The sequence below is a fragment of the Hyperoodon ampullatus genome (assembly GCF_949752795.1).
Source record: "Hyperoodon ampullatus genome assembly, chromosome: 3".
Lineage (NCBI taxonomy): Eukaryota > Metazoa > Chordata > Mammalia > Artiodactyla > Ziphiidae > Hyperoodon > Hyperoodon ampullatus.
In genome coordinates, this window is record NC_136916.1 from 178,512,704 (window position 1) to 178,580,653 (window position 67,950).

A 67,950-nucleotide genomic window follows, 5' to 3' on the forward strand; every position below is an offset into this window, starting at 1 on the left:
TAGATTCCACATTTAAGTGATATCATATGCTATTTCCATCTGATTTACCTCACTTAGTATGATAATCTCTAGGTCCATCCATGTTACTGCAGACAACATTGTTTCATTCATTTTTATGGCTGAGTAGTATTCTGATTATATATATATATATATACACAGATATATCTCACATCTTAACCCAGTCATCTGTTGATAGACACTTAGGTTGCTCCCATGTCTTGCCTATTGTGAATAGTGCTGCTATGAACATTGGGGTGCATGTATTTTTTCAAATTAGAGTTTTCATCTTTTCTGGGTATATGCCCAGGAGTGGGATTTGCTCTATCATATGGTAATTCTATTTTTAGTTTTTAAAAGAACCTCCATACTGTTCTCCATAGTGGCTGCACCAATTTACATTCCCACCAGCAGTGTAGGAGGGTTCTCTGGGCCTGTTTCTATCGACTGATTTTTCTCCTCATTTTGTGGTTTTCTGTTTCTTTGTGTGCCTGGTAATTTTTGATTGGCTGCCAAGCATTGTGGCTTTAAACACTGTTGGGTGCTGGGTAATTTTGTATCTTACAAACATTGTGAGCCTTGTCCTGGGATGTGGTTGAACTACCTGCAGAGAGTTTGATCCTTTTGAGGATTGCTTTTAGCTTTGTTAAGCAGGAGATGTTCAACATTTATTCTGTTTTATTCTGTTGCCCCAACAATGAGGCAGCCCTCAAGTCCTCCACCCCACACCTTGCAAACGATGAGGCTTATTCCTTCTGGTCAGTGGGAACACACACCATTCCCAGCATGTTTAAAAAATTTTTTTAATTATGGGAAAATATACAATACATAAAATTTATTCTTTTAACCATTTTTTTTTTCGGTATGTGGGCCTCTCACCGCTGTGGCCTCTCCCGTTGTGGAGCACAGGCTCCGGATGCGCAGGCTCAGTGGCCATGGCTCACGGTCCCAGTCGCTCCGTGGCATGTGGGATCCTCCCGGACCGGGGCACGAACCCGTGTCCCCTGCACCAGCAGGCGGACTCTCAACCACTGTGCCACCAGGGAAGCCCTCTTTTAACCATTTGTAAATGCACAGTTCTGTGGCATTAAGTACACTCACATTGCTGTGCAACCATTACCACCATCTACCTCCAGAACTTTTTCTCATCTTGTGAAACTGAAACTCTGTCTCCATTAAATAATAGTTCCCAATTCCCCTCCTCCCAGCCCTTGGAACCACCGTTCTACTTTCTGTCTTTTAAAAAAAATTATTAATTTATTTGGCTACGCTGGGTCTTAGTTGTAGCATGTGGGATCTTTGTTGTGGCACAAGGGATCTTTAGTTGCGGCATGCATGCAGGATCTAGTTCCCTGATCAGGGATCAAACCTGGGCCCCCTGCATTGGGAGCGTGGAGGCTTAACCACTGGACCACCAGGGAAATCCCTCTACTTTCTGTCTTTAAGAGTTAAGACAGTTACCTCAAATGAGCAGAGTCGTACTGTATTTCCATGTTCCGTGACTGGCTTATTTCACTGAGCAAATGTCCTCAAGGCTCATCCATCTTGTGGCAGGTGTCAGGATTTCCTGCCTTTTCAAGGCGGAGAGCAGTGTTCCACGGTGTGGAGGGACCACAGCTTGCTGACCTATTCCTCTGTCAACGGACACTTGAGCTGCCTCCACCTTTGGGCTGCTGTGAGTGATGCTGCTGTGGACATGGTGTGTGCGCATCTGTTTTGGTTCCCACGTGGTTGAAACGGAGGCAGCTTTCCTTCCGTTCCCTCCCGGTGGCTCCTTCTCTGGCCTTCGGGAATGTCCTTTCCTTCACGTGCTGACGGGCACTGGGCTAGAGACTCAAGGGGCCCCTTTGCCGGTCTCCAGACCCGTGGTGGTTCTGGCAGCTCTTCTCTCTGAGACTCTGCCCTGCAGACTCGCGCAGCCTTGGCTGCCCCAGAGTCCCGATGGTGTGCCGTCTGCCCGGGGATGCCTGAGAGCTCCCCCTGGTGCCTCCTCCATGTGCTGAGGCCTGTCAGCTCTCCCTGGCCAGTGGGCTGGGCCAGCACACGCCCTGCCTCAACTGCTGCCCTCTCTCAAGGGTCCCTGTCCCGTCCTGCCTGAGAGCCAATGTCTGTGAACGGTTGTTTCATCTATTTTGTCCCTTTTTGAATATTTCTGGTGGGAGTGTGAATCTGGTCCCTGCTGCTCTATCTTGGCTCAGAAAGCACCCCCGCCTCGTTACCCCAAGAATACTAGCTCAAACCTCTCCCTGCGGTCTGCTGATTCTCTGCCATGGTCCTTTCCCAGAAACGTTTCTGGTTGTCCTCAAGGGATGACAGTATTGTGAAAGACACACAGGGGGGTCTCCCTCCTGCTCTCCTCCGGAGCTAGACCTCTCCTGGACTCTTCGTGCTCACCACCCCCGATGCTGGATTCTCCTGGGGACGCAGTTGTTCCACTGGCTCAGTGCTGGGCATGGAGGCTCCGTCAGAGCCCACCTACATCCACGTGTAGCTCATCGCATGTACGCACAACTTCCTTGAGGGCCTGGCCTCAGCAGAAGTGGGGGGAGATGGCCACCTCCAGGAGTGCTTCCTGGGGGGTGTCTAAGTGGCAGAGCCAGCTCAGTCCCAGCAGGGGGGACCCTCCAGGTACCTGTCCTCCTCCCTCCAAGACGCAGCCTCCCTTTATCTCCAGGCCACGTCCCCAACGTGCCTGAAGAGTGTCTTGGGAAGATGCCCCAGCACACAGGTCAAGGTGACACGCCATGGGCAAGGCGACACTTGGCCATACATTTTGTGAAGTCTGGCTTCTTTAGTCTTTGCTCCTCATTTTAAAAAAACATTCAGATAAGGGTTTAATTTTCCTTTGGAGTCACTTTGGTCTCAGACCGTGGGTGGTGGTATAAAGCACTCAATTGCTTTCTTTGTAATTTCCACTGGGATTTTTCTCTAGAGTTATTCAGAAGTATGTTTTCACTTTCATCTACATTTCTAAATTAAACAAATACTTTCTTTTAAATGTGAACTTTAAGCATTTATATAATTTAAAAAGTCAAATAATAATTATAAAACTTGTTAAGAAAAACAGGAGCTTCCTGTCCTATATATTCCTGCACCAAGTTAGCATACTATGTCACAATCCCTTTCTGGTACAGCTTTTTAATTAAAAAAATAATTGCTTCATTTTTTAATTTGCATAGTTATGATGGAAGTTTATATCCCGTCTAAATGTGTTCAACACATTATGTAATCTATATCCTTCCTTCCCTCCCTCCCGCCCTCCCTGCTTTCCTCCCTCCCTTCCTCCCTCCCTCTCTTCCTTTCTTCCTTCCTTCCTTCCTTCTTTCTAAGGCCTCCTTGTACAGTGCTCTGAATGCCTGCTCCAATCTGGACCCTTAGGACTCAGCTGACACCTGTAAACCTCTGTTCACCACCCTGGAAATGCCCCTTATCTCTTTCCTGGGTTGGAGTCCCATTTCCTTGATCCCATGTCCTCTTTTTCCTTGGTTTAGTTCTTTATTTGGGAGGAGTCCATCTGCCAGGAACTTGGAGAAAGGGAAAGATCAAAGGCCAAGTTTTTGTCTTTATTCTACTTTTCTACTCAGTTGATAGTTTGGCTGGGTATAGAATTCTAGATAGGGAATAATTTTTCCTCCGGGTTTTGGAAACTGCTCTATTCTCTTCTAGTTTCCATTGCTACTGTTGAGAAGTTGGAGGCCAATCTGCTTCTTGCTTGACATGTGGATTCCTCCCCCCATCACAAGCTTTTAGTATCTTCTGTTTGTTCCTGGTGTTGTTTTGAGATTTCACAAAGATGTTGGTCTTTCTTTCTTTCTTTTTTTTTCTTTCTTTCTTTTTTTTCCATTGTGGAAACCATCAAATCCTCAGTCCTTAGTTCTGGGATTTTTTTTTTCATTATTTCCTTACCCATATTTTTTCTGCTCTTTTCTGCTGCAACTACTATTATTCAGATATTGAACTTCTTACTCTAATCCTGTAATTTTTTTTCTTTCTCCTCCTCCCCTTATTTTTCTCTTTCTTTTTCTTCTACTTTCTGGGGTATTTCCTTGACTTTATCTTTCATCCTTTTGAATTTTATTTCTGTTATCATAGTTTTATTTGCCAAGTGCTTCTCTTATTGTTCTCTGAATTGCATCTGTACTTAAGTTCACGGAACTCAACATCTTCTCTTCTTTCTTTGAGGAACCCCCATGGTCATGCCCAGGATGAGTGAGGGATGGTGGCTCATGAGGCATGCAGCTGTCCTTGACATGGTCAGTGGTGTGCCTGGACCCTGGGGTCTGGAGGGCATGGCTCCCTCAGCACCCCCACCTTTATTCATCCAGCATACCAGCTCATGCTGTTTGCAGTCTCAGTGTGTGTGGTCCATCATGCTGTACACTCTTGTGTAAGCTGTATTACACACACACACACACACACACACACACAGACATACACACACACCCAACCTGTGTTCAAAAGGGCAGCTTCATGTCCAGCCCTGGTTCCTGCAGATCCAGAGCTGAGCTGGACTCTGCCCCTGCCCTGGAGAGGTGTAGGGAGCTGTTTGTATGGGACAGTCACCCAGACGGGCTCCTCAGGAAGCAGGAAGGCCATTTCTGGCACGTTGTCAGGGCAGTGATGCAGCTGCAGTAGGGGTTTCCCAGGGCTTTCCAGCTTGCACCTCCTGCCCCCATGTGTCCCTCTACTCTGGTCATTGCTTGTCCTCGAGGTAGAGGTTGAGCCCAGGTCTTTGACGGGTAGGGGGAGACGGAGCAAGAACGGGGGTGAGGGAGGAGGAGGGAGTCAGGGGTGGGCTGAGGCCCGTGGGGGTGGGGGGGACACAGGGAGGCACGTGGAGGGGAGGCTGAAGAGGTCTCAGGGCTGGCATCTCTCACTCTCAGGGGTCTAAGCAAGCCCCTGCCCCTCTCAGGGCCTCAGTTTTCCTATCTGCATAAGGGAAACCAGACGGTTTCCCTCTTAAATATTGATGCATTCTTTTTCACCAGAGACTGTGGCCAAGGGGCGCCATCTGCCGGCCACAAGTGGCAGTGTCCCCATTGCAGCTGTGACTGCGTGAACACAGGGGATTGGCTTCCCAGAGTCCTGGTTCCTGCCCTCTGACCCCATCAACCAGGGAGTCGGGGAGGAGGGGTCTGCTCCTGCTACTTGGTGACCTTCCTGACTAGTTTCCTGTCTTCCTTAAACATTCACTGACACCTGGGAATCAGTGACACCTGTGCCCTGGAGGGGCACAGGAACATGCCAGGTGCGGCAGGAGTACAAGGACTGGGGGACTAGTTCTGCCTAGGGCTGGAAGCCTTCCTGGAAGAGGTGGCATCTGAGTGCACCCTGAAGTTGGAGTCGGTCAGCTATGAGGGGGAAGTCCAGGCAAAGAGGACAAAAGAAGTTGAAGGAGCGGAGCCCAAAGAGGAGGAGGTCCAGGCTGGTGCCTTGCGGGCGGGCTGAGGGACCACCACTTTCTGTGGGGCACCTCCGAAGGGCTCAGAATTTCTACTGGGGCTGGGAGCCTTGCAGGCTGGGCTGGAGGGCCAGAGTGCTCCTGTCATGGTGCGGCCACTGACTACAGGGTTTGGGGACCACTCAGTGCCACGTACATTTTCTCTCAGAAGCTGGGGAGGTGCAGACAGATCAGGAATGCTTCCATCTGAGCTAGGAAGTGTCCTCAGGCTGGTCAAACCCGCTGACCTAGGGCTGGGCTGGGCGGGTCTGGTCAAGTCATCCCAGGGTCAGGGTCTGACCTTGCAGCCTTGCTCTGGATCGGGTGGGAAGGAGGGCCAGTGTGAGGAGGCCAGAGCAGACATCCAGGTGGGGGGCCAGAAGGGCTGCACCCAGGGAGGGGATGGAGGGCAGGGGCCCCTCTGCAATGGGACTTCACACAGGAATTAGCAACAAAGAGCATGCTGGGAATCACTCATGCCTTTATTTCTTCAACAACTATCAGTGGGTGTCTACTCTGTGTCAGGTACGAGAGAAACAGCTGATATTCTAATGGGGATGATGGGCAGTAAACAAGACAAGTAAGAAACATTCATAGTAACGCGTGGAAGGTGCTGAGGAGGAAAACTAAAGCACTGGGGTGCTGGGGAATATTGGGAGGGTTTGGGGTTTTAGGTAAGGTGGGTAAAGAGGGCTTTGCCGGGAAGGTGACCTTCCAGAAAAGAGAGAGAGAGCAGAGTGCATGTCCGGGGAACAGCGTCCCCTGCAGAGGGAACAGGAATGAGCCCCCGAGGGGGCCGTGCTCAGCAACAGCAAGGAGTCTGTGAGGCTGTGGGACGCTGGGGCTCCCAGGGCATGAGAAGGGAAGCAAGAGCTCTGAGCAGAGAGGTGGTGTGATGTCACCCACCTGCTCGAAGAAGGCACCCCTGGCTGCCGTGTTGAGAGCAGACCCAGGGAGGTGGCGGTGGTCACAGAGCCTCCAGTTAGGGGCCACTGCAGTAAACATGATGGTGGCCGAGACAGGGCATGGACATTCTGTCAAGGGAGCGGGAACAGGAAATCCTGACGGATAGGACCCAAGGGCGCCGAGAGCAAGCAGGAGTCAAGGATGACTCCAGGGTGATTGAACTGAGTGGACGAATGAGCAAGTGAATGATGGAAAACCCAACACCCAGGAGCCCCTCCTCCACTGCCCTTATCGGAGCCCATCCCCACGTGACTCAAAGAAAGGGCCAAGGGGCGGGCCCTTGCGCCACATTAGTACCTCTGCCGGCGCTGGCCGAGGTGCTGAAACCACGGTGCTGGAGGTGGTCCCATCTCTCTGGGCCTGGGGCTCCTCCTGGCGTGGGGTGCTGGGCAGGGGTGCGGGGCAGAGGGCAGGAGGGGCTGGCCCAGTGACCAGTGAGGCTCCCTGTTCTACAGGGAGCCGGCCTGACTCTGCTGGTCTCTCTCTCTCTCTCTACTTGACGCACCCTTATGCTGCAGCCCACTGCAGCAGGGGTGGGGGTGGGGATGGGGGTGGAATGTGATCATCCTCGCTTCCTGCTTCTGAGCTCTGGCTGAGAGCCCCCAGGTCAAGGCCCTGTCCTGCCCTCCACAGCTGCACTACTGAGGCCAGGCCCTGGGGGTGAAGGGGCTACCTGCACAGACGCTGGATCCAGACGGTCTGGGATGCATTCTGGCAACTTAGTTCACCACTCTGCCTGTTTCCTCATCTGTGTGCTGGGGATCGCAATAACACCCCCTGCTAGAGTTGTTATGAAAATTAAATGAGTGGCCCCCAGCCCTCAGCCACCCCTGAAGGAGAACTGGCAACGTGGCTGATCTTCTCCTGACCTGAAGCCTGCCCCCCCCCAACCCCGCCGGAGACCCTGCCCTGAGCCGAGGTGGGCTTCCCTTGTGGACACGGTGGGGCTGTCATCACGGGCTGCCCTCCTGAGGCACCCCTCCCCCCCAGACATGAGCCCAGCCTCTTGGAGGGGTGCTGAGGGGGCGCCTGGCGAGCTGACGAGACTTGGGGAAGTTGGGAGGGTCCCAAGCCCCCCTTGAGATGAAGGGGGAAGGTTTCTTTCCCTCCCCCACCCTGCCCATGGAGGGGAGGGAGGGGCTGCTCCATGCTGAGTGGGGTCCTAGTTCGAGGACCTCAGGTCATCTTATCTCTGGCAGCTTAGGCACTGCAATCCTTCTTGAACTCTTTATTAAACGCCCACACTCGTGGTTTACATGCCCTGCAAGAGATAAAACCACACGGGGCGAGAGAAAGTGGAGAGAAGCCTCTCCCCGGCCCACCCTCTCCTCTCCGCAGAAGCAACAACTCCTACCTGTCCCTTGCATCTCTCCCAGGAAAGGTCCAGGCCTTTAGGGGCATAAATGTGCTCTAGAAACGCAAACCTGACCCTGCTGCACACTGTGTCTGGGCATCTTTCCAGGATCCCCTGGTTTCTGACCTGTGTCTACTGTCAGTGAAGAGCGAGTATTAGGATCTGTTGGCCGTTTCCCTACTGGATCCCTTTCCCACCATCACAGAGACTGCTGCCAGGCAGTCATCTTCCAAAGTGCAACGTGGATGCACGTCAGGACGCCAGCTCAGCTCTCAAACTGCTGGCTGGAAGGGCTTGGCCCCTCTTAGAAAGGCTGGCTGGGGGTGGGCTGGAGACCACCCATGGGAACTTGGGTTGCATGTGGAGCTGGGGTGTTTCCCAATGTCCCCAGCAGGTCGTGGTGAGGTGGTGGTATGGCTCAGGCTCCCCATGCCCGGTGCAGAACTCTGACCACTGCAGCCTGGTGTCCTCCCACTTTCCGGAAATACTGCCATGTGGGGTCTGATTGGAAGCCGAGTCCAGCAATTAATCCTGTCAGAGCTCCACTCAACTGCAGGGGTTTTTCTCCTTTGCTCCCTTGGCCTAGATTTCCCCGGGGACAGCTCTGACTGGCCGCGGCGTGCTTGGTAGATTAAATGTTAAAAAAAAATCCCCACGATGGCTTTAATCAATCCACTGAGATGGTGGCAGCCCCCTGCCAGAAGAGCGGGGTCCACTGGAGGAAGCCCCCCAGGATCAGGGTCTTGGAGAGGTGGGGAGGGAGGAGGGTGGGAGGTCCCCAGGGTGGCCTCCAGTGGCCGACAGGAGGGGCTGAGGAGGGGGAGTGGGGGACTCCGGACCTCCTTATGGCTTGCCCTGATCTCTGCCCCAGGCCAGGAGTGGCCATGGGGCTGGGGAGGCGGGCAGCTCCTCCTGGGGTGTCTCTCCTGACGCGAGGCCCGGGTCGGGCAGAGCAGTGGTAATGGTCCTGTGCCGGGCAGATAAGGTGTTGATGATGCGCCCCCTCGGGTGCAGTCAGGTGGAGACAATGTCCTCCAGTTGCCACTGGAGTGTCGAGGGAGGAACCCCGTGAAGCAGGAGGGTCTCCCGGCGGCGGAAGAGGGGTGAGTAGGGAGAGTCCATGGTCCTTTCCAGGGGGCAGAGGGGGCTGCGGGGCTGGCCCAGCCCAGCTGTCATGTCAGGCCATCTGCGCACCTGAGCCTCTGGAAGGGCCCAGCGCTGTGACCGCCAGGCCCTCGCTTCTCTGGTCTTCTTTCCATGCCTGCTTACCTCCCGGATCCTGTTCAGGTCCATCTCCCGCGGCAGTGCTGCCTCATACCCGCCCCGCTAACTCCCAAAGACCTCCCCGTGGGCCTCGGTTATTTAGGAGACCCTGTCCTGGGGCTCCACCCTCCCCAGGCAGGCGTCCCGCCGCCTGGCCTGCGCCCACAGAGGGCGCCCGTCAGCTTGCGAGGCTGGGGGGCTGCGCACTGAAGGAGCGCGGGATTCGGGCCTGAGTTTGCGTCCCGGTAGGACCCATTCCCTGCTCCCCGAGCGTCCCGCCACGGACTCCGAAATTTGGTGGCGCCTGGCGAATAGCAGGGATCCTCCAGCCCGCGGGAGTTCCAGGAACGGCCGGAGGGGTTCAGGTCAAGGGCAGAGAAGGCTGCAGGTGGCTGCGGAATCGGGGTCCTGGAGTGGAGGCGCGCTGGGGTCCTGGCGGGACGGGCCTTAGGAGTCCGTTGACCGAGGCTGGGGTGTGGGATGGGGGGCTTCCGAGGAGGGGGCCCAGACAGGAGCGCTGTGGAGCATGGGCAGAGGGGGGAGCGCAAGGTCACTGGGCTCCCTACACGTGTCTAGGGACTGGGACCCCCAAGGCGCGGAGTCCCCGGGGCGGATTGGAGTGGGAGGGGCCACGACACGCCCCCTGTCCGCCGAGGTTTCGCGGAATCCCGCTAGGCGCTGCCGCCCGGACCCTGTGCTTCCCGGCCAGAGCACCCGGTAGGAGGCGCGCGAAGCAAGGGGGTGCGGACCCGGGCCGGGTCCGGGCCCCCATCCTCCGCCCCAGGGCCCGCAGGGTACTCGCCCCCCGCCCCTCCTCCTCGGGTGTGCGTGTCCGGGAGTCTGGCTCGCCGCTCCGGCTGAGGGGGCGCTGTCGGCGCGGGCGGGCGGGGCCGGAGCGCGGGGGCGCGCGGCGCGGAGCCAGCGCAGGGGCCGCCGACGCGGGCCGCGGAGGACTGGGGACCTGGCGGGCTGCCCTGCGCGGTGCGGGGCTCGGCGGAGGCGGGCGCGCGGCTAGTGAGCGCGCGGGCGGGGAGGTGGCGGCGGCGGCGCGGCGGCGGCGGCGGCGCTCCCCGCGCTCCGCTCTTCCATGGCGCTGCCGGGGCCGCCCGAGCCGCCCCGCGGCGCGCCCCGCAAGACGCCCAGCCTGCTGGAGATGGGGGCGCTCTGCCTGGACTCGGAGATCATCCTGGGGTTCACCAGCCACCTCCTGCGGCGCCGAGCCAAGGTGAGGGCCGGGCGGCGGGACCCGGCTGGCGGCAGAGGCGCCGTCCCGCGACTTTGCGGCGCGGCTCCCGCGGCTCAGGGTGCGGCGCCGGGAAAGAGGCGGCAGGTCCCGAGCAGCGTCGCGCAGGCCGGGCCGCACTTTTCCCCCTTAGTGCTGCCCCATCTCTCTCTCTCCCCTCAGCGCGGCGTCCTGAGCGGGGGACTGTCGGCGAGGGAGGAGATCGCAGCGCGGGGACTCCGAGTCCCACCGCGCGCCTTGCTGGGGAGGGCGAGGCAGGGGGCCGCGGGTCTCGCGGCTGATCCCGAGTCCCGAGGTGGTCCAGGTTCCGCGGGGCTGTGTCTGGCCGTCCCCGGGAACCCGGGTGTAGGGTGTGAGCGTGTGCTTCTGGAAGCGCCGCAGCCGCGCGGACAAACGAAGTTGCGGGTGTGGCCGGCCCTGGGCATAGGACAAGGGCTCCTGGGGCCGATGTGTTTCCGGAGGTGCAAGTGAGGAGTGTGTGCGTCGGCGTGCTACAGAGTCGCGCTTCCCGGGCCTGCGTATGTGTGTGTCTGTGTCCAAGAGCAGTTGAGGGGCGGGGGCTGCGATGTCCCGCGGTACCCAGATCCGGACGGGGTGACGCCCCTTTCCTTCAGGAGGCTTCGAGGAGCTAGGAAAGGGGAAGAGCTTCGGCCTCCAGGCCGAGTGGAAAGGGGCTGCACGACGTGGAGTGAGAGTGGGGACCCTCTGCCCACTTTATGCTCCCCTCGCCGCTTTGCAGGCCAAGAACAACTGGGAGAGCCGGGGGGGGCAAATCACCCCGCTGCACTCTTTTCTGGGGAGTGAGTGCGTAGGTGGAGAGGACCTTTCAAGTGAAAGGGAGGGTGGGCAAAACATAAAGAAGGAGTCGCTTTGAGGGGCTCAGGAGAGGCGGGGAGCGGCTCGAATCTGTGTGAGGGTCTCACTGCGTGCCGGGGAGCTGCGGTTGGGGTCTACGCCTGGGCCGCGGTTTTCCAGCCGCCCTCTGCTCTGGCTCCGCTCCTTCTAGCCCCCCTCCCCCGGCGCGCCTCTTTGCCCCGGACGTGTGGCGCGGGGCCTCTTCCGAGCCACGCGGCGGCGGGTGCGCGGCGGCCAGCAGGGGGCGCTCGCGTCGCGAGAAACCGGGTGGCCGCGCCCGCGGAGCCCGACCCTGGATTTCCGGCTGACCCAGAGCCGGACCCGGAGCCGCCTGCCGCCTCGGATAGCGAAGACACTTAGGGCTGAGCTGGAGCGGGAGCAACTGGTCGCCGGAGAAGGGGGGCGACCTCCCAGCCGGAGACTAACAGGCAATTAATTCCGGAGCTAAGTTCCCATCTGCCCGGCCGGCTGACAACAGGTCCCGCGCACACCCCCAGGGCCACCTCCTCCCTCTTCCCGGGCGCACGGCGCGCACACCGGCCTTCTTGCACACGCGCGGCTGCAAAGACTCGCGTGCCGTTTGCAGACACGCCTAGGCACAGATACACTGGCATGGGCGCTGCATGTTCCGAGACGCAGAGCCCGGCGATACTCACCCACGCGTGACAGTTAGACCCAAAGTGTGGCCACCGACACGCGGAGTGCGCTGGATTTTCAGGGAAAAGCGATCGGGAGCCTGGGGGCCGGGGTTCTCTTCCACTTTGTTGTGTGACCTTGGGCAAGACCTTCCCCTCCGTGGCCTCAGTTTTCTCGCCTGTAAAGTGACGAGTGGGTTGGGGCCTCCCAGGAGACCCCAGTGTTCCAGGAGAGGAGCGGGAAGGCACATACGCGCGCGTGTACGGGGCATCTCACCGCGGCCCCCAGCGCCCCTCCCTCGGGCTGGGACTCGCCTAACAGGTTGGGGGCCTCGGAGTGGGTGCGGCCGCGCGGCGCTGCGGGACCCCCTCCCCCACACACTGCAGAGCAAGGGCTTGGGCTGGGCGGAACAGCTCTCCCGGAGCCCCGCCCCTCCCCGCCCCCGGAGCCCCCGGCCCCGCCCTCGTTTCCGAGCGCGCTCGCCGCCGCAGCCACCGCGCTCTCCGCCACTTGCCTGCGCCGCGAACTTCGGAGCGGCCGGCCGGGCCATGGGGGCGTCCGCAGGCCGGATCACGTAGCCGCGGCGACCCTGGAGAGCCCTCGTGGCCCCGAAGCGACGGCCCAGCCCTTCCTGCGTCCCGGCCATGGGCAGCCGCGGCGCCCCCCTGTGTGCGGCGCAGCCCGCGGTACGCGCAGCGGGGCCCGAGAGGGAGGCGGGCGACGGGGGGCGGCGGACGGCCCGGGACCGAGCCCGGGACGCAGAGCACACTGGCAGGGTGCGCGGCGCCCCCTGGGGGCCGGGCCTGGAGCGGAGCGCGGGTGGCGACGGGCCTCCTGCTGGGGGGGGGCGGGCGATGAAAACCTCCCGGGATGGAAGAACACGGCGCGCTGCAGGTTCGCGCCCAGCGCTCGTAACTTTGTCGAGTGTGTCACTCGGGCTGGGTCGCTCAGAGGTCTGGAGTCTCCGGTGCTGGGTACCGGGGTGGCGCCGCCCAGCGGCCCAAGCTCACTGTCCCCTTCTGCCCCCACCCCCCCCCCCCCCCAGGTGGCAGAGGGCGGCCCGGCCCGCGAGCCGCTGCAGCTGCTGGAGGTGCCCCCCCGCAAGAGGCTGACCGCCGGGCCCGAACAGGATCCATGCGGCAGCCGCCCTGCGCCCGAGGGCGCCGGCGCGGGCGCGGAGCAGGGCCACTCGGCCGGTGGAGGCGGCTGGTGCCGGCACTGCCACACGAAGCTCGCCGAGCTCAAGCGACAGGCGTGGAAGCTGGTCGGCGGGCCCGGGACACCCCTCCGGGTAAGTGACCCTTCCTCAGGCCGGCCCCTGGGATGGGTCCCAGGCTGGAACTTGGGAGTCTTCGGGGCCCGGAGGGAGGCGAGGTTCCACCGTGGTTTTGGTGCCAATCCCTTCCCTTCTCTGGGCCTCGGTTTCCCGTCTGTTAACACCTTGTGTGTGAGTTGGGGCGTTTCATCCTAAGAGGGTCCCACTGTCTGATCGGAGGGGCTGGGCGGGCGTTTCTGCTGCAGATGTCCCACAGCTGGAAGCCTAGTGTGTGTTTGGGAGAGGGAGAAGAGGGGGAGATGGCAGGGCCTCCACCCCGGGCGGGACAGCTCCTGCCTTGCCAGCGGCAAGAGGTTATTTGGTGCGTTGTCGCCCTTGGGGCACCCGGGCCCCCAGCCAAGTGTCTGGAAACTGCACACCTGGGGCAGGAGGGCTTGGAGGGCCAGAGGGTGGGCCAGCTGCTGTGAGGGGGGGGCCCTCCCGGGGGGGCCCTCCCTGTCCCCTCCCAGGGCCATGGATAAGAGGTGCGTATGGCCCACAGCCTGGGGCTCTGCCACTTTAGGCAGTGGCCACCCATCTGGTTCCCGAGGCTCCAGCCCCAGCTGCCAAGGTGTTGGCCAGGGGAGGGGGCTCTGCCGAATTCTGCAGCCAATGGGCTTGCCCTGGTCTTGGAAGGAGCGGGGACCATTGTTCCAGGAACAATGCGCTCTGGAAGTTTGCACAGCCTGGGAAGCTGGGGGCTGGTGGGGGGGTCTCCAGAGGAAGCCCTTCCCGCCTGACCTGCAGCCTTTCTGAAAGCTGTCCTGGGAAGTAAGCCTGCATAATCCCCATTGAATCTAAATATAGTTCTCTGAGGAGGCCCTGCGGTCTGGGCGAGACCCTGGCCTCCTGGGGTCCAGCGGTGTTCCCCGTGGCATTGGGAGTGGGGATGTGAGTCTGGTTTGTGTCCTGGGCACCCTCGCTCTGCGGTCAGGGGAGGGGACCTGTGGCCCGTCCTGGGGTGGGGCTGCACGCTCCCGCATCTGCTGCCCTGAGCAGGGTGCAGCCTTGCCACGCTCTGTGCCCCAGATGGCCTGAATCTGGTTGAAAAGACATGAGAAGACCTTCACGGCCCCGGGAGAGGGTGTTCTGGGCTAGACTCCTGGGGGCCTGACAGGGCCACAGGGCCATCTTACTACCCCGTTAGGGGCAATTGAGGCCAGAGAGAGGAGAGGCTTTAGTGACTGAGCTGGGCTTTGCCTGGTGGTGCTGGACATGTGACCGGTGGGTCGCAGGTGGGCAGGGGATCCTGGTGGAGAGAGCTGCAGGTCACCCCAGTGGCTGGTGGATTCGGGGTCCCTCACCTGGGAGGTCTCGGTGGTCTTTCCTGCACACAGCACATCAGGGAAGGCCCTGGACCCCCCAGAGTGCTCACCTCTCACCTCCCACCTCCCCTGGCCTCCTCGAGTTTGGCGTTTGACACTGGGTACCCCTCGGTGCCAGGTGAGGGCTCACCCCCTTCCCCAGCTGTCCCTGGCCCCCAGCGGCCTGTTCACGCAGCAGACCAGGGTCTCTGGCTTTGCTGATCTCTTTGGCCCCTTCCCCCGCTGCATTTCCTCCTTTGTCAGATGGGGGTAGCCTCTGGGGTGCTGTCCAACCTGTAGGGTGCTGTGCCTGAGGAAGGGAGGGCCCCGTCATCCACTGTTTCTCCAGAGAGGGTGGGAATGGGCCCAAGGGGGCTTCAGGCCCTTGGGCTGAGCCACCCGGGCCGTGGGACATGGGACAAGGTGGCTGGGGCCTTGGCGGGTGTCGTTGTCCTGTGTGACCCAGGCTGATTCGCACACAGCCTGCAGCCTCACCCGGCCTGCCCCAGAGCTTCCTGCAGGGCAGGCTGGGGAGATGGTGCCTGGGATGGGCTTGTGCAGCTGCTTCTGCTTTTAGTTTGGGAGGGAGGCTGGGGCAGCCAGGGGGACCTGTGTGTGCCCGGCTCTGGGTGAGCCCCAGGGGGTCCTCCCAGGAGTCTGGCCCGATGGTCCAGGGGCACTGGGCTCTGCTCTGAGGCTGACAAGGCACTGGAATGTAGAGTTTGTGGTCTAGAATTTTCCCTAGGGGGCCTTTCTTCTTTCTCATTGTGAGGAGATGAGCTTTGTGAGAACGGCACTTCACAGTTTACAGAGAACTTTGCTGGCTGTCATCTCACTTAGTCCCATGCTTGGGGCATCTGGGGAGGCCCCACACCGGAGGTGGCTTGCTGGGCTCCCATGGCCTGGGGTGAGGGTGGAGCTGGGACCCTAGCCTGGCCGAGAGGCTCTTGCCCCTGGGGTCCCTGCCTGGTCTCAGGTGGGAGGGAGGCTTGCAAGGGTCGAGGGACGTGATCTTTCAAGGCCACCCCATCCTCTGCCTGAGGCATCCCTGCCAGGGCTCGACTCCCCGCTGGCTTCTAGCCCACCCTCCTGCCAGCTGACAGCTCCGGGCTGTGGGGCCTTGGGCAGTTTCGCTGAGAGCTCGTGGCCTCGGTTTCCCTCTCTGTACCTGGGACCACCTTCGCACCCCTTTCACAGGTGTGTTGGGCCGCGTCTGGCACAGGCTGGCCCGTATGCCTCAGCCCTTGTTGCTTTTGCTGGGATGTGGGCTCGGGGGTCATGCTGTGCCCAGGTCTTCGGCGCCCATGGGAGGTGGGCGGGCGGCCTGGGTGGAGGGCCCGCCTCTCCCTTGCTGCCTCTGCTCCCTTCTCCCTGCGCCTGCCTCAGTTTCCCCACCTGGGCAGTGAGGATGACCGTGGTTCCCGCCCAGGGACCTCATCCATGCGGAGCAGATAGGACTGTGCCCCCTGCTTTTGAGCCCCAATGTCCCTGGGGGCCGGAGGGAACATGCTCTGCCTGCCCAGCTTGGAGCCCAGAGACCATCCTGCCTGAATTGAGAGGGGCGGTGGGCCGGGCTGTGGAGGGGATGCCAGGCTGGGGCCTCTGGGCCTCCCCGGAGCCACCTCTGCTCTCACCAGGGTCCAGGGCCTTGTCTCTGAGTGACCCCGTCGGACGCCTGCGTGGCCTGGAGCATGCCCTTCGGACTGTCCTGTGGCCTCCGTGGGCCGCTCCTCCCGTGGGCCCCGCTGCAGATGCCCTGCTGCTCCCCAGACCCCCTCCCCCTGCCCCAGCCTCCCCGGGCGGTCCTGCCAGTTCCCTGCTCTTCTCTCCCTGCCCGTGCCTCCGAGAGGCCTCTGCTGGGAGCTCCCAGAACCCCCCACCCAGGGACCAAAGCCAGGCCTTCCTCTCCTCCACGACTGAGCGCCCTCCAGCTTAGCACTGGCCACTCCATCCCCCGAGTCAGAACCTGAGGCCCCAGCCTTCCCCGGCAAACTGGTCACCAAGTTCCTGCAGGCCCCTTTCATTGTCCCCCGGCCCAGCCCACCCACAGCTGCCCAGCCTCAGGGCAGCCAGAGGGGACTCTCTGAACCGTGGGGCCCTCAGGAGGGTCCCTGGCCAGTCCTGGGTCCTGCTGTCCAGCTGGGCCCTGCCAGACTGAGGCCAGACCGAGGCCCCCCGACAGGCACAGCCCCTGGGCACGGGGCCGCTTCTGCATTGCATGGTGGTCTGCCACAGCGCCCCTTTGGCAGACTCCCCCCACCGCGTGCCCCTGTGGCAGATTCCCCCCACCGCGTGCCCCTTTGGCAGACTCCCCCCACCGCGTGCCCCTTTGGCAGACTCCCCCCACCGCGTGCCCCTTTGGCAGACTCCCCCCACCGCGTGCCCCTTTGGCAGACTCCCCCCACCGCGTGCCCCTTTGGCAGACTCCCCCCACCGCGTGCCCCTTTGGCAGACTCCCCCCACCGCGTGCCCCTGTGGCAGACTCCCCCCACCGCGTGCCCCTGTGGCAGACTTCTCCCCCACCCCCCGCCCCATACTCATTTGGTGGAACCGCACAGCCTGAGTTGCCCTGAGCCCCGCTTGGGCAGCTGACGGTGGTGGGGGACTCAGACCTCACTGAGTGGCCTCACTTTGAGCTCCTGGCACAGAGCCTGGTGGCCCTCCCATGTGCAGTGAACCTCTCCTCCCCTCCCGTCCCCTCCCCTGAGCTTTCCCTCCCCCATATCTCCACCGTCCTCCCCGAGGCTACCCCTGCTGCCACCTGGCCCCGCCTTTTCTCAGCCCTTCCCACACTTCATGACCACTGTGTGGTCTCTGTGGCCAGTGTGCTACCCCCAGGCCAGGAGCTCTGTCAGGGCTGGCACGGGGTCTGGATCACCCAGAAACGTTTGTCGAATGACTGAGTGACCAGATCTTGCCTCCCACGCCCTGCTGTGTTCACCCCGAGGGCTGCTGGACTGGATCTTGGCTCTCCCCACCGCCCCATATGAGGCCCTTGTGGAGGATGGCGTTCCCCAGCCCCTTGCAGCCGTGGGGGGCAGGGATCCTGCTCGGGGATCTGCTCCAGCTGCCGCCCAGATGCGTCGCGTGGAGGTGGTGACTCTTCTGGAACCCGTGACTTCCACGTGTCAATACGGCACTGAATTGATTAGTGCTCAGGTGGGGAAAGTGATCACCTCTCCTTTCGATCTTGCGAATCTCTCGCTCACCCGGGCAGGGGGGTCTCGTCCTCCCCCACCCTGCGAATTCCAGAACCACTGCCCACCCATGCAGCCCCAGCACTGGTTCGTGTTTTTCGCCAAGCTGGACAGCGAGTCTGAAGGCTGCCGGGAGGCTGTGGGCTCACCCCGGGCACAGCTCGGGGTGATGTGACCAGGCTCCTAAGGCTAGAGGCTTGGAGACACTCCCATCTCTCTCTGGGGCCTGGCTCAGGAGTGGTGGGCCTCTGTCACCACCCCCAGGAAGCCTGCGTGGTCTGTCCCCACTGCCCCCAGCTCTGACCATACTGGTGTGCCATGGTGGGGTCCCGGGGGGGCAGGGGCTTGGCCCAGCTGGTGCTGGACATTTGCCACCTGGGGTCACGGTCCCTGGGCCCCTGTCCCCCATGCTGTTTGGAGCCTGGCCTGAGCTCCACCAGCTTCTGGGGGGCTTCCCCGGGGCGGGGCACCTGGTGTCAGCAGCATTCTCCAGCTGAGCCAGGTGTTGGCAGGCTCCAGAGGCAGCTGGGAGGTGTGAGAGGGGCTGGTGCTCCCTGGGGCTGGCTGCTGGGCAGTCTCCCAGCTGGTAGGGGACTGATGACTCAGCCAGGGGGCGGATCAGGCTGCGGGGACCAAGCCTGGGCAGGAGGAGGGAGGAGGCCGCTCCGGCCTTGCCTTGCCACCTGGCCTCTGCGAGACCTCGGCCGGCCCCTCCACACCCTGCCCTGGCCCCCTCCTCCCTAGGTGGCCAGTGGTCTAGGTGGTGTCCCCTGCTGTCCCTGAGAACTTCCTTTGGTCCCATCCGTGTGCCCGTCTTGGGTCCTTGCTGGTCGGGGGTTTCGGGGGGAGAGGGTGGGCAGTGGGGGCGGGACTGAGCTTCGGGTCCTGAACACCTGCCCTCTGAATGTCAGCCAGAAGCGGAGATGGGGCTTTGGGGGCCGGCCGGGGTCTGGGGTAGGGAGCTCTGTGTCTCTCAGGAGGGAGCTTCTTGAGGGGAGTCCAGCTGCAGTCAGCACTGGGGCTGAGCAGGGGAGTGAGTTGTGGTGACTTTCCTCACTGCCTCTCCACTGAAAAGGGGAGGGTCAGGGTGTCACCCCTGTACCTCGGGCTGCTCAGTGCCTTGCCGGGGGCTTGTCTTGGTCTGGCATGGCTTAAAGGAGGGGGTCTGGGGCCTTCTCAAGGCTCCCTCGAGTGTTCTGAAGGGATCGTTTACTTGGCAGTTGGAAGAGCTGGTTGTTGTCTTGAATGACAAGGAAAGTCTAGTTTCCTTTTTCCTTTGCCTGCCAGGAAGCTCACAGCAAATGCAGTCTTCAGCTTCCGCCAACCGCATGGGCCCTTTCTCACACGTCTGTGGGAACTGATCGTTCCTAGCTGCTCTAACATGACTGTCTCTAGCCACGTGGTTTTACTTCCAATTTATGTCGAGTAGTTCCTGGAAGCCACCGCAGTTTTTGTGCAAGAAGGTGCGGGGTATGAATAAATAAACAGGATAGAAGTGGATCGAGTGTCCCTCAGTGCGTCTGGCCTCCGTCCACTTGTCTGCTTCCTGGGGACGGGGAACCCCTGCGGTGGGGGGTGGCATTCAGGGCCAGGCTGTCCCCTGTCAGGTTTCTGGAAGCAGCCAGTCTGGGCTGGCTGGGAGCTTCTGGGAGCCGCTCTCTGGTCATCCACCCCTGAGCCCTGACCTCTGAGCCCCATGATCTCCCTTCCCGCTGGGTGGACGTGTGGCGGACAAGCCTCTCTCCCCACCTCTTGTGGCCCCAGCTCCTGTGGCCCCAGCTCCTGTGGCCCCAGCTCCTGTGGCATGGTCGCTTCTTGGCAGGGCCTCAGCTGCCCTGTCTGGGAACAGTGTCCTTGGGCTGAGTAGACACTCTGGACCCCTCCGGGTGAAGGGGCGCTTTCGCTTCTGGTGCTACGTTTTGTGGCCGAGGGACCCACGTGGACTGCAGGGCTCCTCGGAGGACTCCCCGGACTCATCTGGTCTGGTCCCTGCCCACCCTGGGCAGCATCCCAGGCTTCGGCTGTGGGCGCTGGGCTGGGGCAGGGGTGGGTGGGCTCAGCTGGGTGCCTGGGGCTGGCGGATTTATGGTCCTACACGGCCCAGTGACAGGCTGCTGTGTCCACCTCGGGTGGATGTCCTTACACCGCCGTGTATATTCACCTCTGATCCCGTGTGATGGATGCTAGCCTGCGCAACTCCCTCTGTTTCCGGGTGGAGCGTGCCGGGCGCCTGCCCTGCCCCGTGCCCTGTGCGGGGGTGTGGGCTGCAGGGTCGACTCCTTCCTAACTGTCCCGTCCTAGGCTCCCCGTCCCCATCCTCCCCCACACAGCCTCGGTGCAAGGCCACAGCCCAGTTTTGCTTCCTGGAATCCCCGCCAGCCCCACATACTTGGCCTGTTCAAAACCAGTCACCAGGGAGCAGGCCTCTGGGAATTATGTGCTTAGCTCCACCACCCCGTGCGCCAGGGGAGGCAATAGCGGACACCCGGGTGTGAGTGACTTGCCCGAGGCCACGCACCCTGGCTTCTCCGCCTCTGAAGTCTGTGCTCTTGACCAAAGTGCTCTGGGAGGGAGGGCTCTGGAGAGGGGCACCCAGGAGGACCTCCTGGAGGAGATGGTATTTGATCTGGGCTGGAATTAGCTCAGAGGTGGGGTGAGGGTCTCCAGGGGCGGGGCGTCAAGAGCTCAAGGATGGGGATGCCCGGAGCACACGTGGAGCCTGCGTCTTGGGTGCCCTGTAGGCTGACAAGGGGAAAGCAGGATGAGGTCGAAGGTCGGGAGGGGGGGTGGAGTGCAGTTGCGCTCCAGCCCTGGAGTAGAAGTGGGGCCTAGGGTGTCCTGGGAAGCCCTCTGATAAAGAGCCGTAGTTCCGGGCTCTGCTGGCAGCCTTGTCGGAGGGCCTGACGGGCGGGGGTGGCCCTGTGTGCAGGAGAACACGGTATCTGGGGCCACCTGGGGGCAGGGGCCCCATTCGGCTTCTGCACCTGCCCCTTTTGCCGGGGCTCCGAGCCCCCCGAGTGGCATTGGGGGCCCTGGCCATGGCTGGGCTTGCGGGGTGCGATCCGCCACGGCCCGTTGTCCAGATGAGGAAACTGAGGTCCACAGGCTGTGCTCGCATCCAGAGGTGGACAGTCAGACTGAAGGTCATGTCTGGCTGGGCTCCAGGCACCCCCTCCCACCCTGCGGCGGGTGTCCTGATGGAGCGGCTTCTCCACCATCCTCACCCGCTGAGGCCGTCCTGCCTGTCTGGCCTTTAGCCCCCCGGGGCCCCCGCCAGCCTTGTGTGGCCTCGTGTGGAGGATAGGGAGGCCATTGAGGGGAGGAGGTCTCAATGAGCTAGTGTGTGCCCCGAGCTGGCCAGCTGGCTGGCGCCTGGCACAGAGCCTTGGGGATGGGTGCCGGGCAGCGCTGGGTGGGCCAGGCTGCGGCCCCCCTGCCCCTCCCCCTGTGTCAGCTTGGGGCCTCAGAGCTGCAGGCCTGCAGGCCGGGGTGGTCTCTGGCAGCCTGGCTGGCAGAGGGAGGGTCGGGTTTGGGTCTCCAGGCATCCCACTGGACCCAGCAGGTGGTGGGGCCTGGGGCTGGGGGCTGGGCCCCTGGTGAGGCTCTGGCTGGGTGGGAGGGAGGGAGGGAGGGCCTGGGATGGCTGCGGTGTGGCTGGAAACCGAGCCGGCCGCACGCGACCTGGGAATGTCCTCGACAGCAGAGCCTGGGAGGGCAGCGCCCGGCCCGGCAGCCAGGGGTCCCTTCCTGGACCTGTTGTCAACTCCGGAAAAGGGGGCCACGCGGGGTCACGGCCCAGCTGCTTTGTTTGTGGAGAGAAGGGAGGACGGGGTGGAGGGAGCTGTGGCGGGTGGGACCTTGCTCAGCGCCTGCTTTTCGAGCCTGACCGTGTGTCTGGCCTCTGGGCCCGTGTGCTCTCCTAGCCGCCCTGCCAGTGGGTGCCAGGGCCCCCTTTTAAACGACGGGGTGATGGGGGCTCAGAGAGGGTCGCCTCATAGCCCTGCGGCCTGGGGTCTTTTCTGAATTGGGGAGTAGAGCCCCTTCCCACCCCCTCCCAGGGGGGCATCTGTGGCGGTGGGGTGGGGGGCTCCTGGTCATCTCCCCTCCTGCCCTGCGGGGCGGCCTGGCTGGCCGGGCTGGGGAAGCCTCTCCTGGTGGTGATGGTGGGGCAGCGCGGCCCCCTCCAGGACTCCCTCACAGGAGCAAATGGAAAGATTACTTAAAGCAACGTGGAGACCCAGAAACAAAGCGAAGAAGGAGAAGTCATCATTTTTAAGTGCGGGGAAGCTCCCTGAAAGCCAGGCAGCATGCAGGGTAGCTGGTACGCAATGCTCAATTGAATCAAATTAAGAAAAACATTTTCCAATGCAAGTGAAATATCTGTTTAATTAGGCCACGAAGAGGAAACTAAAAGTAATATTTTGCAGCAGGAAAACTACTGTCTTTCTGAAGTTGCTGGGCTCCGGAGGGGAGGGGTGGGTGCCAGGCTGCACGGTGGCCGGGGCTTTCAGGGGTTAAGATTCTGGAACTTGGGCCTGTGGACCCTGGAGCTGCCAGGAGCTGCCCCAGGGCTGGGAGAGGAGACCAGGCCCAGGGGAGGGAGGGCTGCTCTGCCCAGGCCTCCCCCAGCTCCCCACCCCGTGCTGGGGTCTGAGGATTATTGGCTGCACTGGGGGAAGGGGTGGCTGAGGAGTGGGGAGGGGCCTTTGTCTCCCTGAGGGCTGCCCAGGGGTCGGCAGGTGGTGTGGAAGGTGCCGTCACCCCTCACCTTCTGGGGTCCAGGGTGCCCGTCCTGGGGGTGGCCCATGCCAGCTCCCAGGAGAAACCCCCTCCCTGGAGCCCTGAGCGCTGGGCCAGGGTGCGGGGGGCGGGGATCCCGGCTCTAGGCCTGTCCTGCCCAAAGCTTGCGGTCCCCAGGCCGGTCCCCCCAGTGTGGGCTGTGGTTCTGAGTGACCAGCGTGCAGTGACTGTCCCAGGCTGCTCAGTGGCCCAGCTGCCTCCCGAGCAGCCGCTTTGGCCCCTGCGCTGGCCCCGCCGCTGCTGCCTGGCCTGAGGGGCTCAGGGTCCACTGGGCTCTCTGTGTGGTCACCCCAGGCCGGTCCCTCCTCCTGTTGGCCTTCGCCATCTCACGTGTGTGACAGGAGACGGAGGTTGGAGAGACGGGCCTGCCCCACGCCAGGAGCCCCTCGAGGCCCGGGGGATCGGCCAGGCCTTCGGCAGTGATGATGTGAGGGTCCCCCAAGGGGTGGGCTCGGCTGCTAGCGCTGCAAGGGGGTGCCTGGCCCCTCAAGGGGGCTATAGCCATGGGGTGGGCCCGGGTGTGTTGGGCCTGGCCCTCCTGGGAACTTGTGAAGCAGGACTTGTGGGGGCGCCATGAGCGCAGAAACCCCTGCAGTTGGCTCACCGAGCAGGTGACCGGGCAGCCCTGGGCTTGTCTCCCTGTGCGGGGGGTGCTTGAGCTTGGGGGGCTCTCTCCCCACCAGAGCAGACCCCTGTGGTTCCCACGTGGGGCTTTGATGCTCAGAGCCTGAGGCCTGGGGCTGCTGGGGCCTCCCTGGCGCCCCACCTGAATTCCTCGGGACCGGCTGGGGGCGGGGCTCGGGCTGGGGGCTGCCGTGGCCGCGCAGTGGGGGTCTGGTGCGGGCCCAGGGCCGTTAGCAGCCCCCCATGCCCTGCGCTTCCCACTTGCCTCCTGCCTCCTCCTGTGCAGGCCGTGGAGGGGATGCCAGGGTTCCCCAGAAGCGGAGGCCCTAGAACAATGGGCAGCTGGGCCTGGGCCGGGCGGGGTCTGGGCCGCCTTTCAAGTCGGTTAATGGCTCTAGCGGGCCGCCCTCCCTTGCCCTCTCACCAGCCCACCATTAGCTGTCTCCCGCTGAGTGGAAAAACCAGAGTCATCAGGGCCGGGCCTGGAAAACTGGCAGGGTTGGGGGTGGGGGATGGAGTGACAGCCGGCCCGTGTGAGCCAGGCGTGGCTGGGCCGCCGTCTGGATTCCATCTGTGGCCCACGGGCAACACGAGTGGGGTCCCCGCGGCGTTTCCGGGCCTCCCCGGGGCCCCACGGGGGAGCAGCAGGCGGGGGTGGTGTCGCTGATTGGGACCAGATATTCCGGGCGCTTCCGAGGCTCTGGGGCCCGCCAGCCCCAGCTGGAGAAAAGCCAGGCCTTCCGGAGCGGCCCGTAAATCAGGTAGCTGGCAAGGCCTGGACTGGCTGGGGTCACGCTGTCGTTCGACCAGGCCTGTCCGGGGGCACGTGAGGGGGCAGCTCGATGGCCGAGCGTGCCGGGAGCGTGGGGCGGCGCAGGCACACCCGGTTGGACGTGCTTTGCTTTACTGCGCTTCACAGGTGCGATGTTTTCTGCGAGCCGAGGCCTTGTGGCAACGCTGTGTCCAGCGAGTCTGTCAGCGCTGTTTTTCTGACAGCGTCATTTTTAAATCCGTGCTGTTTTTTAACGTTAAATTGGTTTTTTTTTAGACACAATGCTGTTGCGCGCCGAACAGATTACAGTGCGGTGTAAACATAGCTCGTATAATTGGGAAACCAAAAAACTCATGTGACTCGCTTTATTTCAATACTCCCTTTATTGCGGTGATCTGGACCGAAACTGAAATATCTCCGAGGTCTGCATGTCCTGGGGACACAGAAGCAGAGCGATGGCCTGCTGATGCTGGACCAGCAGAGTGTACTTTCGTGACAAGGCCACTCTGTCTCAGCTGTCACCCCCTGGAGCCCTCCCAGGCGTCTGTGGACACTGGTCAGGCTGGCCACAGGTCAGGCTCGGGGAACCCTGCTGGGATGAATGAGGCACCCCCTTCTGCATGGTGCTTACGGCTTCTGCATCTGAGGGTTTGGGGAGGTCGTGGTCCCTTTTTGGCCAAGAGGGTGGCTGGACTGGAGCCAGGCCTTGCCTAGAACCTTTTGGGAGAAGTGTGGCCAGGGAGGGGGGAAGGCCCCGGCTCTGCAGATTTGCAGCGGGTCCAGGCTGTGGTGACGGGGAGGGATGGGGCCGGCCGAGTCCACCAGCTGGCCGAATTGGAGACCCAGGCCCGCATTTGGGGCTTGCTCTGTCAGGTGGCACTGGGAAAGTCCTGGGTGGTCACAGCCACAGCCGGGCTGGGCTCATGCCCTGCTGAGGGGATGTCCCAGCCAGGCGCCTGTGGTTGGGGCTTGCCCCTCGGGGAAGGGGCAAGGATGCTGAGGGGCTGGTCCCAGCACAGACCCGGAGCCCTGCGGGGCTGCCCCAGGGAGGGTCTGAGGCAGAGCCTGGTTGGGGGTCGAGGTGCAGGGGCTGGGCCTTGGGAATGGGGCTCTTAATAGCTTCCCTCCAGTGAGTTTCCTTCTGAGGATTGGCTCCCTCCTCCTCTTCTTTCTTCCAGAGATGTCACCTCCTCCAGGAAGCCCTCCCTGACCTCCAGGCTAGGCGAGGGCCTCCTCTGGGCTCCCCTGGCTCCTGTTCTTAGCCCTCTCTGGTTACCAGGCTTGCAGTTAGACCCGTGTGTCCCCCTCAGTGCGGGGCAGGGGGTGGGCTGCAGGGACCAAGTCCATGCCTGGGATGGAGCGTGGAGGCCATCGAGCCTTGCCTCGTGTCTCTGTTGGCCGCGCTCGGCCTCTGTCTTCCCGTGGACTTGGAATTGCCAGCTCGGCCCTGTGGATCAGGGCCGGAGATGCCGCAAAGGCAGGGGGAGGGTCTCCAGCCCCCCAGCCCCACCTCCACTGGCTCTGGAATAGACGTTGCTTCCAGCCGGGCCTGCTGCTGGCCGCCCCCAGCCCGCCGGGGATGCCTTGTTCTGCCGGCCCCCTGGCTGCTCCTCGGCCGGGCGGCCTTGGCCTTGGCTGCTGGCTGCACGTCGGGGAGCGTGCGAATGCCTCGTTAGCCGTGAGCGAGCGTGGTGATGACGGCAGGAGGAGCTGGGCAGTTGTCAAGGGCACCGCGAGCCTCACTCTCAAGCCCCGGTGGTTATTTCCTGCTGGGTGTGTGCCGACGGCACCGTTCGGGGCTTTTTAGTCAGCTGAGGATGGTGCAGCGGCCGCCATGCACGCTGGCCTGGCGCTGTGGACGTGAGGACCAGGCGGTGAGTCCTGGCACCCAGGCACTGATCCCTTTGTCCCTTTGTCCCCTGTTCCCCCAGGACCCATGCCTCTCCGCTCTGCTTCTTGACGAGGTGCCTGCGTGTCGCCCGGAGGCTGAGCGCCGCTGTGACGTCTGTACCACGCACCTGACCCAGCTCACACGGGAGGCTCTGCGGCTGCTGCAGGCGCCCGCCAGCCGCGAGGACCCGGACGCCCCCCATGGAGGCCCCGGACTCATGCCTCCCAGCCCCGGTGCCGCCGCCAGCCCGAGGGATGGACCGGCGCCGGTGGGCCCGGTGGGGCGGCAGCTGGGCCGAGTGGGGCCAGACCGGAGGAAGGGGCTGGGCTGGCCGTCCGGGCCCAGCGTCCAGGTGTCAGTGGCACCCGCCGGCCTTGGCGGGGCACTGAGCACAGTCACCATCCAGGCCCAGCAATGCCTAGAGGGCATGTGGAGCGTCTCGAGGGTCAACAGCTTCCTGCCACCGACGTGCCTGGTGAGTGCCCGGGGCACAGTGGACTGTGGGCCCCCTGGGATACCAGGCAGGACGCTTACAGCTGGTCAGGGCTGGGTGCTCTCCGGGGCTGAGTGCCCAGCTCAGTGGGTGCCCTGTAGCACGGCTCCCCTAGAGCAGGGGGGCTGTGCCTTTTGGAGGAGGCCCCAGACATTCCCAAGGCCCTCGTCAAGTCAGCCTACAAGGTCACTGGGGGGCAGGGTCCTCTTGTGTACCCACCCTGGAGCATCGCTTCCACCTGGCACAGCCCTGTGGTTGGGGACGGTTTGGCCACTCTCAGAGCACGCGTGGCGCCGTGGGCTGATGGAAGGGCCCTGTGGGCTGCTGGGACAAGATCAGGCCATCATCCAACATCTCCTGGTGACTCCCCGTCCAGGCTCTCCTGCCTGGAGCGCAGCAGCCCTGGGTGACACAGCCCTGCCCCGTGGACAGGTGACAGAACCTGGAGGGTAGCGGGGGGCCTGCAGGTGGTGGGGACCCCGTTCCCGCTTACACGGGGCCTGGTTTCTCAGGAGCCGCCTCTTTTTGGGTGACTGCGGGATACCCCCCTCCCCGCTCTGGGGCTCCCCTCCTCAGGCCCACCAGATTGTCACCCACAGCAGTGGCATAGCTTCCGTGGAACCAGCTCTGGGCACCAGGGGTGCCGGGGGTGCCCCGGACCTGGGCTGGGTGTGCTCAGGGAGGGCCCCGCGGCCTGAGATGACCCCAGCTCCGGAGGGCGGAGCTGGGGGCCCGGCCCCGCCTTGGTCACAGGGCTTCGCTGGTGGGAGTTTCTCCCAAGTGTCCTCTGTGTCCCCACAGTCTTCCTTCTAAGAGAAGGCGTACCAGGGTAGGGGGGTCGGGAGAGGGTGGGTTTTTGGATTGGGGGTTTCCTGGGACGCTGGAGGGAGTTGCTTTGAGTTCGGTGGTACATGGGACTAGGTGTGCTAGGCACCGGCAGGGCCTTTCCCCAGGAGGCCCAAGCCCTGCACGACATGGTGGGGTTGGGTGCCTTCTCCTGGGGGCCCAGCCGTGCCCGGAATAGGGGCTCACCAGGCGACAAAGTAGAAGGGACCCTGTAAGCAGAGGGACTGGTCTGTGTGCATGGAGGTGGGGAGGCCTTACTGGGAGACAGAGCTGGCGGTGGGGTCGCGCCCGGCATGGAGCAGGTGGCGGTGTGGCACAAGTGTTTGTGGCTGTATCGTCCGCCCCGCGTGGAGCCCCAGGGGCAGGGAGACGGGTAGGTGGCTGTGAAAGCCTTTCCAGTCGCCACAGCGCCAGCCGCACCAACTCGCCCAGCAAGTGTCTCTGAAATAGAACACGAGGCAGACGTCTCCTGGGGTCTCCGTGCCCTGTGGGGCTGTGGGACATGGAGGCACGAGGAGGGCCCCCAGCTCTTGGGGCAAAGTCCGTACAGCCCCCGGGCGGGACTGACCCCCACCCTGCCCCCGCCTCTGGGCTTGCTGGCCCCTCTGAAGGCACTGAGACGTGCTGGCAGGACGTTGCCGCCCCCAGGGTGGCCCTTGGCGAGGCCCTGCCCTTGCTGGGAGCTGGCCCGCTGTGACTTGCTGCTGGAGCTGGTCTGCCCGAGGCTGCCCTGTCCTTGGGGCCTCCCTGGCCCTCAGTAGCCTGGGGTACACAGGGGGCTCCCAGGAAGAACTTCTGGTCTGAACTAGCCTCTAGTTGGTGTGACAACGCACCCTGGGTGTGGCCTCACTGCTTCCGACTCCTGCATTTGTTAAGTCCTGAGTGAGGCCAAGAAGAGGGAGGCCAGCCTCTGCCGTGCCAGTCCCACGGTGCCTCCTGGTCTGAGAGCTGGGCTGCCCGGGAGGAATGTGCCGAGGGGCTCGAGAGAGCTGGGCGGCTTCCTGGAGGAGGTGGCATTGAGCTGGGCCTGGAGGGAAGTGCCAGAGATGGTGGGCCCAGCGAGAAGTGTATGGGGGCAGAGGAGGCTGCTGGGAATAGCCAGGGGGCTCCTTACCTGGGAGGGAGCTGAACGCAGTCCTGCAGGTGGAGAGAGGGCTTGGCTGCCGCTCTGAGGGCTCCAGGAGGTGGAGGCGTGGGGTGAGCGGAGGTGGGAGAGGGCGGGATGGCACAGCGCCTTGGTGCAGCCTCCCTGCGCTTTGGTGGCGTCACTGGCCTCTAGCTGGGCAGCCCCACCGGCGGCCTGCACACCATAAAATGTGAGCATTTAAGGCTCCCTGTTGGTTTTATGTGTGCATTGATTGCGTTCAGGGCGGGTGGGAGTGGATTTATAATTAGACAACAGTCCTGGCGATCAATAGAGAGATTATTAGAACCATAAATAGAACTTTTGGACTCAGATGAGGTAATTTCCCCTGAACCGGGTATTGATCATGAGAGGTGGCCCTGGAATGTTGAAATACTGCACGTTAGGCTCTAGAATTAAATACTTCTGGAGAGACGTGCCGTGAATCTCCACCACAGCCCATCAGCGGCCCTGGGTGCCATGGTCTCTAGGCAGACTTGGATCTGGGCGGGCGAGGTGGGCGGAGAGGGCCTGGTGTGTTCTAGGCGCTGTGGCTGGGAGCCTGCCCCATGGGCTGCCGGGGGTCATTCTGTGCGCATGGCTATCTAGTGTCCGGACGGAGCAGCCCTCAGCCAGCCACGCTGTTGTGGAGACTGCAGCCCACTTCCCCGTCCAGAGCACAGAGCTCAGCCCTTTCCGGGTCACTCACCTCCGGAGTGTCCAGTGATGATTCCCGACAGTGGGAGCCGCCCAGCGGGACAGTCGGGCAGTTGCTTTCCAGACTGTGTCAGGCAGAGGCACTTCTGCCGCCGTGGGGGATGGAGGTGCCCGTGGGCCACCCCAGGTGCTCGGCCCTGGCCTGCTCCACGGGGACACAGCTGTGAACTGTGATGTCTCCCCCATGTCGGCAGGGCCCCGTCAGATGTTCACAGGACATCTGCACTCATTTTACAGCCTGATGCCAAGAGATTGAGGCTTTGGCCTCCTGACCCCACGGTAGGCTAGAGGTAGCACCGCCTGGGGCGGCCGAGGGCGGGACTGAGTAACTGGGTGAAGGGTGCAGCCACCTTGGGTCCAGGCTAGCAGAGCCTGTGCGAACCTTCCCTAGTCTTGTAGACACGGGCCGGGCCCTACCCAGGGCCCCACAGTTCGTGGAGGAGGACCTGGAGCAGAGGGTTCCCAGCCTGCCGCAGGGGCTGGGGCAGCGGAGGCTCGGCCTGGACAGGGAGGGTGGAGGGCTTCCGGGAGGAGGTGCTGCACGCTGCTTTGAGTGGGAGGTGAGGTCATTTTTGGTGGAGCCAGGATTTCCCTCTGTCCATGGAGGCTGGGTGGCCCCGGCTTGGGGACCTGGCTCCTGCTGCCTCTGTGCCCGCCTGCTTGCCTCCCCCCACCTTCCCGTGAACCCTGGCAGGGGTCCCTGATGGGTGCTCACCTGTCCTCGGGGACAAGGCCGAAACGGTGTGGGATGGAGGGAACTTTGTCTCTCTGACCTGGCTAACCCGTTGCTGGTACCCCCTCTGGGCCTCAGTTTACCTACCCGTGGAGTGGAAGTTGGACAGATGGCCCCCCACTTCCATGTGAGGTGCTTCTGTGACATGGGGGCGGGACAAGGCACCTGCAGAGGCTAGGACCGTCCCAGCCCGGGGCCCTCTGGGTGATCGGGCAGAGCTTTGAGGGGGCCCGGCACACGCCCAGAGGACGATGCCACCCGTGCCCCCTGCAGCTCTGGCCGCCCCTTGGCCACCCCGTCCTCTGCCTCCCCACCTTTCCTCTGGGTGCGAAATGGCCCCCGGAGAGGTGTTTATCCTGAGGAGCTGGGGAATGCTGTCCTTCACGGGCCACGGTCTTGCAGGTGCGGAATGCAGGCCCAGAGGGTTCCTAAGGAGTGGGTTAGCTTGGTGTTCCCCAAACCGTGCTCTTTGGCACCCTGGCGCCCCGTCGTGGGCACCCTGTAGAGAGATCTGGAGCCTCCTGCAGGGGCCTCCCGGGACGGTGGGCCCTCCTTACGCTCTCCTCTCTTCATGCTTTTCTTTCCTTGCTGCTGTGGCGCCTCCATCGCGTTTTCTGTTTGGCCGCCCGCCCACCCCCGCCCGCGCCCCCCCACCATCTGCTGTCCCCGTGTTGTGTCGTGTCGTGGTCTTCCCTCCCGCCGCCCTCCCCCTCGACTTCTTTTGGCGCGTCTGGGCTCTGCTTCTGGCAGGAATCGGCAGCGGCCTCCCGGTGGCTGGAGCCGGGTCTCGGCAGCTCGTGGGCCGGCGGAGCCGAGGTGCGTGCGGGACCCCCGACAGGTCAGTGTGGGGCTCGGCCGGCCGTAGACAGGCTGGGTGGCCTGCACCGTTGCTGGTGGGGCCGGACGTTCTGGCTGAAGGCAGAGATGCCAGCGTGGGAGGTGGGATGCTTGGCCCCGCGGGAGTGGGTGGAGGGCCGTGTGGGGCCGTGACCTCACAGCCCTGTCCCCTGCCGTCCAGGCGGCCTTGCTGGCCAGCGTAGCCGGGCCAGCCTGGGCCGCTGGATGTGGGCCCTGCCTTGGGCCAGTTGGAGCAGCGGGTACCAGGGGTGTTGCGGGGATGAGCCCTTCCCCGGCCCCCGGGAGCCCCCGTCCGTGCGCTGCTCACAGGGGGTTGCTCAGCCAGACCCAGGCCAGGCCCTGTGGGTGATGCAGCTTTTAACATCAGTCCTGTCCTCCACCGCTCTGCTCGGCAAAGGAGTTTAGATCTCTCATGGGGAGCACATATGTTAAGTGGCGGAAAGGGGACTGACGTTTGAGGTGAGGGAGCATCGCACGTCACGTGCGTGTAAGGCCGCAGGGGAAGCAGGCAGCGTCCAGGCTGTGGGGGACCTTGGCTGCCCCATGTCACTCACGTTTGCCTTGAGCTCCACAGCTGCCTGGAGGAGAAGCAGCGTCGGTTCCCGTTGCCCAGGTCTAGGCCTGGCTGACCCTCCACCCACCCACCTTGTGGAATGTTCCCTGTGAGCGGGTGCCCCTCTGTTCCTGCAGCACACCCCCCCGCCCTGGGGCACAGGGCCCACCTCCTGGCCGTGAGCCCCGCGTGTCCCTGCCACGCCTTGTGCTCCTGGAGGACAGATTTATTGAACACCTACTATGTGCCAGGCAAGGTGCCGTGGACCTGGAGACCGGGCAGGCATAGAGGCTCCCTCCGGAGCCTCCTGATTCCTGAGCACTAGGTGCTCATGCAAGCTTGGGGGATGGGAGAATATGGTGCTGGGTAGTTGAGCCTGGCCTTGTTTCTCTGTGAGTGGGCAGCACTATGTAGACTGGGGGAAGCTGGGGGAGGTCTGAGGGCTGGGGGAGGCCAGGGCAGGCACAAAGAGTGGCCTGGAGAAGGAGAGGGCTGGCCGGACTGGGTTCTGAGGGATGCATAGGAGTTCCTGCCCTATAGGCAGATGCAAGGCAGGTGGCAGGGTGTGGTGCGCTAGCACAGTGCCTGGCGAGGGCCTGGACTATTCCAGGTTGGCCCTTCTCTGCCACTGACCTGTCCTTGTAGCCTTGGGGGTGCTGCTGGTGCTGCAGGGGGGCCAGGTGGGGGTGCTCGGCGTCCATCCAGCTTAAGGTTTGGGGCTCGCTTTGAACTTCCTTTGCAGACATGGTTATGCTGAGTCCCTAGGGGGGTTTTGGGAGCTGGTGCTGACCACAGGCTGGGTGGGGTGAGACCCTCTGCTGTGGTGAGGAGGGATGCTGCCGTGAGGTGGCGGGACCTCCTGCCAGAACATTCCTCCTGGGGCCCATGATGGCTTATTCTGCTGAAGTGCCACCCTGGCTTGTGACCGTGTCACTTGGGAGACCCCGAGGATGCTAGGCCCTCTAGAGTGTGGGTGCTCCTTGGGTTCCTCACAGGCAGGGTCACCAGACAGGCCCCTGTCCTTTCATCCAGGTACAGAGGACGCCCTGGACAGGGCTCAGGGCCAAGTGAAGCCAGAAGCCCCAGGGACTGGGCTGTGGTGCCTGGGGAGCCTTGGAGGCTGGGGCCCTTGGGGGAGGGGATGGGGCTGGGGTGGCCGACGTCCATCCCCCTCCAGGGCCAGGTCTGGCCTGGGGGTCCAGGGCCCAACACGTGTGTATAAATGTAATATACAGTGGCCAGATCTCAAGTTGGCCAGCGCCGTCCTGGGAGCGTTTAATTACCTTTGTGCTTCGTTACGAGGCTGTCTCCCTTTCTAGAATTTATTTTAGCTAATTAGCTGGAAATGCCAGAGTAGTGTTTCAGGTGATGGGAAGACAATGTATTATCATACATGGGGCAGTTAGTGCTCGTGACAGATATTTATTGTGGTTCCTTCTCAGTTGTGCCTCTGGGTGCTCCCAGACAGATGGCCCAGGGGTGAGGGGTGGTCCCTGTCCATCGGTCCTGCCCACTGTGGTCACTGTGTTTCTGGCACTGGAAGGGGGAGGGGCTGGAAGGTCCAGTCCCTGGGCGGGCGTCTGTGCACACCTCTGCTCCAGCCACTCCCCGAGCCGGCTGGGCCCGTGCGTGCAGGGCCCAGGGAGCTTGCTGGGCTCTGGGGTGCACGGGCCTGCTTCCCCGGCTCCCCGGTGAGGGACGGGTGCCTGTCCCTCATGCGGGCTCCCTGCTTCCCTCCAGGCTGAAGCAGCGGTGGCCGCGGTGGCGGTGGCAGACACGGTCCGGGACGGCCCCCCTTCCGTGGGCCCTGATGGCGCGTCGAAGACGTGGAGCCGCGGCGGGGCCTGCGCAACGGCCCTGGTCACCCCAGCCCCGGGCACCCCAGCGGGGGCCTCCACGGGCCCATCAGCCGCAGCCTCCTTCTTCCTCAGGTACGTCGTCCTGGGGCAGGGCCGGGGCCTGGCTTGGGGGCAGCTTGGGCGCGGACAATGTGAGGGGGCCTGGGGACCTCAGCCCCTGGCCTGGCGGCCTGCGGGCCTTCCCGGGGAGACCTGTGGCCTCGCCCTGCCGGCAGTCGAGCAGAAGGGGAGCTCGCAGCCGTCCTTCCGTCCGTCCGGCCTCTCAGGGCGCCACGTCGACGGCAGTGTGAGTGGAGGCCTCTCGCCCTGGGGGTGGGGTACAGCCAAGGCCAGGGTTCGAGCTCCGCCCCTCCGAGCTGTGCGGCCCTGGGCGAGTCACGGAACCTCTCTGTCCTCTCTGCGCCTCAGCTTCCTCAGAGGTGCAGCGAGCGGATGTCTGTGAGGCCCTGCGAGGACGCTGGCCCAGCGGGAGGACGCTCAGCCGTGGACGGTGGACGTCCTCGGGCGGCCCTGAGCCAGGGCCGGCGGGACGGGGAGGGGGGCCATGGATGGGAGGCAGATGAGGCAGGTCTCAGGGCAGCTGTCCCTGCAGTCGGGGAGCACAGGGGTGGAACGGGCCCGGGGGAGCGTCCCTGGGCGACCGAGGAGGTTGGGGTGAGCTGGGAGGCTGTCCTGGGGGCCGGCTGTACCCACACCCCACCTGCCGGGCTCCCCCTACTGGGGAGCTGCTGGCACATCCCCTCACGGCTCTGCTCTCAGATCCGGCTCCACCGTCAGCAGGAGCCGAGTGGGTCCCCGTCCCAGGCCTGGGCTCCAGTGCGTGGGGCCGACCGGGGCCCAGCGTTCGCTCCGTCCGCGTCCACGGGATGCCTTGCGTGGCCCCGCGGACACCAGGTCCTGGGCCGTCGGCTGGCGTGGCTGAGGCCTGTCAGGCCAGGGCGCTGCGTGAGCAAAGGTGCGGGGTGCGGGGGAGTGGTGCAGGGCAGTGGTGCGGGGTGCGGGGGAGTGGTGCGGGGTGCGGGGGGTCCCTTCTCCCACCTGCGCGCCCCCCGGCGATGCCCTTGGGTTCCGAACTTCCCCCCGCGGTGTGGGGAATGCAGGATGTGACGGTGGTGATGAGTGGTGGTGGCTGGCCCAGCCCGGGTCACTGTCCCATTAGCAGCCCCTGCGGGCGCTAATCTGGTCCCCAGATCCCAGGAGCCCGCGCCGCATCAGCTTGGCCCAGTGGCGGGCACACGGTGGGGCGCTGGGGGGCGCCGGGCTGGTGAGCACAGCATTGTGGCCCTGTGCGGGCTCACCGCCCCCGTTAGGTGCAGAGAGCCCGGCTGGGACTCTGGCTGCGGGGCAGGCGGGGCCTGCCTGGAGGGCCCGGCAGCCCAGTGGAGGGTTCGAGAGGGGCAAAGCGGGCCTCGGGAGGTGTCCGGGCCCGGGTGGTCTCTGCCCCTGGGCTTTGGGCAGCGGCCGCGCTCCATCAGGCCGTGCTCGCTGGGGGATTTCAAGCCTGAGACCCTCTGAGGAGGAAGACCAGCTCCGGGGGTCTGGGGGCCACACTGGCTCATTAGCAACCCAGGGCCTGCAGGAGGGGTGCGCCTTTTGTCTCCAGCCGAGCTAGGCTGCCTCCACTGACCTTGGGAAGTTACCATAGAAACAAGCGCTCAGGCTGGGGGCTGGGGGCTGGTTTACAAGGCATGGGGCGGGGGGTGGGGGACACTGCCGGCTGCCATTACTTCCAGCCTGTTGGATCCCCCCAGTCACAGTGGCTTCCGGAGGGGCATGGGCCACGTTGTGGGGTGGGTGTTCCTGATGGGAACACCATCTCCAGCTCGTGCCTGATTTGGGCCCGAGACCCTCCGCTCTTTGGGGCTGTGGCACCCTTCACTGTTGGGGTGAGGTAGGGTGCTCTCAGCTGTATGTGCCCTTCTTTGTTTTGTGGGGCTGTGGCTCAGAGGGGGAAGGGGCTTGTCCAGAGTCCCCAAAGACCAGGAGCTGCTGGACCCTGGGGGGCCTCGGGCATGAGCTGAGCGCGTGTTCCGTGCTTCCACCTGCATCCCTCACTGGGCATCTGGGGGGCAAAGCTGACACCCAGCCCATGCCCTGCCCCTCGGAAGTTTCTGGTACTCGGGGGTCAGGGTGGGGTCTGTCAGCCTTTGACGCCAGGATGGAGCCTTTGAAGGAGCCGAGCAGTGTCGCAGGACACAGGCTTTGAGGGTTGAGTAGGAGTCCGGTGTTTGCCAAGTGGAGGCGGGATAGGGTGGGGTCAGGATCTGGGTTCTCCACTGGCCCCGAGCACTCCCTGCCGGCACGCTAGCCACAGGCCTTCCCGACCACCTCCGAGCCCCGAGCCCTGCTCTGGGCAAGCCAAGGTGGGGGTGATTCTGTGGGTGGCTTGGTGCCCAGGGTCTTGTTACAGGACGTGTAGGGCACAGGGGTGAGGCCCGGCGCCCTGCAGCCCTCTGCTGGGCTGGGTGGGTCGCTCGGGCATTGCAGCCACAGCTGTGACCGAGAGCTCAGCGTGCCAGCCCCCACCAGAGTCCTGAAAAGGCCGGGCCGCCAGTAATTACATTTTCTCCGGAGGCTCTGGTGACCTTGACTCCCCCTTCCCGAGTCCTCCCACTCCCCGCTGTGTGATGTCCCCGTCCTTCCTGTCTCTGCAGCCTCTCCTTCCCCGAGATGCGTCCATTAGCGCTCTCTCCTGCCTGCGCTTCTGGGCCTTTCCGGGGCTCACCACCTGGACCCCTGGCTCTAGATGCCGTGGGAAGAACTGCTGGGGGTCTTCTGGGAGGTACAGGGCAGGGGGAGTGGTGGGTTCCTTCGGCGACAGGAGCCCCCTGCACTCGTAGGCACCCCCGCTGCCCCATTGCAGCCTCAGCGGAGCCCCCTTCCCCATGCCTGCCCGGGTGCCCAGGCCACGGAATGTCAGCCCGGGTGCCCAGACCACGGAACGTCAGGTGTGGCACCTGGAAGAGGCCCAGAGCCAGAGCGGGTGCTGCCCAGAGGCGCACGGGGAGGAGGGCCCCACGGAGAGGTGTCACTCACCTGCGGGGTGCGCGAGGCAGCTTCATAGCCTCAGCGTGAAGTTCCGGGTGACGTGGAAAACGCAAGCAGGCCACGGCAGGGAGCAGCGGTCCAGGCCAGGGCTGCTAGGACCTTGGGCCTCGGCCTCGGAGGCGTAGGCCCCCTTAGCAGGCAGCTCCGAGGGGGGGATGCGGGCGTGGGGCGTGGCATGTGGCATGTGGCCTGGTCCGCCGGCCTCCAGGCGGCCCAGGCAGGAAGCCCTGGGTTGGCCGTAACTGACCCCCACACACATCCAAACAGGCCCGTGTGTCTCCTCAGGGTGATTAAGGGCCTCACCATCAAGGCCAACTGCCTGTGAAATTACCTTCTTGTTTGGAAGAGGCAATTTTTCTTTGTAAAAAGGCAAATATTTTCTTTTCTGTTTATGTGAGTTAATGACCCGGGCCAGTGAGCCTGGGGAAAGGCCTCTGGGATTAGGTGAGAGGGCTGGGGGCTCAGAGGGAGGTTGGAGAAGCTCGGTCCCTCCCTCATTCGTTAGTTCACTCCCTCCCTCCTTCCCTCCCTCATGGCCCCATCCTGAGCTTCCCCGTGATCTAGGCCTGGGCTTGGCAAACCCCCGCCCTCCAGAGTCCCCACCTGATGGGACACAGCCGTGTGAACCTGTGGCTCAGGGCATGGAATGGTTCCCGTGGTAGCAGCAGGCACAGGGTTTGGGGAAGCCCAGTGTGGGGGCATCAGGGCAGGCTTCCCGGGGGAGGTGTCCTCTGAGGACGAGGAGAGCTGCACGTGCAGGTGAAGTTCCTGCTTTTCCAAGTCTCCTCTCTAGAGCCAGACCACTTGGACGTGCCCACACGCCCCCCGCGGGCTCTGTCTTGAGCACCCCGCACCCCAGCCCTGCTCCCCAGCAATGCAGTGGGTGTTCGGGGTCCCGAGTGTGGTGCCTGTGTGTTCCCTTAGCCTCTGTGAAGCCTGGCGTCACTTCCTCCCCCACCCCCACTGCCTGGAAACCAGGTCTGTGCACCCAGAAGGCTGGGACCCTCCCGAGACCACCCCCAGACCGTGTGAGCTGAGGTGCCGTTGCTCAGTGGCTGACGGGCTTGTCCCGGTTTTGAAGGGAGCTGGATTTCATCACAGGAGACAGTGCTGTCCCGAGGCCTCTGAGTCATGCCCGGTGAGGCAAGCCTGTAAGAGCAGAGACCTGGAGGGCTGGGCAGGCTGGGCACAGCTTCTCAGCTCCCAGCTCCGCGGGGGCTGACCCAGGGCCGGGGAGGGAGGAGGGGATGCCCCGAGTTGGGTCAGACCACGGGGCAGAGACGCCCGGCCAGTACCGTTCCAGCCTCGTGGGGCTGGCGGGACTTCAGACGGCTCCGGGCCCAGCCTCTGTCCAGGCGAGACCTGGGCGTGTCCAGCGGGGAAGGACACCTCCCCGTGCTCTGCTGCTGGGGCCTGAGGGTGACGGAGGGGGCTGAGGTCTGTGCCGGACACCCTGGTTCCTGAGAGGGTCGCAGAGGGTGCGGAGCCGTCCGTGGCCTTGAGCACCGGGCAGAGCAGTGCCTGCGGTCGTGGCCTCTGCAGCCCGATGTCGTCCTGTCTCCCCCAGCGCCTTACCCATCCTCCCGGCCTTCACGTGCCCTTGAGCCTTGGAGGGTTCAGGGTGGCCCCACCCCAGCCTCGGGGACCCTGGGTGGCCCTGCCCGACCTAGGGAGGAGCAGGGAGCCAGCTGTGACGGGAGCGGGGGACACACCTCGGCCGTGGTGGTCTGCTGACCCATCCGGTCTCCCTGAGGGCCCAGGCGGTGCCTCCCAGGACAGGCTGGTGCCAGGCAGTCCCTGTGCTGCCCCTCCCCCACGTCCTGGGGACAGCACCGCTGCGCACGCGTGGAGCTGGGGAGCCCAGTCCACCAGGCCTTCTCCACCTTTACAGGCGCCAGTCCGTGTCCCCGCTTCCCCAGCCCGCCCCGCCCAGGTAGGCTGAGGGCCAACCCACCTGCCCTGGGTGTCCCCGCCCTGGGGCAGCGCCCGGGGATGGGGCTGCCTGCTGGACCCTAACATCCTCCAGGTCCTCCAAGTCGGGCTGCAGCTTCTTCCCGTGGGAGTGGCTGGCGGCAAGCTGTGGCCTAACCCAGGATGGCCGGGGTCGGGCGGGGCCGGAGGGGCCCCAGGAGCTGAGCTGGTCCCCTGGCCCCCATCCTGCCCTCTCTAGCTGCCTCCCCCGGCCTTCCCTTCTGAGTCCCTCTGCCCTCGGTCCTTCACCCTGTGCCCGGGGGACAGTGTCAGCACCTGTTCTGCCCCGTGTGCGATCCTTGGGTGCCGCGGGGATGGGGGCCGGGACGCAGGACTTCTGTTCAGACGGTTTTGGGTTTAGGGCACATGGGCTCAGGCAGGAATCGGGGCCGCGTCTCCGGCTGAGGGCCCCGGCCCGAGTTGTCTGGGCCGCTCGTGGGTTCCGCTCACAGGCGCCTGCCCCCACCAGGCGTGCACCAGCCGCCCCACTGCGTTAGGAAGGGTCCGCCCCGCACCGTAGATTACTTTTATTTTCCTTGAAGACACCTCGCTAGGAGGAAAGCCGTCCCTGGGGTCTCTTAAAAGACAGCTCCTGTGAAAGATGAGAGGAGTTAAGCAAAACGCCGGTAGCTGCTCCGAGTGGGAGGCGGGCTGGGGGCCGTGCGCCCGGAGGGTGCAGGCCCTCCTGTCGGGCCCCTTTGAGGGGCACAGGTGAGACTCGGGCCTGGGGGCTTTGGGAGAAGGAGGGCGGGCGCAGCAGGACCGGGAGAGGGGCAGCTGGGCGGGGCGGCGGGGGGCTGTGTGCAGACCTGGTGGGCAGCTTCTTTCAGCCCTGAGCTGGCCCTACTCTGGCCTCCAGCCCCTTTCGCCGGGACGGCAGGTGGGGTGGGGGGCGGACGGAGGCCTGGGCCGTCTGGAACCAGGGCCGTCTGGACCCAGGCCCGTCTGTGTCACCTGTGCTGGGCGCCTTGAATGCATTTGCTCCTCAGGGCTATACACGAGGGCCTCTGGTGGTCATGTCATCCCATGTTAGAGATGGGGAAACCGAGGCACAGAGAGACTAAGTCACCACGTGTGGGTCACACAGCCTGTGAGTGGCTGACCCCAGTATGTGCCGTCCTGCCCCAGCTGCTGAGTTGGGGACTTGGGGCGGCAGAGGGTGGGGGAAGGGGAATGCCCTCAGTGCGGGGTGTGGAGAGGGGCCGGGGTCCTGTGTCTGCCTGGGGCCTCTGTCGCCTGGCCTGTACTGGCAGAGCTGTCAGGGGCTGGACAATGGCGGCCCCAGCCCTGGGGGGCCCCTGCTTGGCTGGGCGGGAATGACCTGTGGCCGTGTAGGCGCATTTAGGGCGGGGCGGGTGGCAGGACAGCTCTGAGCGCCCGCACCCACCTCTCCTCCCCTCCCCACGCCTCCCGCCCCTGCCCTCTCCGCCCCTCCCCTCCCCAGGGCTGCCCAGAAGCTCAGCCTGGCCTCCAGGCGCAAGAAGCCCCACCCACCGCCGGCCCCCGCCGCCCGAGGAGCCTCCACCTACCCCACGGACTTCAGTGGGGTCCTGCAGCTGTGGCCGCCCCCTGTGCCCCCCTGCCTGCTCAGGGCCGCCTCCAAGGCCAAGGACAACCCCAGCAGTGTTGGAAAGGTAGGCCCTACCCTGACTTGGGGGTGACCCTGGGGGGTGGCACGAGGCTGGGGTGTCTGGGCAGGTGCGGGATGGGGCGCGGGAGATGGAGGGGATGCTTCCTTCTCCTGGGCTGGACCAGGTTGGTGAGTGTACAGATGGGGCGCCGGAGGCCCAGGCCCACCTTGACGGCTCCAGGTGGCAGCAGGGAGCCTGGGAGACTGTGGTGGGCCTACAGGGAGTGGGTGGGAGGGTCCCAAGGGCACGGGCTGGTCTCAGTGTGGGGCGGGACGGCCAGGGCTTCCCGGGACTCAGGGGTGGGGTCTGGCCCCAGGAGCCCCCTTGCCTCGTCTTTGTTGGTATGCTGCCCTCGGGGGCAGGGGTGGGATCCCTCAGCTATCCAGAGTCCTGGCAAACCCCAGCCGCAGCCTGACGTGAGAAGTGGGGGAGCAGTTGAGTCAGGATGCTACCCGGTTTCAGGTGGGGAAGCAGGCCCAGAGTGGAGAAGGCCTCGCCCAGTCACAGGCCGGCTGCCTCCTGGCTCCTGTGCCTTCGGCTGAGACCGGGTTTCTGTCCTGGTCCCATCTGGGTTGCCTGTGACTGCCCCCCGAGTCTGGGTCGGGGCCTGCGTGTGCGGCTCTGTGTGAGTGCGTTAGTGGGGGGATTCTGTGCCTCTGGAGGGTGCGAGACCAGGGCACAGCGGGGTCGGGCCTGTCACCGGGGCCGCACGGCTCGGGGTGAGGACTGGACCCCAACGCCGAGCATTCACCCCCCGCGTTTCCCTGGCCTTCTGCCCACTCTGCCCCTCCCCGAGGGTGGCGGCCGCCCACCGGGCACTGGGTCCGGCCTTGCCAGCGCCCAGAGGCCCAACCCCTGCAGAGCTGGGGGGCGGGTTCCACGCACCCCTGGACCCAGTCTGTCCTGCCGCCTAGGACACGCCCCAGGGGGCTTCTGCTCCTAGTGGCGGGTCTGCAGAGGGGTCTGATGCATCTGTAGGGGGCACCCTGCCCGGGCCCGAGCTGCTCCCCAGACCCCCACCCCACCCTCCCCCTGGCCGTCCTGCTGTAGCCTCTGTGCTCGGCCTCCCGGAGGTCAGTCCCCGTGTCCGGACGTCCAGGAAGCCTTCCCTCACCCCATCACCACCACGCCCTGAGACGGAGGTAGACATGTCCCCTGGGAGCTTGCTGAAGTGGGGAATCTGGGCCCTGCTTGGGTGGTGGGAGTGCCGGGGCCCGAGGGAGGACACCGCGAGCTGGCCGTGGGGAAGGGGCTCTAAGCAACTCTGGGCCTGGTCACTTGGCCCGTCTGGGGTGGGGGCTGGGTGGCTGGAGGGTTGAGGAGGCTCGTGGCACAGACCCTGCTTTCTTACTGCCGCCGTGTTACTTGGGGCTCCAGCAGGCCTCCCCGTCCCCCTGGGGCCAGGCCCCCCACCCAAGTATTCCAGGGCGGGGGCTCCTCCCCTCTCTCCGGCAGACCACCGCTGTGCGCTGGTCCCCTGCGGCAGGGGGCCTGTGGCCACCCGTCCTGGTCCTCTCACCGTGCCCCCCAGAGCCCCCTCCCCAGCTCCCTGGATGTTATTTGCACGAATAGCACATAGTTAGAAATGCAGAAATGCCTCTTGAAAGGCATTTAATATTGTCAGAGGAAAGAAAGTTAGATGACACTCGATTCCTGACATTAATGTACCACTTAAGATAATTCATCATCCTGCGGTATTAAAGAAGACGGCCCCTCCCCCCAGGACTGCCTGGGCCGTCTCTTAGGAGCGGAAGACCCTTTTTATGCAAAATGTATTTTTTTCCCTACCTGGCAGCTATTCAGTGGGGCTTTGCAATATCTGAACGTTTAGGGGGGGAGAAGTGCTTGTGTGGCGCGAAGACCCTGTCATTTCCCTGCGGTAATGAAAGGATTCTCGCAGACAGTGACCCGGGCATTTAGCTGGGACGGTGGCGCGTGGCGTGGGGCTGGCGCACGCGACGTCCCCTCCCCGCCGGGAACACTCTCCGATCCGCAGGACCCATTTGGCTCCTGAAGCGGCCGGGAGTTCACGCTGAAAAAAAATTGCCCCAAATTACTGGGAAGTGCACATTTTCATCTGCTTGGCAGTGGCGTTTGGAAATGAAATAGTTTTGTTCATGTCGTCGGGGAATAAGAGAATCGATTCTCGCCTAATGGAGCCCAGGTTCGGAGGAGCTCAATAGAAAAGTATGTCTTTCCGCGTCTCCCCGGAGGACCCCCTCTCCTTACGCGGCGCGAGTTTGCATGTCAATTTGCCACATGCCGAAGGGACGGAGATGGTGCCTCGTGCGAACGGCCCACGGTAAACCAATTTCGCCGGAGTTATGTATCTGTCACTTACAATTAAACCCGTGAAAAATATTGGCTCTGAGATGAGGCTGGTAATTTGATTTACACTGTACTGGAGAAATCGGAGATTTCACCGGAGAGCGGAGGGCGGTGTCCTCCAGCGGAAACCGGAGTCTGGTGCCTTCTCCTGGGAGGGGCCCTCCCCCTGGGTGGCTTGCCCTGTCAGCACTCGGCCCCCCTTGGCCACACACAAGAGGCGTGGCCCAGGGTGTTTGTTCTCCGTGCGGGTTTTGGGGTGTTTGCAGTGTAGCTTGTTCTGGGCTCTTGCATCTTGGTTCCTGGCACCCCTCCCCTCTGAGCCTTCTGTTCCCTTGAGGGCCTTGGGGCTGGTAGTCCAGCCCCAGGAGCTGGCATGAACGCGGGTGGGGAGCACGGGCAAGCCTCGCATCTGTTTTTGTGTCCGGGGGACTCACGGTGGCAGAGGCTGCCTGGTGGCCTGTCCAGCCCTGCTCTGTCCCCATCCCGGGCCCCCACCCCAGCCCAGCCTCCATCTCTCCACCATCTCCCCTGGCCTGGCGGGGGGGGGTGATTCAGAATTCCCGTCTCCTCTGGGATCATCCTGCACTCTTCCTCCCGGGTTCTGTGCCAATGGGATTGCCTCTGGCGTCCTGCTGACCCGGAGTCCTGCCCCAGGTGTCCAAGGGGTTTGAGTCTCCCCAGGTGTCCTTGGGGTTCCCAGCGGCTCTGGGGTCAGAAGCACCAGATCCCGTTTCTCCCCGAGGGCACCGCAGGTGTCAGGTGTGTTTGTCCTTCCTTCACTCCACACACTCCTGCCCGCCCCCCGCCTGAGGTGCAGACACGGGAGGATGTGCCCAGGGCCCTAAAGGCCTCTGGCTTGGGGCTGGGAGCTGGGAGGAGGGGCTCCCTGGAGGAGGTGAGGCTGGACAGACACGTGGGGGGCCGGGGTGTGGGGCACTTGTCCCTCCCTCAGCAGGGAGTCAGCTGCTGCCCCTCAGCCTGCCCGGCCGCAGGGCACAGCTGTCTTTCCTTGGGGCTGCACCTTGCTGTGTGTGGAGCCCGAGGTTGGGAGTTGGGGGGTGTGTGGAGGCCCCGGCTCTGAGGCAGTCCCTGTCCTCCGCATCAGGGGTGGAGGACGCACCTTCAGAGGTGCGTGCGTGGGGCTCTGAGGGGACCCTGTGGGAGGGGCCGGGGCCTGTGCCTTCCTATCTGGTTGGGTCGGGTCTTGCTGCCCCGATCTGCTTGCCCCTCTCTCTCCGCCCTCAGATTTGGGGTTTGGGATGTCAGGAGACCCACTGGCAGGCTGTGTGACACGGGTGAGACAGTCGACCTCTCTGAGTGCGTTTCCTCCCCGCTTCTGAAGCCTGTGCGGGCCTGGGGGGTGGGTCGCCATGATGGCTTGTCCAGCGGAGAGCTGGCGGGCCTGGGGTGTGCCTGTGTGGGGTGACCGTGCTCTCAGAGGCTTGTGCCTTTGGGTTCAGCTCCCTTGGTGCTGGCTCTGCCTCGGAGTCAGCGAGAGGGTGCGGAGGAGCCCCAGGTCGAGGTGGGGTGCGCTCCGGGTCCCGTCCTCGTCCTCCTGTCTCTCTGCTCACTGGGGCAGCTGGACTCCTGCCCTCCCTCCGTCCTGCCCTCCCTCCGTCCTGTGCCCCCCGTGCTGTGCTGACGTGCTCTGTTCCCGGCCAGCCTCTCCTCTCGCTGGCCCTCGTTTTCTCCCTGCATGGCTGACCTCCTATGGGAGGCGCTCTGGCCTGGAGCTGGGGTGCCGGCGCCGCGTTCCTGCGGTGGGGACCCCACGCCGGGGCCTGGCCCACTGTCCTGACTCGCGTGAAGCTCCTCCTGCCCTGTACTTAGCAGTCGCTCAGATGCCCGCCCTGCCCGCCTCCCCAGGTGAAGGTCATGCTGCGGATCTGGCCTGCGCAGGGGGCCCAGCGCCTGGCCGAGTCCACGTCCTTCCTGAAGGTGGACCCGAGGAAGAAGCAGGTGACCCTCTATGACCCGGCCACGGGGCCCCCAGGCAGCGCGGGCCCCCGACACGCCACCACGGCTGCCGTTCCCAAGATGTTTGCCTTCGATGCCGTCTTCCCCCAAGACTCGGAGCAGGTGAGGGTGACAGTGGCGGCCTCGGGCGGGGACGGGGCCCTTCTCGTGCAGAGTCGGGGCTGGGTGGGGGGCAGGAGGCGCTGAGAGGAGGCCGGCTGTGTTTCCCCTTCCTCGCTGGCCTCCCCAGCCCTCGTGGTGTCTCCACCCAGCTCCTGGCCTGGTTCTCAGGCCACGTTTTTCAGAGCCCATGCCCCATGGAAGCTTTCCGAGTGGTGCTTTGTCTCCCAGAGATGCTCCTCCATGCGTCCCGTGTGTGCCGTGCATGCCTGCAGCATGGTGTGTGCCCGGTGCGGCCGCGAGGGCACTGTGACTTCTGTGTGTGCGCGTGTTCACTGCGTGTGCCTGTCAGCTGTGTCTGGCTGGTTCATGCTGTGAGTGTGTGTGTGTCCGTGTCCGGTCCGTGTGTGTCGTGTGTCCACGTGGAGATTTTTGTGTCCTTGGTCTTGGGTGCCCTCCCGGCCACCTCGTGGACTCACTGTCTGCACGTGATGGGACAGAAGTGGCGGGAGGCCGGTGGCTGCCTGACTCTGTGCCCCTCCCCCAGGCCGAGGTCTGCTCGGGGACAGTGGCCGACGTGCTCCAGTCGGTGGTCAGTGGGGCCGATGGCTGCATTTTCTCCTTCGGCCACATGAGCCTTGGTAAACGCCCCTTACCATCCCCTCTCTGCAGTCGCTGGGCGCCGTTTCTGGGTGCGGTGGTGGGTGGGCATATCCCATATGGGCAGCAGGTGGGCACCTGGGGCGGGGGGCTTGTGGAGAGGCAGCTGAAACCCTGTAGGCCTAGAAGGTAGAGCCATGGAGTGGGTCAGAAGAGGCCCCCGGGGTCTCAGTGGCCCCAGGTTGGCCCTGAGGGCCCCGGGCAGGGCCAGGGAAGCAGCTGCCGGGTCTGGCTGGGCTCTGAGGGCTTGTCACGCTGGCCCCCAGGCAAGTCCTACACCATGATCGGGAAGGACAGCTCGCCCCAGAGCCTGGGCATCGTGCCCTGCGCCATCTCCTGGCTCTTCAGGCTCATTGACGAGCGCAAGGAGAGGGTGGGTGCCCGCTTCTCCGTCCGTGTCTCGGCCGTGGAGGTGTGCGGCCGGGACCAGAGCCTGCGAGACCTGCTGGCCGAGGTGGCCTCCGGCAGCCTGCAGGACGCCCAGTCCCCGGGGGCGTACCTGCGGGAGGACCCCGTCTGTGGGGCGCAGGTACGCCGAGGCCGCCGCGCGGGGAGCGGGGCCGCGGGCTCGGGGGCCGCGTGGGGGCGGCGGCTCGGCCCCGAGCCACTCAGGAGCCGTCCCCGCTGTCCGTCTGTCTGCAGCTCCAGAACCAGAGCGAGCTGCGGGCGCCCACGGCTGAGAAGGCGGCTTTCTACCTGGACGCGGCACTGGCTGCGCGCAGCACCAGCCGGGCCGGCGGCGAGGACGCCCTGGGCAGCTCGCACATGCTCTTCACGCTGCACGTGTACCAGTACCGAGTGGAGAAGTGCGGCAGGGGCGGAAGTAGGTGGCCGTGGCGCCTGCCTGGTGGGGATCCGGCCGCCCTCCCTCTCGGCAGGACTGTCCCGGGCGTGGGCCGCGGGGCAGGGTATGGGTGCCCTGCGGCCGAGCCTTCACCCTCCTGCCCTGTGGTTTCAGTGTCTGGAGGCCGCAGCCGCCTGCACCTCATCGACTTCGGCAGCTGTGAGGGGGCACCCGGCAGGGGTGGGGAGTCCCCCGGGGGCCCGCCATATCTGTCCTTGTCGGCCTTGGGCAGCGTCATCTTGGCCCTGGTCAGTGGAGCCAAGCACGTGCCCTACAGGTGAGTGGTGGGCCCCTGGCCGGGGCCCTGGGGACCCAGCCCAGCCCAGCCCACGTCAGGCGTGTCCAGCGTGTCTGTGGTCCCCGAGCCCCTCAGTTCTTTGCTCCTCCATCACCTGAGGGGCCTTGCTGCCCGAGGGCTTGGGTGGGGGGGTGTCCTGGCGCCCAGGGCGTGGGGAACAGAGGTGGGGTCAGCCCCGACTCCGAGGCTCCAGGCCTGGCCCTGGTCCAGCGAGAGGCCCACCTCCCTCCCTCCAGCCCTGCGGCAGCCCACGCGCCCAGCCTCCCACCCGGCATCCCTGCTGGGCCCTCAGCCCCTGACCCCCGCCCCTCCCCGGCCCCCAGGGAGCACAGGCTCACCATGCTGCTGCGGGAGACTCTGGCCACCGCCAACTGCCGCACCACCATGATCGCCCACGTCTCCGACGCGCCCGCCCGCCACGCCGAGACTCTCAGCACCGTGCAGCTGGCCGCCCACCTCCACCGCCTGCGTAGGAAGAGGGTCAAGGTTGGCTCCGCCTCCCGCCTGCCCCTCCCTCTCCCCGAGGGCCCCTGCCTGCATGGTGGGGGTGCTGGGGCCCCGCGTGCCCTGGGGTCACAGGGTTGTGCCCACATGGCCTTGCCCAGAGGCAGCAGGGCCCACGCTCGAGGTCGCCCCAAGCAGAACCGGACCTGCTCGCACTGGGGACTGTGGTTGTCTGGTCTCTTATCTGCCTGGCCCAGGGGTAGGTGTGTGCTCAGGGCAGCCCGGTGGGATGCTCGTGGGCTGTACCCCTCCCAGGCCTGGTCCAGCAGGCATGCACCACGCAGCCCTCCGTCGGGCCAGAGGGTGGAGTTAGGGGTGCCCCGGGGTGCCCTGGGTCTGAATCCTGGGTTTGCACTTACTCCCTGTGTGCTGAGGGCACGTGCTCTCACCTCCCTGTGACTCGGCTTCACGCTTCCTTGGAAGTTGCTGAGGAGGTCCGGTTACGTTCGGGGCCTGAGACCTTTCATGCCGGTCCAGTGCTTGATGGGACATGGTTGGTGGCTGCACTGTCACTTCCTTCACTGGAGCGTGGTGTGTGCGGCTGGGGTGCAGGGGAAGGGGGGCAGGCGGGGAGGCCGCTCAGGTGGGCCTGCTCTGTCCCCAGTACGCGTCCAGCTCCTCGGGTGGGGACAGCTCCTGCGAGGAAGGCCGTGCCCGCCGCCCCCCGCACCTGCGACCCTTCCACCCGCGCTCTGCAGCCCCAGACCCCAACCACCTGGCCCCCAGCTCGCCCGGTGACCCCGACTACTCATCCAGCAGCGAGCAGTCCTGTGACACCGTCATCTACGTGGGGCCGGGGGGGGCGGCGCTGTCGGACCGCGAGCTCACGGACAGCGAGGGCCCGCCCGACTTCGTGCCCATCATCCCCGCGCTGAGCCGCCGCCGTCCCTCCCAGGGCCCGCGTGACGCCGACCACTTCCGCTGCAGCACCTTCGCGGAGCTGCAGGAGCGGCTGGAGTGCATCCACGGCAGCGAGGGCCCCCCAGGAGGCCTGGGCGGCACCAGTGGAGCCCAGGCTAGCCCGGCCCGCGGGGGCGGGAAGCCCTCGCTGCCCGAGGCCGCGACCCCCAGGAAAGCCGTGGGCTCCCCACTGGCCGCCAGCACGCCTCGCGGCAGCCCCGGCCCAGATACCCACCGGGGTGCCCTGGAACCCTCCAAGGCTGGTGGTGACCAGAGAGACGACGGCGGTGCCAGGCCTGAGCTGCCTGTGCCGGATAAGGCCACGGGGGGCAGAGGCAGGAGGCCGCTGCCCAGCCCGGCCCCCCCACTGCCTCAGCAGCCGGAAGCTGGCGGGGCCTCAGAGGAGCCTGCGGGGGCCGACGGTGTGGGTGTGGTACGGACACCCCCCGTGGGCATGAGCGGGCAGGAGGGCTGCCCCCGCCCCTCCGCACGCGGCCAGTGTCTGGAGCGGGGCCTGCTGACCACCACGGTGACCTTGCAGCAGCCCGTGGAGCTCAATGGCGAGGACGAGCTGGTGTTCACGCTGGTGGAGGAGCTGTCCCTGGGGGCGCTGGCCGGCCCTGGGCGCCCCTCCAGCCTGGCCAGCCTCGGCAGCGACTGCTCCCTGCGGGCCCTGGCCTCGGGTTCGAGGCCGGTCAGTATCATCAGCAGCATTAACGACGAATTTGATGCATACACCTCGCAGGCTGGGGGGGCCCTGGACGGGGCGGCCGGCGCTGGCGGCAGCCACGGCTCCTCCATCGGCTCGTGGCTCAGCGAGGTCAGCGTGTGCACGGCCGACAGCCTCGGCCCCGCCCCGCGGCCTCCCTCGCCGGCCAGCCCAGACCCCTTCAACCCTGGCTCGCCAGCGGGGCCTGACCCTCTGGGCTCCCCGATCCTGGACGGCTCCTTGGAGGACAGCAGCTTTCAGTTCTCAGAGCCTGACAGACCGGACAGTCCCGGCCCCACCCAGAGTCCTTGTCCCACGGAGGAGGCCACGGCAGCTGCCAGCCGACCTGGCTGGGAGCCCCACGCCGCGTCTCCACGGGGCGCCGCCCCAGCACCAACTATCCACTCCAGCCTTCCCCGCAAACCGAGGACTACCTCAGCGGCCGGTCGTGTGGGCTGCCCCCGCCTGGCCCCGGGCCCGCCTGGCCCTGGAGGCCTCTTCGAGGACCCTTGGCTGCTCCGGGCGGACGAATGTGGCCCGCTGCCCCTGGCCTCTGCCAGCAGGGCCCCCAGCCTGGCCCCGATGCTGGCTTGTGCCCGGAGGGTGGTGGATGGCTGTGAGGTGGGCAGGGCGGCCCACAGGCCAGAGGCCGTGGCTCAGATGCCACCGCTGCGGAGGGGGGCCACCACGCTGGGTGTGACCACGCCCTCCACATCCTTCGGGGACGCCTCGGCCGAGGCAGCGGCCTGCCTGGGCAGCCCAAAGGCCGCCTCCAGCAGCAAGAAGAGTGTGGCCTCCAAAGGGGACCTCTTCCCGCGGCCTGGCGGTGGGGCGGCCCCCCCGGCCCCGCCGGTGCGCAAGTCCAGCCTGGAGCACAAGAACAGCCCGGCGCCGGCCCCTCCCCAGGCCGGGAGCCTGGCTTGGGCCGGGGCTGCTGCCTTCCTCCGAGGGGAGGGGGAGGCCAGGCCTGGCGGCCGGGCCGACCACTCCATCCCCAGGGCCACGTCCAGCCTGAAGGCCCGGGCTTGCAAGGCAGAGGCAGGGTGCCGTCCCGCCACTCACGGGTCTCTGGAGCGGTGCGAGGAGGGCCTGGCGCACGGCAGCAGCAAGGCCAGGGAAGGCCCTGGGAGGCCGGCCCGGGCCGTGCCCAGGTTGGGTGTGCCGCCTGCCAGCCCCACGCCTGGGCCCGCTCCTGCCTGTAGGAGCAGCCCGGCCAAGGGCGTGGGGGCCCCCAAGCCCCCCGCCAGCGGGGGCAAGGGTCGCAGCCCGGCGGCAGGGTCCAGGGCTCTGGGTGCTTCGGTGAAGCCGCTGGCCCCTGCGGCGGGCAGGACCCCTGGGGGCCCGGTGACGGGCCCCAGGGTCACCCCGCGAGCGGTGCCTTGCGTTGGGGCCAAGGCCAGCCGGGGCACCATCATGGGCACCAAGCAGGCGCTCCGGGCCGCCCACAGCCGTGTCAACGAGCTGGCGGCTGGCGGAGGCCATGGCCGAAGTGGCCCCTTGTGGGGCTCGGCCGACTCGGACAGCGGCAATGACAGCGGCGTGAACGTGTCCGAGGAGCGGCCGCCCGCGGTCCCGGTGCTGCCCTCCCCGTACAGCAAGGTGACGGCCCCGCGGCGGCCGCAGCGCTACAGCAGCGGCCATGGCAGTGACAACAGCAGCGTGCTGAGCGGGGAGCTCCCGCCCGCCATGGGCCGCACGGCCCTCTTCTACCACAGCGGCGGCAGCAGCGGCTACGAGAGCATGATGCGTGACAGTGAGGCCACCGGCAGCGCCTCCTCGGCCCCTGACTCCATGAGCGACAGTGGGGCCGCGTCCCCGGGCGCCCGCTCCCGCAGCCTCAAGTCCCCCAAGAAGAGGGCCACAGGTGGGTGTGGCGCAGCCCCTGCAGGGTCCGGGCCGGCCACACTTGACAGCTGGGCACCGCCTTCGTGGATCCCAGTGTGGGCGGCCCTCGAGGGTTTCACAGATGTGCCTGGGGCTGTTCAGGCCGTAGGCGTGTGCAGCCCCTGCCGTCTGTAGACGCACCCAGCGTGTGCCCTTCTCTGAGCCCCATGTTGCCTCTGAGGCTGGCCCCCATCCCCTGAGAGCGGGCTGGCAGGGGTGGGCCCACACGGGGCGCCCTGCCGAGGCGTGGGGAGCTGGGCGAGGACTTGGGTCTGGGGCTCGAAGCCTGGTGCCCCCCCCCGGGGCTGGTGGCCAGCTGCCTGGGAGCCCCCTGCTCTGCTGTCCCTGCCTCCATCCCCTGGACCTTCTGTCTCTGGGGACCCGGGTAGGGTGGGCCTGTTTCTCATGCTGTGTGGCTGGGGGGATTTGGCCACTGGCTGATGTCCTCCGGGGGGGCGGGGGATGCACACCCTGGCTGAAGGTGGGCTGAGAAAGCAGGAGGCCGGCGTGGGGAGCAGGGAGGGGTGTGCTGGGAGATGTGGGTGGTGCCACAAGCGTGGGCCTGGCTTGGGAGTCTGTCCGGAGGCGGTGGCGGTAGAGACGGTTGCGATTAGGAAGCAGCGTGGCCCCTTAGGGTGTCCGAGGGCTGCCTCCAGGGCTGGCGGGTGTGACCTTGAGGCTGCTGTCCAGTAGGGAGGGTGTGGCCGTCCAGGCGCGAGGCGGCTGGGGGAGGGGCTGGGGGACAGGAGCCCATCTGTTCTACCGGGCGGGCAGGGGTGGCCGGGTTTCCGGCCGGCGCTAGGCTGAGCATTTCAGGATTGGGAGGGCCCCCGTGGGCTCTGCCTGTCAGAACCGCAGCCTGGCACCCCTCTCAGTCCTGGGCTGGGGGCTGGGGGCTGGGGTCCAGCCTCTGCTCACCCAGCGCCCGGCTCTCTGTTGCAGGTCTGCAGCGGCGACGGCTGATCCCGGCCCCGCTGCCCGATGCCTCTGCCCTGGGCCGCAAGCCCAGCCTCCCTGGCCAGTGGGTGGACCTGCCGCTGCCCCTGGCTGGCTCGCTGAAGGAACCCTTCGAGATCAAGGTGTACGAGATTGATGACGTGGAGCGCCTGCAGCGGCACCGCCTGCCCCCGAGGGAGGACCAGGCCGAGGTCGGGGCAGGCGGTCCTGGGAGGGCAGGGTGGGCCCCTGGGGGTGGCAGGGCAGCCCGCTGACCTCACCTTGCCCTCTTGTCCACAGCCCTCCCAGAATGCAGAGAAGGTAGGAAAGTCCCCGCTCGGCCCTGAACCCCTGGCATCTCCCGATGGCCCTTGTGGGCCAAGTGGGGGGCTGGAGGGGTCCTGAGGCCACCGCTCTCGTGCCCTGGAGTTACGCCGGGGTGTGAGCGTGCTTCCCGCCGCCGTGCCCACTCGTCCTGGGCCCGGGTTCCAGACAGGCACAAGCTGCTTTGGGAGCACGTGGCGTGAGCCCCCTCGGGCAGGAGGGTCCCAGGTCCTACCCCTGCCCTCCTTTGAGGCCCCGCTGTGCGCCTGCCCGGGCCCGGGGGGTGGAGCAAAGCTCGCGGAGCCCCTGGGAGCAGGCCGTCCTCCGTACCTGAGCCCACCCACCACCGTCCCCACCGTCCAGGGCCCGGTGTGCGTCAGTGCGAAGTTGCGGCTGGCCGAGCGCAGGCAGCAGCGGCTGCAGGAGGTGTGGGCCAAGCGTGAGGCGCTCCGCGGGGAGCTGGCTGAGACCCAGGGCCGGCTGATGGTGGAGCCCGGCCGCTGGCTGGAGCAGTGTGAGTCTCCCCGCTCATCCCCCCACGCCCCGGGAGGCGCAGGTGCAGGACCCCAGGCTCCGCGCCCCACCTGCGCCCCCAGTCCAGCCACTTCACCCCGCCCCAGGTGGGGACCCAGAGGCTGGGAGGGAGAGAAGCATTTCCTGGGCCCTGCGGGGACCCCGGCCTGACCAGCGGTTTGCCATCCATCCCTAGTCGAGGTGGACCCGGAGCTGGAGCCCGAGTCGGCCGAGTACCTGGCGGCCCTGGAGCGCGCCACGGCCGCCCTGGAGCAGTGCGTGAATCTGTGCAAGGCCCGCGTCATGATGGTCACCTGCTTCGACATCAGCGTCGCCGCCGCCACCGCTGCCCCGGGGCCGCAGGAGGTGGACGTCTGAGGCTGGGCACTGGGACACGGGGGAGGGGACGGGGGTGTCGGGGGCTCGAGGACGGGACGTGGGATGGAGCGAGGATGTGGCAGGGGTTGGAGGGACGAGGATGTGGAGGGTCCAGTGGGGACCCATGGGTCTTGGAGGCGATGGAGCGTGAGGCGGGGGAGGGGCCGGCCGAGCACGTGGACGGAGGAGCGAGTGAGTGGGACACGGGAGGACTATCGCCCCCGACAGCAACGCAAGTGCCTTTAACCTTGGACTGGATTTCTCTCCTTTTCGCATTTGGTGCTAAGGACTCAAGACACCAGCAGACGGTGCGCTGGGGCCGCCGGCCCGACTGTTTGATCTGATCGCGCCTTCTTTACAGCCAAGCAGTTCCATGTAGCAAGACAGCCCCGGGCTCACCGGGCTCTGGTTTAGGATTCAGGGTTGCTTTTCTTTCATAGCTGTTTCCTCTCAGCAGAGCCCGCCTTGGTGGTCTCCAGACCCTCGGCCTGCATGTGTTCTCTGCACAGATTGAGCCGGTGGGGTCTCCCAGGCGGGGATGGCCGACCCTCCTCTCCCCAGGTCACCGGGAGGGCGGCACCCAAGGGCTGAGCTGAAGGCACCTGGCGCCTTCTTCCACGGCAGGAATTCTTACCAAAACCACAAGCAAAAAAACCAACACACACAAAAATGGGTGGGGAGGGTTTTGTAAAGGTTCTGTTAGGTTCGTATTTTTATATTGTTTTGCCTATAAATGAGGTATTTGCAGTTGGAATTTGAAGACAAATGATCTATGTTTTTATGGTTTTCTATGGAAGGTGTCACTCCGGCTGGACTCTTTCTGGGGGGTCCCCAAGCAGGGCAAGGGTCCTCGGAGGCAGTTGTTGCCAAATGTAGACCAGGGGTCAGCCTGCTGACGAGCGGGACATTCCCGTCACTACGGGTTCTGTTTTCTGATCGTCATGTATTTTCCAGGGTTGTCCAAACCTTTGTACAAATGTGTAGATAATATCTTGCTACAGCTTTTATTTGTGAATAAAAGATGCATCCATTGTTCACGTGGCTCCTGAGTTCACTGGGCGTGCAGTCCTCTGAGGGTCCTGGGACGAGGGGGCCGCAGAACGTTGGAAGGATGCATCCATGGGATCAGAGGGCTTCGGGGTCAGCAGGGGACCCTCCCTCCGCCCACAAACCCTACAGCGGCCCCTGCAGGGACCAGCGTTGTAGGCGAGAAGGCACTGACCGGGAGGAGGTCCTCCTGCAGGCTGGGATGCAAGCCCCCATGTCCTCTCTGTCCCCCTCCCCAGCCACTCCATCTTGAGTTGCCCGGCTCTTGGGGTCCTGAGGCAGGGAGCCAGGGGCAGGGGCTGGGCTGATGGGAAGCAGCATTTTCTGGTGGGCTCCTGGCCCCCTTCCCAGAGGTTATGTTAGCTGGGGAAATCCTGGCAGCGGCCATGGTGACCCCTCGGGAGACCCTCACCTGCCTTTCCAGGAGGTAGACGAGTAGACGCTCCACGGGCACGTCAAGGTTCAGGACCCCCTGAACTGGAGGGGGTCCCCACCCAGCACAGCCACCCTCCCCACTCCGCCCCTCTCTGCTGTGCTCAGGCTGCCCTACCCGATGGCCCTGGATGCTCCCTGGCTGCCGCCCCCACCCCATCTGGGTGTCCCCACCGCAGGCACCCACGCGGGCACCTCGAGGCCCCTCCCAGCCAGCCGGGCCTCTCGCAGCCCCTACGTACGCCTGGGACTTCCCCTCCGGGCGGTGAGTGTCGGGGCCCCTCCTTGGTGGCCTGGCTGCCTGGGGCTGCATCCACCCGGCACGTCACACCCTGTTTGGTCTCAGCCCGTCTCCCGGCCTCGATGGGGCCCCTCGGGGGCGTGGTGGGGTCTGAGTCACGGCTGCACCCCCTCATCGGGCACAGGGCTGGGCCCCAGTGGGGCCCTGGGGGCACATGCCGGATGAATGAATGAGCGAACAAGTGAACGAGGCCTCGCCTCAAGGAGCGTCCCGGGACAGAGCAGGTCCAAGACCGAGAGCACTGAACAGTTTGCAAGGTGCTTCCCTGAACCCTCCCTGTCCTCAAACAGGCCCGGTCCTCTGTGTGGCCATGTGACCCACGTGGTCCAGCCCCAGGGTTGCCCACACCGAGCCCCGGGCTGCCTCCTCGCTCTCCGCTCTCGATGGCATTTGGTGCCCCTGGGATCGGGGTTGCATGTCTGCCGAGAGGCACCGGGACCCTGGACCCCCCACCCCACCCTGTAGGCTCTCCCTCTCTGTTCTGAGGCCAGCCTGATGCCTCCCAAGCCTTCTTCTCTGTCACTGAATTTGGGGGGTTCTGGGGGGTTGGGACAGGTGTGGTGGGACTTGGGGTGGGATGGGGACATAGATCCTTTCAGGACCTGTGATCTGAAGGGAGGGGCTGAGAAGCCCCCCTGTGGATCTGGTGATCCAGGGTCTGACCTTGCTGTGTGGAGGTGCTGGCCCGGCTAGGTGGCCCTTCCATCCTGAGGGACCAGGATGCTCCTGGGGTCTGGGTGGGTCAGGGATCCATGCTCAGGGACCAGGGCTGGCCTGTGAGCCCGGGATCCATTCTGAGGGCTGTGCTCTTGCTCCCAGCATGCCCTGCACCATCTCACCTGGGCTGTGTGGGGGATGGGATGGTGCGTGGGGCATGCTAGGTGGGTCCCTTTCTTCCGCGTAGAAACCCCAGTCACTGAGGGGCCCAGAGCCTGCTTCTCACCGAGGAGGCCCCTCCTACCCTTGATCCTCCTGGGCCCCCGTCCCAGCACCTGTCCTGGGTGGGGGTCTCTGTGGAGCAGACCCAGGCTGGGGCAGTTGACCTTTGGGGCCAGCGGAGCCCTCTTCCCACAGTCCAGGGGAGGCTCGGGAGGGCAGCGCCTGCTCTTCTGGACGGGAACCCCCTGTCCTGGGGCTAGCCTGGGAGCCTGGGCGGTCTTTCATCGGGACCATCAAAGCCCTCAGCCCTGTCAGTACAGGCTGGGAACCCAGCGGAGGAGCAGCTGTGAGGACGAGAATGCCCATTTTATGGATGCGAAAGCTGCAGCGGCGCGGGACCCAGCTCCTTGAGCAAAGCCCGGCTGCCCCCTGTCGTGCTGCAGGCGGGGGTCTGTGGGCATCCTTCTCATTCAACATCTGGGGAAGCCGACACCCAGAGTGGGCAGGTCCCTCCTCCTGGGAGGGGAGGACGAGGGGCGTTCCCGGTGGAGGGCCGGGATCAGCCGCGTCTGGGGTGGAAGCAGAGGGCGGGGGGCTGCCTGGGCCACTCGGGACAGGGGCACGAGCCCACCCAGGCGAGGTCTCTTGCGGCCTCCGAGGTGCCCGCCTGACTCACTCTGTGAGTTCAGGCCTGCTCCGCCTGCCCCCGGCCCCAGCCCTGGGCACCAGGAGGCCACGTGGGGAGGTGGGGCTGGGCGGGGGCGGTCGGGCTGGGCTGGGTGACCAGGGGCGGGGGGCTTACCAGGCCCAGCGGTGGCTGGGAACAGGCCTGAGCCAGGGAGCGTGGGCGGGCTGGCGGGGCGGGAACTGAGCACCTGGCTCGCGGCCCCCGGGGGAGACTTGCCCCCTCTTTCCTGGGCCTCATCTGGACCAAGGGGCGTGCTGACCCCCGCCCAGTGCTTCAGGTGCCAGGAGAAGAGTCTGGATCTTCCAGAGCAAGCGTTCGGTCCTGAGCCTCCTGTGATCACCCGAGCCGTGGCCCTGGGGAGGGTGACAGCAGTGGGGACGGTGGCGGGAGGGATCAGAGCAGTGGCAGCAGAGGTGCGGGGGCCTGGCAGGCCGCCTAAGGCCGTCTGGAGCCCGGGCTGCAGCAGGCTTCTTGCCTGCCTCGGGCCCTTCTCTGCCCGTGGGGCCATCTGTCTCCTGGGCTCTGGCCCCAGTGATGCCAGCTGTGGGGCCTTGTCCCCTCCTGACCTGTGTCCTCCCTGGGAAATGGGGGTGAGGTCACGTCAGCCTCCCCTGTGGGGCTCCCACTGGGCCTGAGCCCTGTGGCCTGGCGGGGGTGGAGTGACGGATCCTAAATAAACAGCAGTGACCCGCCGCCCGCCCGCCCCTCGGGGGGCACCTCGCGCTCTCCTGAGGTCTGGGGCAGGGGCAGTGGAGGGTAGTGGCCTCAGTTCCCGCCTCTGTTTTGTTGTTTTTTTTTTTTTTTTTGCGGTACGCGGGCCTCTCACTGTTGTGGCCTCTCCCGTTGCGGAGCACAGGCTCCGGACGCACAGGCTCAGCGGCCATGGCTCACCGGCCCAGCCACTCCACGGCATGTGGGATCTTCCCAGACCGGGGCACAAATCCGTGTCCCCTGCGTCGGCAGGCAGACTCAACCACTGCGCCACCAGGGAAGTCCCCGCCGCTGTTTACGCCACCGTTTGTGTGCTCGTGGCTGGGCGTCTGTCCCAGTGCCAAAACCCCTGGCCGGCCTCCTGGTGCACGGTGCCATCCAGGGGGGCATGCACGACCTGTCTTGGGGTGCATGACATTCACTTGGGAATCCCTGGCCCCATGGTCCCAGGGGAGTTCGAGGCCCCCAGTGGGATCTCCCTGCAGCCCTGGGTGGGGGAGGGTTTGTCTCACGGGTGGAGACCCCGCTACTTGCCCCAACAGGGTGCCTGGAGCCCCCGGGGGCCGGGGCTTGGCCCTGGAGTCTGCGCCCAGCAAACAGGAAGCTCGAAGGGTGACTTCTCTCTCCTGATATTGTGTTTACCAAGGCGGGATCCAGGGCCCGTTTCCACACAGGAAGCCCAGGAGGCTGGGAGGGGGCCGGGAAGGAATTCCCTGGGCCGGCCAAGAAGCCCGGCTTCCTGTGGGTCAGGTCTGTAGAGTGGAGTGGTGGGGGTGGTGGGGGATGGAGCTCAGGGAGGACCCTACCCTCTTGGAACTCGGGGCTGGGGACCCTGGGGACCCTTGTGGTTGGGGACAGTAAGGCCCAGGCCCAGCGACCAACTCCCTACCAGACGGGCAAAGGGCCAAGGGGCATTGCCTCTCCCCGTCCCCGAGTCCAGCGTGGCCTGGCACAGGGGCAGGTGGGCGCACAGGGACGTTGGAGGTCTCGGGGAGGGGTCTTCTGGGAGGGGGTGGGAGCCGGGGCGGGGCCTCCGCAGGTGCTGTACGTGGAGCCTGCCCTGTGGGCCCTCCCTCTGTGCCCGCTGCCCTGCCTGGGGGCCACCCGCCTCCGCGCCCCACTCCAGCCTTGGGCAGCCAGAGGGTCCTCCTCAAACTTCCTTCTGACCAGGTTCCTTCATCCCAGATTAAAAGCTACCAATGCTCTGCTCAGCCTTCCGAACAAAGGCGGGCCTGGCAGCCGGGCCTGGCAGCCAGGCCTGGAGGCCTTCATGAATGCATGTCTTCCTCCCTCCCCTCCCCTCCCCCTCCCCCGCTTCACCTGGAGAAACAGCCCCTACAGAGACAAGCACAGAGCTTCATTATGTACCCACTACCCAGCTGCACCAAACCCTAGCCTCCTGCTATCTTGTATTTGTTTCAGAATCACCTTTCAAAAATAAACTTTATCTTAGATTTATAGAAAAATTCAGAAGGTAGTACAGAGAGTTCCCATATACCCCATACCCAGGTTCCTCTAATAGTAACATCTTACATTAGTGTGGTGTTGTACATTTGTTATAATGATAATTATTATTAACTGAAGTCCATTCTTTGTTCAGATTTTCCCTAATGTCCTTTATCTGGTCCAGGGTCCCACCCAGGGTAACACCGTGAAAGGGCGGTGGCACCTACGTAAATGATTTGGAATTATCCTACAGAAGCGAGCTGTTAATTATACCATCACTTACGTCTACTGCTATGGACTTGCGGATATTTATTTTATACTTTGGGTTATAATCCAATACTACCTAATCTTGTTACTCAAATCCCTCCAGCTTTGGCCACTGAAAGCCCTTGCATTTGGCCAGAGTCTTTTTTTTTTTTTTTTTTTTTTGCGGTACGCGGGCCTCTCACTGTTGTGGCCTCTCCCGTTGCAGAGCACAGGCTCCGGACGCGCAGGCTCAGCGGCCATGGCTCACGGTCCCATCCACTCCGCGGCATGTGGGATCCTCCCGGACCGGAGCACGAACCCCGCACCCCCTGCATCGGCAGGCGGACTCCCAACCACTGCGCCACCAGGGAAGCCCCTGGAGTCATTTTTAATGTCCTCGATGGTTGCGTGGAGGCCCTTGTGCCCTACCCAGGTGGCCAAGTCTGGAATGGGCGGCCCACCAGCCATCCAGTGGCAAATTCGGGGCCCCCTCCCCGCCCCGGCCTGCCCGGCCTGGCCTTTCTGCTGACTCTGTGTCAGTGGCCACAGCGTCCTCACCAGCCTCCCACTGGGCATTATATGCCTGCAGGCCTGGGTCTCCAGCATGGGGACGCCCCGAGCCCCTGAGATGACAGCTGTGAGGGCTGAGGCCCTGGGGGCGCTGCAGTCTCTGAGTGCCCAGGTGGGGGGAGCAGTTAGCCTAGGTCCCCTCCTGGGGCTCCCTGAGCAGAGGGGAGCTCCGGGGGACAGGGACTGTGCCGGGGAGGCACCCAGGCCCCACCTCTGAGCAACCCTGGAGATCTGCGAGTGGTGATGGCGTCCTTGGGGGTTGCCCGAGGCTGGGTCCGTCTCCTCCAAGGCCAGGTGCCAGGCTCTGGGCCTCACAGTGGACTCAGTGGCTGACCCAGGAGGCGGCCTGCTGGCTGGAGGGCTTGGGGCTGCAGCCTCAGTGCCGACGAGGCTGGTCTAATAGCTGGTGTGACCTGGCCACCCGGCCCGGCCCCAGGGCTGGAGAAGGGGCAGTGACGTCCCTGACAATCCATAGGGCGGCTCCAGGGTGGGGTCACCCTATACCCGCCTTCACGCTCTCATCACTTGGGGAATGTGAGGTCAGCTGGGACATGCCGCCCACCCCCTGGGCAGCCAGGCCTCCTGCCATGGATCATCTGGCCTGCCCACCGCCTCCAGCCATCTCCAGGGACAGCCATTGCCCACACCCCCAATCTGGAGAAAGGCAGCCTCTCCCCCACTGGCTTCTGCTTTTCTCAGCTATTTGGGAAAACACGGTCCAGGTTAACAAATGGTTTCAAATGTCCTCTGAAGACGACCTAGGTGCTCCACCGAGAGAAAACTCCCAACCTGGGGGCAGCTGGAGACCCGAGCACCCCCAGAATGGACCCCTGGGTATGGGGCCTGAGACAGACGTGGCACTGTGGGTCCCAGGCAGGTCCCCCTCCTGTGCCTTGATTTCCCCTCCAGTGGAAGGAGCCACTGCCGGGCTGTGTCTGAGACGCCCAGACAGCAGACACAGACCTCTTTGGTTTGGAATAAATCTCTCCTGTTTCTCCAGCAGCTGAGACATGGGGCCGTATTTCTTGCAGCCTTGGTGGCCACCTGGGGAGGCTGATCTGCCTGGCAGAGGGGTGATGCTCTAAATCCAGTGCCTGGTGCTGATTTGTGGGCCTGCCTGTGCTGGCCCAGGGCTCGCTGGCATCTTTACGAGGCAGGATGAGCCTCGGCTGGGAACTCGGGACTGGATGGGGATGATCTACAGCCTGAGCCGACCCCGCCTGCCCACCCACCAGCCACACTGTGTCCCCTGAGCCGGACCCGGATCAGCCACCATCTGGGCCCCAGACTGAGGTCGCGAAGAGGCTGGTGCTTGCTCCACGTCCTTGCAGTTTGGCTTCAGGAAGGAATTCTCGTGGGACACAGTCAGTGGTGGGGACTTCCCAAGCCCTGTGTGCCCAGCCCTGGGCTGGGGCGAGCCAAGGGGGACAGAAGATGCAGGGAACCGGGGCTTTCTGGGCGCGGGGGCAGGCGGGATCTGCGGGTGGTGGCCTGCAGCCTGGAGGCGTGAGGAGGCCGTCCTGCACTGTGCTTCCCAAGGCTGCCGGTAGAGTGTCAAGGTTACAGGTGGGCTCTGGCACCAAGCCTGGGTGCGAAACCCAGCTCTGCCCCTGGGGTTTCACAATCTCCAAAACAGGGCAACAAGGTCATAGTGAGGGTCACGGGGGCTCCATGTGCACGATTCTTCACCTGTGTCAGCAAGCGCCCGCCTCTGTTATTCTAACATCAGGGCAGGGCTGAGTCACGGTCCTGCCCCCATCCACCCAGGGTGCGCAGCACACCCCGAAAGCCAGGCTTCCCCAGGGGGTTTCCCGTGTCGCTCCAGCCCCCGGGGAGCCTGCTGCCTCCTTCCCAGGAGCAAGGTCCCGGCTCCATTTCTCGCCGCTCATCTTTGGGTGATTTGATTTGCTCAGAAGTGGACACGGTTCTAATGACGTGCCGAGCTCCGGGGCTCCTACAGGGATGAGTGGAGCCGAGGGGGAGGGGCAGCCGATGGAGGGAGGGGGCCGCGCTAGAAGCAGGGTGGTGGGTCCAGCGTAAGGGTCGGCCTCTGACGAGGGCCCTGCGGGTCTCCCGAGGGGGTGTGCAGTGGCAGCCCTGGGATGGGAAACTGACCCTCCTGGGGGCCCGCTTAGCTGTGAATGTCACCTGCCGGTCCCTGCTGGTCACCACGCATCGGTGACTGTCCTAGCAGGACACATTTGGAATCCCCTGAGCCTCCATGCCTGTCTCACCAACCCCTCCTAGAGCTCCCACCAAGACCCCAGCCTCCAACCCCGACAAGAACCTCAGCCCCTTTGGGTACCTGGGTGGCCATTGCCTGGATGGGCTGCAGGGCCCACTGTGCCCCCAGGCCTGCTGGCCACTCCTGACTTCAAGACCGCCCGCTGCCTACATGTGTGGCCCATTTCTGGGGTTCTGGTCCCTAAACCGCCCTGCAGACAGGGGGACACTGCTCTTGTCTCTGTAAGTGACAGTCTGCCGGGGGCTCTTTCTGGCTGAGCCTGAGACTTTCCTCCGGGGGGATCCAGGCTCAGCCAACACACTCATCTGCTGAGCCTGTCACAAAAGGCTGGTCTCATGCACTTGCTGGCGGGCATCCATCCCACAGCCAGGAAGCACAGTGTTGCCCCAGTTCCGTTTCTGGAGCAGGACAGAGCCAGGTCTGTGGCCTGGTTCCTGCACTTCCTGCTGTGTGATGCTGGGCGGGACAGTGACCTCACCTCTCTGAGCCTCAGTCTCCTCACTGGGACAGTGAGAGGATAAGCAGGCCGCCCCTCAGGGTGGCAGTGAGGGGGACCACGGGAGCACTCCGTGACCCAGAGCCTATCCTCCGAGGTCAGGCACCTCCCGGCCCTGCCTGGGCTTCAGGGCCACACTCAGGCAGCTGTGGGCTGGCATCTCTGCTCCCTGCATCCGCTTCTGGGCTCGGGTTTCTGGGGCCTTCTAGGGGTTTCCCGGCTTTTCTGGAAGCTGGGCAGGACCGACCCTTTCAGGGACGTGAGCCTAGATGTTCACGTGTCTCTCAAGCCTCTGGACCCTGCACTGGTCCACTCAGAGGGGTGCACCGGGCAGTGGGAGGCCTGGGATCTCCCAAGGATGGACTGTTCTGGGCTGTGTCATGCTGGGGGGATGCTGAGGTGCCCCCAAGGCCTGGTGAGCTCCAGCTGGGGACTCCCGTTCTCGAGCCCTTTGGGCCTGGAAACCCCAGCCTGAGGGAGGCCCCGAAATCACGCCTCCTGGTCCCCAGGTCTGGGGTGGGGTTGTCTCAGAGTAGCAAAGCAGACAGCTGTGAGCTGGGCGGCCCGGCAGGTGACCCCTCCTCCGAGATCCAGGCACCGGGGCAGGGGGTGCATCTCACGGTCCCATCTCCCTGCTGGCCCCCCTGCCGTGCTCTTTTCTCTCTCCTTGGAGAGAAAAGCATCTTCTCCTCCATCAGCCAGAAGGGAATCGGGAATCTGGGAAGCAGTGGCCGTGGGACAAGTGGTCTGGTGCCCCTGCCTGGCCTGGGAGGGCAAGGCTGGCCTCATGTTCCAGCCCTGTGTGATCCAGAGTGGGCCCTTCCACCCACAGTTCACTGTTTCCCTATAAACACCACGGTGACCCCGAGGGCCTGCCCTGAAGAACCCCAGTTAGCTTCACGCAGGGGTCATGGGGGGCAGTTTCCCAGGGCTGGCAGATGTGTGAGGGGAACCAGGAGGTCCTGGGGACAGTCCCGGGGACCCCAGGCCCCTCCATGGGCCATGACGGGCAGTGAGGGCTGGGAATCTGGCGCGGCTCTGAGCCCCCGGCGGAAGGTCCAGACTCAGCTAGTCCTGGGCAGGGCCCAGGGCTGGGGCGGGTGGGTGGCAGGCAGGGAGGTGGCCGCTGGCCGATCGTGGCTGGAGCATCGCAGTGTTTACTTATTTCACATTATGCTGATCAGATGGGGAGATTTAGTCCCGGGGGAAACGCGTGTCAGGCCATGCGATTTGTTAATAAGCTGAGGAAGATAATGAGCTTGGTGGGAAGCACGCCACCCCCAGAAAGACACATTTATTACTTGGCGTGCACGGGCACAGATACACGCACGCGCACGCATGCAGGTGCGTGCGCACACGTGGGAGTTTGGCCCCAGTGCTCTGTGCTTGTCACGTCAAAGTCCTTGGAACCCCGATGCTGGGGGGGTCTTTCCCATCAGGAGCCCTGCTCTCGGCCTCTTTCCCCATCTCCCCTGGTCCTGGAGGGACAGCCGGCCGGCCAGCTCGGGGGCTCAGTGGCAGGAGTGGTGACCTTCCAAGCAGTGAGCATGTGACACTTGAGTAGAGGATGGGCGGGCTGCGTGTCCCAAACTTGGCACTGCTGGATGCCTGGGGCTGTTGGGATGAAGAGTCCAGATTCTGGACCCACAGGGCAGCAGGAGGGCCCCTGAGCTGCTGCCGGGAAGAGGGTGGGGCTCTGCGCTGCAGCCGGCTGGGCAGGTGCCCTTGGCTGACGCTGGGGTTGAGAGAGCAGGGCCCAGTGGGCACCTTGGTCTGTGGAGGCCAGTGGACCAGCTGCCCCTCACCAGCCTCCCCGCTGGGTTGAGTAGGGGTCTTTAAGTGTAATTTAAGAACACCCCCAGTTAGCCACACTGGCTGACAGCAGCTGAGCTGGTCCTGGGCCAGGTGGGATGAGAAGCCCTCCCTCCGTCTCCCATGGGGGCAGGCGGGGGTCTAGGCTCCTGGCAGTCAAAGCTGAGGTGATGAAGCTGTGCAGGGGAACCCCTCCTTTTTGGAGCCCCCAAGGGGCTGGGGCCCCGGGGCTGGGAGGAGCGGGGGTCAAGGAGGCTGCGGGAGATGGGTGTGGGTGGTGGTGCTCGGGCCCCAGGACCGTCCAGGGTGAGGGCAGCCATCTGGCGGGCTGGGTGGGTGCCGTTTGCGGGGCACGCACCTTTAAAAAATGATTAGTTCCTCATTCTTTCTCTGGGTTTGTTTCTCCAGAAATGTTCACCTCCAGAGCCCCTGTGGCTCCACGGCAAAGAGGGGCCTGGCTCCAGAGAGGGCTGCCCCCCAGTTCCTGTAGTTCCTGCTCTTTTCCCGGGGTCTGGTGGAGGCGGGGGGCCAGCTGTCAGCTCCGAACGGCAGAGTCTGGACAGCCTCGTTCAGGAAGGGGAGGGCAACTGAGGCGAGGGGCGCGGGCTCGTGCCAAGGTCTCCCGGGCACTTAGAGGGGTCAGGACCGGGCCCAGGCCCGAAGGTCTCCATCACCTCCCTTCCTGTCCTGTCTGTCCCCCTGCCCTTGTCTGCTTCCTCTTGCCCTCCCTCTTTGTCCCTCATGATGGGCTCCGTCCCCGGCCCGTTTAGGGTCCTCACAAGCCATGGTCACCAGCCCCAGTCCTCCCTGGCTGGCCATCCCTGGGTGCCATGAGCCAGGACCCATGCGTCTGGCTTCCAGGCCTGGTCCTGGCACTTAGATCACAAGGTGGCTTCTCCCCAGGAGGCCCCCTTTCTGTCCCCAGGCACCAGGAATGGGGCAGGGGGAGGACGGGGTGGGTCAGGGGGCTGCTGGCTCAGGCTGCCTCCCTCCCCGCTCAGAGCCAGCCTCCACCCGCCATGCTCTCTGGGAGGTTCTGGCCTCCATGCCTCCCTCTCAGCCCCCATCAGCTCCCCCTCCTGAAACGGGGCCTCGGGCAGCAGGGCAGTGCTGGGGTCAGGACAGCCTACCTTGTAGGGAGGACGGTGTCGGTGAGGTCTGAGCGAGGCACAGGTGAGGGGGCCGTTCCTTTGGGTGGCTGAGGGCAGCTTCCTTGCTTTTCATCGATTCCAGGCCTTCACCGTGAGCTCTGCTCAAACTGTCAGCTCCCGTTCCAGCTGCTCCTCGGTGGCGCCTGGGGTAGTGAGACCTTCCTGCCTCTGGGCGTGGGGGCACTCTGTGCCTGTGACGGTCTGGGGTCTGGGGTCTGGGGTCTGAGGGTCTGAGGGTCTGAGGGTCTGAAGGTCTGAGGGTCTCAGGGCCTGCAAGTATGGGGGCCTGGGGGCCTGGGGGCCTGAGGGTCTGGGGGTCTGGGGGCTTGAGGGTCTGGGGGTCTGGAGTCTGAGGGTCTGAGTGTCTCAGGGCCCACAGGCATGGGGGACTGGGGGCCTGGGGGCCTGGGGGCCTGAGGGTCTGGGTGAGTGGGAGCCTGAGGGTCTGGGGGTCTGGGGTCTGGGGTCTCAGGGCCCACAGGTATGGGGGACTGGGGGCCTGGGGGCCTAGGGGCCTGAGGGTCTGGGGGTCTGGAGTCTGGGGTCTCACGGCCCGCAGGTATGGGGGTCTGGGGGCCTGAGGGTCTGGGGGTCTGGGGTCTGAGGGTCTGAGGGTCTCAGGGCCCGCAGGTATGGGGCCTGGGGGCCTGGGGGCCTCAGGGCCTGGGGTTCTGGGGCAACGAGGCTCTAGGTGTCTCAGGGTCTGTGATCTGAGGTGGGAGGATTTAGGAATCTGAGGGTCTGGGGATCTGAGGGTCTAGCTCAGGTCTTTGGGCTGCTTTGGAGTTTCCCTTGAAGGAAGCTGGAGGATTTTCTGTTTGAAGCTTCTATTGGCCCCAGCTGGCCATGCAAGGGGCAGGTGGGCCTCCAGGGGCCCATGGCCTCCCAGTCTAGAGTCCTGGGCAGACTGGCCCAGACCCCAAGGGCATCCCCGAAGGCGGTGGGCCAGGGGTCCCCATGGAGGCAGCAGGTGTGGGGCTCGGGAGGGGGCAGTGAGGGAGGGGCAGGGAAGCTTCTAGGGCTGGAGTCAGGGTGGAGCGGGCAGGATGGAGGGGAGGGGGCAGGGCTGAGACCTCTGCAGTCCCAGAGCCACTCTCGGGGTCCCCACTGTGCTCGTGCTCAGCTGCAGCCACCTGGAAGCTCTCAACTCCTAGCCCTGGGGGAGTGAGGTCCCACCTGCTCCCCGCTCCCTGCTGCACCCCAGTCCCTGCATTCTGACTCTTCTCCCTGTGCCCCAGCCGATGCTGCGGGAAGGAGTCTGCGGGGGCGCCGTGATGGGGAAGGGGGGAGGCGGGGAAGTAGAGTGGGCAGAGAGCCCTGTCCTTGCGTGTTCCCAGCCCTTCCTCCAGGAAGGCCCCTGGGCCCCAGCCTGGCCTAGGCCCTCTCCCCACACCTCCCTGCCTGCCCCTTGGGGGCTCTCCCTGCTGGCTCCTGTGCTGTAAGTCGGGTGAGGAGGGGGCCCCCGTACTTGTGAGCTGATAGACACAGCTCACCCAGGCAGGCATCTCGGCTCTGGGCTTCGGTGCCAATATATGGGGTGTGAAAGGCAGAGCGGAAGCAGGGCGATTAGACTTGCAAATGGACCCACAGCCCAGGAGCGGGGCCTAGGGTGAGACCCAGCCCTGCTAGCAGACGTCACCCCAGTGCCAGGCAGGCGGCGGAGATTGAGGAGGGCTTGGGGCCCCTTGCTCAGGGCCGGCCGGCCTCCGGCCTCCCCTTCCCCACGCCGAGGTCACAGACAGGCTGCAGAGGAAGGTGCCCCGTGGTGCCACTCCTCCTGGCACCTGGGCCCCTCCGCTCCGGGCTTCGCCTCCTCCCTGGATGTTCCTCAGCCGCCCCGCCCTGTGGGTGGCCTTTTGGTGGCCCTCCTCCCTCTCCCCTCTCCCCCAGGACCACCTTGCTCCGCCCTGTGGCTTCATGTCCCCAGATCTGTGATTCTGTCGCCCCTACCCCCACCCCTGGCCTCTGCCCTGTGCCCTTGCACTCCCCAGACCTGCGGGATCCAAACCAGTGCTTTCTCTCCCTTCAAACCCACCGCTCACCCTGCCCTCCGCCCACTGTGGGAACGCTATCCTCCTCCCAGAACCTGGGGTGACCTGGGCTCCCCACTGCCCCCTGAGGCCTCCAACCCAACCCCATGGCCGCACCAGTCCTGACCCTCGGCTCTCAGGCATGACCGGGAGGGACCCAGGTATCTCCATCCTGGGGAGGGAGGAAGGGCAGGGGGTCTCTCAGTGACAGGCCAGAAGGTACCTTGTACTCGCAACTCAGCATTTCACTCAAAAAGACAACATGTATTTCCCGTGAAATCTCGTCTGCCCTTTTAGTCTGCTTTTGGTCATTGCTTTGTTTGCTGAGTTGCTTCCCGACGTGGTTGAGCCGAGCAATCCCGCAGTGGATTTCGCGGTCCGTCTGGTGTGTTCCTCATGGACGCACCTGAGGGTCTCCTGCTCTTTCTCGAAACAAATATTTGCACGGAATCCTCTGTTGCTCAGCTCAGCCCCAGGGAGCTCTGTGGCCGAGGGGGACGCCATACCCTGTACGGTGAGTGGTCAAGGTTGGGCTAAGGCTAGGGTGGCGGGGGCGCCTTCCACAGAGACCCAGCTTCCGCTCCACAAACCCAATCAACACGGGGGTGATGCTGTGCCTTTGGGGAGAGATGCCTGTCCCACTGCTGCTCAGGCTGAGCTCCTGTAGGTCCCAGAAGCAGGACATATGGTCCAGCAAGTGACCTGCAGTCTGGGAGGCGACCTAGGCCAGGAGAGAAGTCAGAGAACGTATGTGGGCGGGGGGGCTCGGAGGAAGAGAGGTCCTGGGGCAGGGGTAGTCAGGGAAGGCTTCCTGGAAGAGGAGACACTTAGTGAGATCCTGGAAGGCAGAGAGGACTAGACAGGCAGGGCTGAGTGTCCTCCTGGCAGAAAGGATGCTAGGTGTAATTGCAGAGGATGTGCATGGCGAGGCAGGCAGTTCAGTTCCACTGCTGTCTTGGCTGCCGGGGGAGGGGAGGTCCATCGGTGTGGCCAGGCTGAGATGGGGCCTCGGGAGGAAAGCAGAGTGCTGGCCACCTCCCTTGAGGTCCACTGAGCACCCGAGACCTCATTCAGCCCTCGCAGCATCCCTGCCCTGCAGCTCCAGGTCCCTCCGTAGACCCTCCACCAGTGGATGGGGAGCTGGACACAGCACACTGCTGGTGTTTGGCGTGCTGGGCCTCTGGCCACGGCCTCACCCACAGCCCTTCTGGTTTAGGAGGCTGGTGAGGTGGGAGTCCCGGGACTACAGGATTTGCCAACATTGCTTTGGGAACCTGTTTAGTCTGAAATGCTTTAGACAGTCCAGGGGACCCACAGGCAGCTCCAGAAGGAAGCTTTGGGCTGAGACACAGAATTCGTCTGTTCATTCATTCATCCATTCATTTATGTCAGGCAGGTGTGGAGGCAGGGGCCACGCTGGGAGCCGGCTCCTCTTGGCCAGCGAGAGCTGCTAAGTTTTCAGGGCTTTCATGAGCCATTTGTGAAGCATATATGTCGTTATGCTGGGCCGTGGTGCTGGGTCTGTCTCACCCTGTCCCCGCTGCAGAGCCCTGCGTGAGGCCAGTCCCTAGAAGTGGTCAGATGGTCTGAAGAGGGGGGGCTCTGCCACCCGGGTGTGGGGCCCCTGGCAAGTCCCTCGACCTCCCTGAGCTTCCGTTTTCTCCTCTGTAAACTGGGGACAGTGATCCAGGACCTCTGCGCACACTGGCCCGGGCTCCCTGGAGCTGACCGCATGGGTGTGTGTGGTGGGGGCGACACAGAAGGGCCACTGGGGGCTCGGGGGGCTCCAGAGCCAAGACGCAGGAAGCCCTGGGGTCTGTGGCTCAGGGAACCACTCCTGCGGGCCTCGGAACTCTCTGCTGCTCCCTGGACCTGCAGGACTGAAGCCAGAAGTTTCCTGCAGAGGGTGTGGGCCGTGGGTGCGTCGACACACGCGCCCGTGGACAGGGATGGGGCAGGTGTCTGGGTTGAATACGTCAGATCAGGAACCTCTTTTCAGTGCAGGGGGAAGCAGCGTCAGGAACAATCATTTGTGCAGACCCAGGGATCCCCG

At 64.5% G+C, this 67,950-nt stretch overlaps 1 protein-coding gene across 2 annotated transcripts; it reads left to right on the forward strand.

Moving 5' to 3' along the window:
- Nucleotides 1-12,398: 12,398 nt before the first annotated feature.
- KIF26A (kinesin family member 26A) lies at nt 12,399-51,843 on the forward strand (the record flags this gene model as incomplete). Of its 2 annotated transcripts, XM_079699775.1 has the most annotated exons (16): nt 12,399-12,440; nt 12,800-13,045; nt 25,698-26,132; nt 32,721-32,911; nt 39,303-39,492; nt 43,684-43,896; nt 44,441-44,534; nt 44,820-45,082; nt 45,196-45,376; nt 45,512-45,674; nt 46,019-46,181; nt 46,804-49,672; nt 50,635-50,840; nt 50,929-50,949; nt 51,316-51,466; nt 51,662-51,843. In XM_079699775.1, 16 exons carry the CDS (start codon nt 12,399-12,401, stop codon nt 51,841-51,843), a joined length of 5,610 nt encoding a protein of 1,869 aa, XP_079555901.1. The 2 variants fall into 2 exon arrangements, with proteins under 2 accessions (XP_079555901.1, XP_079555902.1); XM_079699776.1 differs by lacking the exon at nt 50,929-50,949.
- Nucleotides 51,844-67,950: the final 16,107 nt, after the last annotated feature.